At 43.5% G+C, this 72,089-nt stretch overlaps 1 protein-coding gene across 3 annotated transcripts; it reads left to right on the top strand.

Moving 5' to 3' along the window:
• The first annotated feature begins 22,871 nt into the window (after window positions 1-22,871).
• Window positions 22,872-69,100, top strand: ARSA (arylsulfatase A). Of its 3 annotated transcripts, none has more exons than XM_077472701.1 (9): window positions 22,872-22,984; window positions 23,416-23,685; window positions 26,891-27,131; window positions 33,372-33,590; window positions 35,994-36,163; window positions 40,343-40,467; window positions 49,155-49,282; window positions 65,488-65,590; window positions 68,409-69,100. In XM_077472701.1, the coding sequence occupies exons 2-9, from the start codon at window positions 23,462-23,464 to the stop codon at window positions 68,705-68,707; spliced, it is 1,509 nt and encodes a 502-aa protein (XP_077328827.1). In that variant the 5' UTR covers window positions 22,872-22,984; window positions 23,416-23,461; the 3' UTR covers window positions 68,708-69,100. The 3 variants fall into 3 exon arrangements, with proteins under 3 accessions (XP_077328827.1, XP_077328826.1, XP_077328828.1); XM_077472700.1 differs by having other exon boundaries at window positions 22,973-23,103; XM_077472702.1 differs by lacking the exon at window positions 22,872-22,984 and adding an exon at window positions 23,152-23,236.
• Window positions 69,101-72,089: the final 2,989 nt, after the last annotated feature.

Raw genomic sequence — 72,089 nt, 5'->3', positions numbered from 1 at the left:
AGGTGGACAAGAGGGACAGTGTCACTGATGCATGCACTATCACTGCTCACCATCCTTGTGGCCTCCTCAAATAGTGACAGACAGGACAGTGCATGCATCCCTGACCATGGCCTACTGGCGTGAGGGAAAAAAAACAAGCTCCCCTGACCCTGTCCTGATGCCGTAGTTGCACAGGTACTCATTGATGGCCATCTGCTGTGTGTGCAGCTGCTGCAGCATGGCCAACGTTGAGTTCCACCTGGTGGGCATGTAACAGATTAGGCGGTTCTTGGGCAGGTTAAATTCTTTTTGTAGGTCAGCCAGCCGAGCACTAGCATTATATGAAAGGCGGAAATGCACAGACTTTCCTAGCCTGCCTCAGGACATCCTGTAAGCCCTGGTACCTGCCCAAGAACCACTGCACCACCGAGTTAAGGACATGAGCCACACAGGGCACATGGGTCAGTTGTCCCTGTTGGAGGGCAGAGAGGTTGGTGCCATTGTCGCAAACCACCATTCCTGGCTTAAGCTGATGTTGCGTCAACCACCTCTCAGCCTGCCCCTGCAGAGCTGACAGAATATCTGCCCCAGTGGGGCTCATGTCCCCCAAGCATAGCGGCGGAAGCACGACATGGCATAATTTTGCTTGCGTACTTGCATAGCCCCTTGAATGCCTATGGAGCACCGCTGTTTCCGAGGACAAAGCACAGGAAGAGGGCATGGAGAAAGAAGAAGAGGAGGGGGTGGAGGAGAGAGGTGTGTCAGAATCACCAGTAGTAGCATTTTGAAGGCGTGGTGGCAGAACAACCTCCAACACTACGGCACCTTGTCCTGCATCCTTCCCAGCTGCCAGAAGAGTCACCCAATGCACCGCGAAAGATAGGTAACGTCCCTATCCATGCCTGCTGGACCATGAGTCATTGGTAATATGCACCTTACCGCTGACCGCCCTGTCCAGCGAGGCCAAGACATTGCCTTCCACATGGGGGTAGAGAGCTGGAATCACCTTCTGTGAGAAAAAGTGGCGTTTGGGAACCTGCCACCGAGGAACCGTACATTGCACAAACTCACGGGAGGGGGCAGAGTCTACCAACTGAAAAGGCAGAAGTTGAAGTCCTAGCAATTTAGCCACGCTAGCATTCAACCGCTGGGCATGTGGATGGCTGGGAGTGAACTTCTTTTGACGGTGCAGCAGCTGGGGCAGGGAAATTTGCCTGGTACAATAGGAGGTCGGTGTACCGAGCAGATTTCCCGCAAGTACTTGGCTGTGACACACCTAATTCTACACTTTTATTTGTCTCAGAGCAGGTTTTAGAGAGGACTGAATGTATAGTGGGGTTGGAGATCCCGGCTGATGAGGAGCAAGGAGAGGTCCACTTTGTTCTTTAGTGTGGGTCCTTTAGGTACGCTTGCCAACGAACTGCATGTCTGGTCAAGCATGTGGTGCCCAAGCAGCTGATGTTTTGGCCATGCAAGATACGCTTGATATATGTTGCAAATAGCAGCGGAGCAATCTGATGCACTAATCTCAAAAAAGGCCCACACCAAAGAACTTTTGGAATAACGCGCAGAGGCAGCGCCCTGCACATGCGGAGCTCTGTGGTGTGATGCAGTCGGTGTGCTGCCCTTAAGCTGGTCCCTGGAGGGCATCCTGCCTCGTTGGAGATGTGCCTCCTCCTCTTCTCTCCTATCAGGCACCCACGTGGAGTCAGTGACCTCATCATCCCCTCCCTCCTCATCACTGGAGCAAACCTGGTAGTATGCTGCAGCTGGGGGAACATGACTGCCAGATGTTGTCCTTCTTGGGCATCCCCTCTCTCTGGGCTCACGTTACTGCCTTCCTCTAGCTGAGTATCATCATCAGAGCCTTCAAAACGCTGGGCATCCTCATGAAGCATATACCCAGCACTGTGCTCAAACAGTTCAGGGGACTCCTCAGGACAACATGGTGGGGCTAGGGAAGGAGTGACTGATGCCATTGAGCCAAGGGAAGAGGCCTGCCTTGCCAGTACCCTGAGCCTGGAGAAGATAGGATACGGAGGAGGATGAGGATGGCTTGGCCATTCACTCTACCAAGTCTTCAGCATGTTACCACTCAACACGTCCAGCTGCCGAAAATAAGGACAAGCGTGTACCATGGCCACGTGCTGATGAGGATACACTGTGTCCACGACCAGCACTGTTGCCTCTAGACACAGAGCCTGCTTGCCCTCTTTTATTGACTCGTGACTGTCTGCCTCTCCTTGTTGGCCTTCCAGACATACGAATGGCCTGCAGGGAGATGTAGCTGCAAAAAGCTGGGACGTATATACTGATATACAGCAGCTAGCAGAATCGACTGCCTACCTGTAGTATTATGAGTATGAGAACACCAGCAATTGGGGTAGCTTTATGTGCACACTGTGCAGAGGACACAGTACACTGACTGTTATTACTGCAGCTGCCTGCCTGTGGTATAGGATCAGCAGAACACCAGCAATTGGGGTAGCTTTAGGTGCACACTGTGCAGATGGCACAATACACCGACTGCAATTGCTACAGCTGCTTACAGATAGGATCAGCAGAACACCAGCAATTGGGGTAGCTTTAGGTGCACACTGTGCAGATAACACAATACACCGACTGTAATTACTGCAGCTGCCTGCGGTATAGGATCAGCAGAACACCAGCAATTGGGGTAGATTTATGTGCATACTGTGCAGATGACACAATACACCGACTGTAATTACTGCAGCTGCCTGCGGTATAGGATCAGCAGAACACAAGCAATTGGGGTAGCTTTAGGTGCAGACTGTGCAGATGGCACAATACAATGACTGTAATGGCTACAGCTGCCTGTGGATAGGATCAGCAGAACACCAGCAATTGGGATAGCTTTAGGTGCACACTGTGCAAATGACACAATACAATGACTGCTATTACTGCAGCTGCCTGCGGTATAGGATTAGCAGAACAACCGCAATTGGGGTAGATTTATGTGCACACTGTGCAGATGGCACAATACACCGACTGTAATTACTGCAGCTGCCTGCGGTATAGGATCAGCAGAACACCAGCAATTGGGGTAGCTTTATGTGCACACTGTGCAGATGACACAATACACTGACTGTAATTACTGCAGCTGCCTGCTGTATAGGATCAGCAGAATACCAGAAGTTGGGGTAGCTTTAGGTGTACACTGTGCAGGTGGCACAATACACTGACTGTAACTGCTGCAGCTGCTTGCCTGTGGTATAGGAGCAGCAGAACACCAGCAATTGGGGTAGCTGTAGGTGTACACTGTGCAGATGGCACAATACACAGACTGTATTTGCAACAGCTTCAAATGAAATTAAATCACTCTGTCTCTCTCCGCCACCGCAACACACTACACAAGGCTACCGCGCGGCACTATATAGTGTGGGGTGTGTACTAAACCCCCTGAGCCATAATTGGCCAAAGCCACCCTGGCTTTGGCCAATTACAGCTTGCTAGACAGACGGCGATGTGATTGGCCAAGCATGCGGGTCATAGTGCATGCTTGGCCAATCATGAGCCGACAAAATGCACTGCGATGCCGCAGTGAATTATGGGCTGTGATGCACCACTCAAATTTTGCGCGAACGGCCCATAATGTTCGGAATTTGCTGAACGGATGAACAGACAATGTTCGAGTCGAACGTGGGTTCGACTCGAACACGAAGCTCATCCCTATTCATTACCATGATTACAACAATGTTTCCCTTTATCAGAGGGTGTGATGATTATCTGATCATTTTGCTTTAAAGAAGTCAAGGCTTTCCATTGTGAGGGAATAAGATTGGATTGTCTACTGAACCGTTTCCAGTTGGTAGTTTGAATTTATTTTGTTACCTGTTGGGTGAAAGCCCAAATATTGGGATTCCCATGAAGCAGGGGGAATGATCTTAATTTGAGTTTATAATAATATGGTGGCGGAAAGGAACTCTCAGACAGTGTATCTGGGTTCTGAGGGGGCTACCTTCTTCTTTAGAGGGCGGTCCGCTTTCGGACAAAAGTGATCTCTGCGTTGGATTCACCGCAAGATCACTTTTATCGGCGGTGGGAGGGCTTACTGGAGCCATCAGTAGCGGCAGAGGCAATCAAGTTCTTGTCCCTGTTAGGCAGGGAGTCAAGTGAGGGGAAGATGGCCCCCACCTGTCTCAATTTAATTGCAGGGTGGAAGCGACGTCAAAAAATCACTTCCGCCTATAGCTCTTAAAAGGACTTTTTTTTCAGATGACATAAAAAATGTTTTTATTGCATTTTAGTGTAAATATGAGATCTGAGGTCTTCTCATGCCTCCGCAAACTTGCGGTGCATGGGCTCCCGTATTCTTCAAAGCCTGCGTAAGGACCCGTGCATTAAGGCACAAGATGATTATTGGTTGACAACCAATGTGGTGCCCAAGCAGCTGATGTTTTGGCCATGCAAGATACGCTTGATATATGTTGCAAATAGCAGCGGAGCAATCTGATGCACTAATCTCAAAAAAGGCCCACACCAAAGAACTTTTGGAATAACGCGCAGAGGCAGCGCCCTGCACATGCGGAGCTCTGTGGTGTGATGCAGTCGTGTGCTGCCCTTAAGCTGGTCCCTGGAGGGCATCCTGCCTCGTTGGAGATGTGCCTCCTCCTCTTCTCTCCTATCAGGCACCCACGTGGAGTCAGTGACCTCATCATCCCCTCCCTCCTCATCACTGGAGCAAACCTGGTAGTATGCTGCAGCTGGGGGAACATGACTGCCAGATGTTGTCCTTCTTGGGCATCCCCTCTCTCTGGGCTCACGTTACTGCCTTCCTCTAGCTGAGTATCATCATCAGAGCCTTCAAAACACTGGGCATCCTCATGAAGCATATACCCAGCACTGTGCTCAAACAGTTCAGGGGACTCCTCAGGACAACATGGTGGGGCTAGGGAAGGAGTGACTGATGCCATTGAGCCAAGGGAAGAGGCCTGCCTTGCCAGTACCCTGAGCCTGGAGAAGATAGGATACGGAGGAGGATGAGGATGGCTTGGCCATTCACTCTACCAAGTCTTCAGCATGTTACCACTCAACACGTCCAGCTGCCGAAAATAAGGACAAGCGTGTACCATGGCCACGTGCTGATGAGGATACACTGTGTCCACGACCAGCACTGTTGCCTCTAGACACAGAGCCTGCTTGCCCTCTTTTATTGACTCGTGACTGTCTGCCTCTCCTTGTTGGCCTTCCAGACATACGAATGGCCTGCAGGGAGATGTAGCTGCAAAAAGCTGGGACATATATACTGATATACAGCAGCTAGCAGAATCGACTGCCTACCTGTAGTATTATGAGTATGAGAATACCAGCAATTGGGGTAGCTTTATGTGCACACTGTGCAGAGGACACAGTACACTGACTGTTATTACTGCAGCTGCCTGCCTGTGGTATAGGATCAGCAGAACACCAGCAATTGGGGTAGCTTTAGGTGCACACTGTGCAGATGGCACAATACACCGACTGCAATTGCTACAGCTGCCTACAGATAGGATCAGCAGAACACCAGCAATTGGGGTAGCTTTAGGTGCACACTGTGCAGATAACACAATACACCGACTGTAATTACTGCAGCTGCCTGCGGTATAGGATCAGCAGAACACCAGCAATTGGGGTAGATTTATGTGCATACTGTGCAGATGACACAATACACCGACTGTAATTACTGCAGCTGCCTGCAGTATAGGATCAGCAGAACACCAGCAATTGGGGTAGATTTATGTGCATACTGTGCAGATGACACAATACACCGACTGTAATTACTGCAGCTGCCTGCGGTATAGGATCAGCAGAACACAAGCAATTGGGGTAGCTTTAGGTGCAGACTGTGCAGATGGCACAATACAATGACTGTAATGGCTACAGCTGCCTGTGGATAGGATCAGCAGAACACCAGCAATTGGGATAGCTTTAGGTGCACACTGTGCAGATGACACAATACAATGACTGCTATTACTGCAGCTGCCTGCGGTATAGGATTAGCAGAACAACCGCAATTGGGGTAGATTTATGTGCACACTGTGCAGATGGCACAATACACCGACTGTAATTACTGCAGCTGCCTGCGGTATAGGATCAGCAGAACACCAGCAATTGGGGTAGCTTTATGTGCACACTGTGCAGATGACACAATACACTGACTGTAATTACTGCAGCTACCTGCGGTATAGGATCAGCAGAATACCAGAAATTGGGGTAGCTTTAGGTGTACACTGTGCAGGTGGCACAATACACTGACTGTAACTGCTGCAGCTGCTTGCCTGTGGTATAGGAGCAGCAGAACACCAGCAATTGGGGTAGCTGTAGGTGTACACTGTGCAGATGGCACAATACATAGACTGTATTTGCAACAGCTTCAAATGAAATTAAATCACTCTGTCTCTCTCCGCCACCGCAACACACTACACAAGGCTACCGCGCGGCACTATATAGTGTGGGGTGTGTACTAAACCCCCTGAGCCATAATTGGCCAAAGCCATCCTGGCTTTGGCCAATTACAGCTTGCTAGACAGACGGCGATGTGATTGGCCAAGCATGTGGGTCATAGTGCATGCTTGGCCAATCATGAGCCGACAAAATGCACTGCGATGCCGCAGTGAATTATGGGCTGTGATGAACCACTCAAATTTGGCGCGAACGGCCCATAATGTTCGGAATTTGCTGAACGGATGAACAGACAATGTTCGAGTCGAACGTGGGTTCGACTCGAACACGAAGCTCATCCCTATTCATTACCATGATTACAACAATGTTTCCCTTTATCAGAGGGTGTGATGATTATCTGATCATTTTGCTTTAAAGAAGTCAAGGCTTTCCATTGTGAGGGAATAAGATTGGATTGTCTACTGAACCGTTTCCAGTTGGTAGTTTGAATTAATTTTGTTACCTGTTGGGTGAAATCCCAAATATTGGGATTCCCATGAAGCAGGGGGAATGATCTTAATTTGAGTTTATAATAATATGGTGGCAGAAAGGAACTCTCAGACAGTGTATCTGGGTTCTGAGGGGGCTACCTTCTTCTTTAGAGGGCGGTCCGCTTTCGGACAAAAGTGATCTCTGCGTTGGATTCACCGCAAGATCACTTTTATCGGCGGTGGGAGGGCTTACCGGAGCCATCAGTAGCGGCAGAGGCAATCAAGTTCTTGTCCCTGTTAGGCAGGGAGACAAGTGAGGGGAAGATGGCCCCCACCTGTCTCAATTTAATTGCAGGGTGGAAGCGACGTCAAAAAATCACTTCCGCCTATAGCTCTTAAAAGGACTTTTTTTTCAAATGACATAAAAAAATTTTTTATTGCATTTTAGTGTAAATATGAGATCTGAGGTCTTCTCATGCCTCCGCAAACTTGCGGTGCATGGGCTCCCGTATTCTTCAAAGCCTGCGTAAGGACCCGTTCATTAAGGCACAGGATGATTATTGGTTGACAACCCTCCTTGACCACCATTATAAAGGGAACGTCTCAGAAATTTTTTCCCACAAATAGCGCTTTCTTTTGGTAGTATTTGTTCATCTCTGCGGTTTATAAAAATAAATAAACAAAAAAAGAGCAACAATTTTGAAATAAACAAAATATTTTGTATTTTTTGCTATAATAAATATCCCCAATTTTTTTTTTTTTAAAAAAGCTAATTTCTTCCTCAGTTTAGGACAATGTGTATTCTTCTACATATTATTGGTAATAAAAATCACAATTAGTGTATATCGATTGATTTGTGCCAAAGTTATAGCGTCTACAAAATAGGGCAAAGATTTATTGCATTTTTTTTTTTTTTTTTTTTACTAGTAATGGTAATGATCAGCTATTTTTATCAGACTACGACATTATGGCAGACAGATCGGACACTTTTGACACATTTTTGGGACCATTAACAATTATACAGCAATCAGTGCTATAAAAATGCACCAATTACTGTGTAAATGTCACTGGCAGGGAAGGGGTTAACACTAGGGGGTGATCAAGGGGTTAACTATGTTCCCTCATGTGTGTTCTAACTGTAGGGGGTTAAGACAGACTTGCTAGTAGGAACACACAATCTGTCTCTTCTCTCATCACAGAACAGGGATTTGTGTGTTTACACACACACATCCTTGTTCTGGCTCTGGAGCCCACGACCGCACATGGTTGGTGGTCCTTGGCGCCCAGGGCTGTTAGCGTCAAGATCCCATTGGCAGCGTCTGCATCATATGGTGGAAGATTATCTAGGGCAGTGATGGCAAACCTTGGCACTCCAGATATTTTGGAACTACATTTCCATGATGCCCAACTACACTGCAGAGTGCATGAGCATCATGGGAAATGTAGTTACCAAACATCTGGGGTGCCAAGGTTCGCCATCACAGGGGAAAAAACAGACATGGAGAGCTTTCCAGTAGACGATCCACTGTGTTTCTGGGTCATGAGAATAAACCACTGGCTAAAATTTGCCAAGTATGGAATTGGGCTGCTGGGCTGCCCTGCATCCAGCGTGCACTCCGAATGGACATTCAGTGCTGCTGGAAGTTTTGTGACAAATAAAACAGTGCTTCTGTCCAAAGATTCCATTGACTGGCTGACATTTGTCAAAATGAATCAGTCCTGCATTAGCAGCAGCTATCAAACCCCTGATGCCAATGTTGCTGACTAAATATTATTAGGATCTTGAATCTGACAAGACTGTCTAGGCTGCCTAGCATTTTGGGTGTTAATTTTAGCTTTAAGTAATTTTTGGTATAGTTTCAAGGGCAAAATGAACACCCAAGGTCCAAATTTCTCACACCTGTTTGAACAGGTGCATCAAATTTATATTTTTTATAGCAATGCAAAGTCCTGCTTTCATCAAGAGTATCTCTAGAAGGTTACGGGGTGAAGGCACCACCAACACCCAAAGACTGATCTTTACGCAACTGTGTGACAGGGGCATCAAATTAAACATTTTTAGAGCAAGGCCAATTTTTGCTTTTATCAAGAGTACCTCTAAAAGGTTACGTGTGAAAACACCACCAACACCCAAAGCTCAATTTTTCAGCACCTGTTACTTCTATCCAAAGTCTGCAAAAGAGACACCAGACTCTCTTCACATAAAGTTTGCTCACTGTGGTGCAAAACTTTGTTATTTCCATCAAAAGTCTGCCAGACACCAGAATTTATCCAAAAAATCTCTAATCTTGTTCCAAGTGCACTAAATTGTGGCCTCATCATACAGTCTGGCTCCCCAAGCCGCTGTTTGCTAAATAAACAAAGCTTGCAGAGAAAATGATTTTAGATGTCATTTATCTTTCTTTATAAATGTCAGTTTTGCTCCAGCAGGTTCTATACACGGTACAGATGTGTTACTTTACAGGCAAACTAAGGGGACCACCCCAGGCACTATATTTAAAGGAATTTTTCATTTTTATTGTATCACTTTAAAGTTTATTATCCACCTCAATACAGTGCACTTATACCCCCTTCCTGCCCAAACCAATTTTCAGCGCTCTTACAGTTTGAATGACACTTACTCAGTCATGCAACACTGTACCCATATGAAACTTCCATCCTTTTTTCCACACAAATAGAACTTTCTTTTGGTGGTATTTAATCACTAGTGGGTTTTTTTTTTGTACTATAAATATAAAAAGACTGTAAATTTTATGAAAAAAATGCTTTTTTCTTTGTTTCTGTCATAAAATTTTGGTAATTAGTAATTTTTCTTCATAAATTTTGGCCAAAATTTATACTGCTACATATCTTTGGTAAAAATAACTGTCACGTATCAGATAAGACCAGAACTGTGTGGACTGCAACAGAGGAAACTCAAACGTGTATAAATGAAATATGAAGATTTATTAAAGAGGAAGTAAACCCTTCCAAACAACTTGGACCTATAGGTAAGCCTAGATTAAGGCTTACCTGTAGGTCCAAGCAATATCTCCTAAACCTATATGGTTTAGGAGATATTTGCCCGAAAATGGGCACCGCTGTCTACGGCGCATGCGCCGCAGACAGCGGCGCGCATGCGCACTAAATGCGGCAAATCCAAGAATGGATTTGCCAAATTTGTCGACTCCCGTGCGCATGCGCGGGAGTGACGTCATCGCGGCTTCGCCGTATGACAGCGGCGGAGCTGCGAGGCGCGACTCCCGTGCGCATGCGCGGGAGTGACGTCATCGCGGTTGCGCCGCTGTGATTCGTCGGAGCTGCGAGACGCCACAAGCAACATGGATGCGGCGGACTACAGGGGACAGCGGCGACTTCGCTGGCTCCTGTGTCAGGTAAGTGACACATAATGAGCTACTATGCGATGCATAGTAGTCCATTATGCTTTACCTTTGCAGGGAAAAAAAGAGGAAGTAAACCCATCAGGGTTTACTTCCTCTTTAAGGGAAGTGAATAATATAAATACAACCACACAGTGCAATAAACCAACCAACAGACAGAGACCCCCAAATAACAACAGACAGATATGTACAAAATGGGAAATACCAGGATCATAAACAAAGCCAGGCCAGGGTCATGAACAGAGATAAACAAAAGGGCAGTTCCAGAGATCCAAGCCAGGCCAAGGTCATACATGGGGGATCAGCCGATGGGAGAATTAACACAAGACAGGGAGGGGATGGACGTATCAGACTGCAGTGCGGGGATGGCAGGAACAGGTGGGATAGGGTAGGGACCAGGACAGGGAAACAGAATCAGAAACACAGGTCACAAGTTCAGGGCACAGGAACATGTTCAGAAATCAGGATCAGATCAAACAGCAGCAGGTCAGGGCGCAAGGACAATACCAAGGCAAACATGTGAGTGTTTGCTGGGCATTTATATGCCTGTAATTGGTAACACCTGATTGCAAGAGGTGCTGACTGAACCAAACTGCCAGGACACATCCGCTTGTGGACCCCAGTACTGCAGCCCAAAGATGACATACTACTATCAACAGGGAAAAGCTCCCCTGGCAGACTGCCAGGAGACACCTGCTGGTAGACCACAGTACTGCACACCAAATATCAGGCAGTGACACCAGCGAATGGAACCTTCCCTGACAATAACCAAGATTAGTGTATATTATTTGGTCTTTGTGAAAGTTATAGAGTCTACAAACTATGGTGCCAATCACTGAAAATTGATCACATCTGATCAGACCTTCAGTGTATCAGATGTATCTAATTTCTTCAGACACTAACAAGTCAGGAAAGTAAAAAATACCCCCCAAATGACCCCTTTTTAGAAAGTAGACATTCCATTTTTATAAAATTGTCATATTATCAGGTTATTTCTCCCACACAGCATATGCATACAACAAATTACACCCCATAATACATTCTGCTACTCTTCCCGAGTATGGCAATACCACATATGTGAGACTTTTACACAGCCTGGTTACATACAAAGGCCCAACATTGAAGTGGCATTTTCAGGCGTTCTAGGAGCATAAATGACACATCTCATTTTTCAACCACCTATTACATTTTTGAAGGCCCTGGAGCACCAGGACAATTGAATTTCCCACAAAATTACCCCATTTTGGAAAGCAAATACCCCAACATATAATCTATGAGGAAGAATTCGTCTTTTAAAAGGTTCATTTTTTTCCAGAAGTTTTTGGAAAACGTGGAAAAAAATTAAAACACATTTTTTTTACACAAAGTTGCCAATTTATAATATATCTCCAACACTTAGCATGTATATAACAAAAATTACACCCCAAAACACATTCTGCTACTCTTCCCGAGTATGGCGTTACCACATGTGTGATACTTTTACACCAACATTGAAGTAGTACCTTCACGCGTTCTAGGAGCATAAATTACACATCTCATTTCTACCTATCACACTTTTGAAGGTCCTTGAGCACCAGGACAGCGGAATTACCCACAAAATGACCCAATTTTGTAAACACCCCGGCATATATTCTATGAGGCATGGGCTGTAGATAGGTAGATAGGTACTCGGGTACTCTGATGGGCTGGAGACAGGTACTCGGGTAACTTGATGAGCTGCAGACAGGTTCTCGGGTACTCTGATGGGCTAGTGACAGGTACTTGGTTACTCTGATGGGCTGGTGACAGCTACTCGGATACTCTGATGGGCTGGTGACAGGTACTTGGGTACACTGGTGGGCTGGTGACAGGTACTCGGGTACTCTGATGGCCTGGTGACAGGTACTCGGATACTCTGATGGCCTGGTGACAGGTACTTGGGTACTCTGATGGGCTACAGATAGGTACTCTGATGGGCTGGTGACTGGTATTTGGGTACTATGAAGGGCGGTCTCAGGTACTCTGTGCTCATATGGACTGTGAAAGGTACTCGGGTACTCTGATGGACTGTGACAGGTACTCGGGTACTCTGATGGACTGTGACAGGTACTCAGATGAACTGTGACAGGCACTCAGATAACCTGTGACAGGTACTCTGATGGGTGGTGACAGGTCCTCTTTATTGGGGGGGCAGTGTGATTGGTGTACACTGAAGGCGGTAACGAGATGTTACCACAATCTCCTCACACGCGATCGGTGTGTGAGGAGGAGAACCCGGTAACATCTCGTTACTGCGGTTTGTTTATATTCAGTGATCGGCTGTGAAAGGATCACAGGCGATCACGTGGTAAACAGCTGTTGGTCAATGGCTGTTTACCATCGTCGGTGACGAGCAGTGTTCCTGGGAACACGTCACCACCGACGTGCATGGGCAACATGCTCCCGATCGCGTGCAAGTGGGGCGTTACCACCTCTGATCAGCCTTGACTTCATCATGGCCGATCACATGGTAAACAGTCGGTGCCGAGCGGTGTCTCCGTGACACAAAGCCACTGAAGGGACAGGGATGCTCGCGCACGACCCCGCGCATTCCCTGCTTAAATGGGAGGCCGTCATATGACGCCCTCCCAGAACGAGAGCCGCGCCACCTGCCCTTCATATGACGGCGGGCGGCAATCGGTTAAGATCGCTGTTCCTTTAAAAATGACATGTCCACCAGGGCAGTACCCAGGCCTCCATACCCTTTTCATGGCCAATAACTTGCATATAATCTTCAAAATTAGGACTTTTGAGTTTTCAAATTTGGGTCCTTAAGACTTCAATGGGGTTTGCGGATTGGGTCCAAACTTTTGCGATGTTCGAGAAATCTGTCCTAAACCGAACCGGGGGGTGTTCTGCCCATCTTTAGTTATGTCCAAATTCTGATCTAAAATAAGAATAGGATGAAACCTTTGGCATTGTTAGGGATTGTCCACGTGTGTAGAGCCCTCGGAGGAGCAATCCACACTTGGGTCACTCCTCAGAGGGCATTTGACAACTCATTATGTCACCTGTTTACCACCTGATTTAACCCTGTAAATACCCTACTACGGTGACACAATCACATGTATTGCAAGTGGTTGCGGGTCAGTTGTCGCGCAGCCCCATGTGGCGGCATGACTGTCCTCAGGCAGATAGTTAGGGAGCAGTAAAATTGCATTCCAACCGTTTGGTTTTAATGCCCCCTGACTGCTTATGTGTAAAACCCCTTAATGAAACTGCTCTCAAAGCAAAACTAAACTGTATCTGAACAGCACAAGCCGAAAAATCTATGTTATTAGTTACATTATTTTTATTAGTTAAATTATTTTTTACAGTGGAACTGCAGTCAAACTCGCAAATTCCAACAAAATAGAGCATTATACAGATCAAACATTGTAAAGCTGAATTGGGAATTATTATCGTTTTAATGCTTACTGTTTGCATGTCAAACCATTGTTTTTCATACCCCATGCTCCTTGTGCAAGTAGCCATGTTTACTGTGGGCAATTGAAGCCCTGGCCACAGATTTCCTGCAATACTCTGTGTTGCTCCACTTCGCCAGCCCGTGAAATCTCATGCATGTGCAGTAAAAGGTCTCAGGTTGCACAAATGCGCAGTAAGCCGAGCGATTGCGATCCAATGTTTCTCCGCATAGATCCGGTGGATCTCTACAGTCTCCTACTATCTCTAGCTCCCCTCAAGCCCTGCAGCCCTCCTCTCCTCTCTCCTGTGACTTCCCTCACCCCTCCTCCACTGTCCCTGCCCCCCCATCCCTAGCAAACTCTCACGAGAGTCAGAGAAAAAAAAAAAAAGATGCCTTCTGGGATAGCTGAAATTTTTATCCCTGAAGACACCATGAGTGCTGTGCAGGATGTCACTCCCCTAAGCGAATTACAAGACCAGAAAGAGGAAGTAAGTGTAGCGCTGGCTCCTGATGAGCAGGAGTTATGTTTTTTTCCAAAGTTAATTTGCCTGAAACAACAGTTGTGTTTTTGGGGCTATTTCTCTAAATTTCTGGTTTCAGTACCAGTCCAGCTGGGTTGCACTGGGTTCTCCTTAACCGCAGGTGTCACTGTCACCACCGGCAAGGGTAGAAACACAGTCTAGCTGGGTGTATTGAATGCCATTGTTCTCTCAGAACCAGCCCAGTGGGAGTGTTCTCCTGCTGTGCATTCTGGGGGGGGGTGGTATTTACGGTATCGACACCACGTGGTTCGGGGTTCCGGAGATTATTTTCTGTCTGTTCGGTTCTGGTGGTCCTCCTGACCCAGCCCCTGTGGCCCTCCTGGCCTGGGGTGCAGAACCATGTATTCCGAGCTGACTGGCCCAGGGAAACGCAACTGCAGGGACAGGCCTGAATGGATTTTGGGGCCTATTGATCCAAAGGTGGTCTGATGCCATCTCATCTGAAGGGAGAGGCCCAGCAACTAGAGAACCCCAGGGGAGGACACTTCAGGAGAAGGCCGTGCACAAGGCTGGCTTCTCTGAAGGAGCCTGGTGGCTTAGTTGAAGGACACAACCTGGAGCAACACTCATATGGTATCGCCGGATCTGCTGAGAGAACCTGGTACCGTATGATAGCTCTTTAAATGTATCTACGTCCCTCAGTAACGCTCACGTGTACATCATAAGTCTGTGGCAGAGACTTTACTGAGAACCCTACCAGCTGCTAGGCCTAGTGAGAGGGGGTCTATCCGGGGGTTGTTAAATCCAGCTGTGAAACGGTTGCTATTCTCTTGATTTTCCTATAAGAGACTTCCATTTTTGCAATACAAGTACCTGAACTCACTCCTAACCCTTTACCCTTATTGAAAGACTCTGTTTCTGTTCTAAATAAATAACCCAAAAGAAGATTGGAAACCTGCATTACATCAGAGGGGGCGGGGTCACCCGTACGTCACTGGGGAAGCCTGGCTTTACCCTTGCGTCAGAGGGGGGCAGGGGGCCAGGTGACAGGTGGCCCCGCTCTCCTCAGCTAAGAAATGTCAGGCTGCCAGGATTCCCGCAGTGTCTCCAGTGGAGACAGGATGGATGCGCTGCGCTGGAGGGAGAGATCACCCATCGCTTCATCAGATCACCCATCGCTGGACCCCGGAGAGATGATCATCCATTGCTGGATAGCAAGAGTGGATTACCACCGCTGAAATCTTTTTTTTTTAAAAATGTATGTTTAATAAAGGACTTTTCCTAATGGTGTGTGTGTGTTTTTTTAACATTTTATTACACTTTCTTTGTGAAATGGTAGGGGTACTTTTGTACCCCCTTAACATTTCAAACAGGGGGGGCCTGGACCTGGGGATCCCTTGTTAAAGGGGGCTTCCAGATTCTGATAAGCCCCCCACCCGCAGACCCCCACAACCACCAGCCAGGGTTGTGGGGATGAGGCCCTTGTCCTCATAAACATGGGGACAAGGTGCTTTGGGGGAACCCCAAAGCATCCTCCCAATGTTGAGGGCATGTACCGGTTCAGGAGGGAGGCGCTCTCTCGTCCCCCCTGTTTTCCTGTGGCCTGCCAGGTAGCGTGCTCGGATAAAGGGTCTGGTATGGATTCTTGGGGGAAACTCCACGCCATTTTTTTTTTAATTTGACGTCCTGTTCCCCTTAAAATCCATACCCTGTTATGGATATTTGGGGGGAACCTCACATAATTTTTTTTTAAATTTAATATCCATACCAGACCTGAAGGGCCTGGTAAGTGAATTTGGGGGAACCCCACGCTTTTTTTTTTTTTTTTTTATCAATGACTTTCAATGACTGTTATCTGTATTACGGGGAGCCGACAATTCATTATAGCCACGATTGCTTTTAAATTACTTTTTTTCCTGCAGAAATTACACTTTGTGCAGGAACAGTTCTAAGCACGGGAAACATGCGCTTCTTAACAGGCATTCTATATACACCCCCCCCCCCCCCCCCGGTACGAAATTTAAAGGAATATTACACTTTTATTGTTTCACTTTAAACATTATTAAAATCACTGCTCCCGAAAAAACTGCATTGATATGTATGAATCTGGGGCAGGACCCAGGTCCCCAAACACTTTTTAGGACAATAACTTGCATATTAGCCTTTAAAATTAGCACTTTTAGGGTTCTAAAGTTCACACGAAGTTTAGGTCTGTTTGCAGGTTCTGGTGCGAACCGAACCGGGGGGGGGGGGGGGGGTGTTTGGCTTATCCTTAGTGGTGGACAGTGTGGTGGTGTTGCCACAACATTGGAAGGCCTCACAGGCCTCACGGGCCCTGCTGTGAAATATTAGATCAAGAATTGTAACTACCGTATATACTCGAGTATAAGCCGAGATTTTCAGCCCCTTTTTTTAGGCTGAAAGTGCCCCCCTCGGCTTATACTCGAGTCACCGCTGTCTGCCTACCCGATCAGCGTGTCGTGCAGACAGACGGCGGCCATTCCACTATTCAAAAGCCGCGCCTCCCTGTCTGTGATAGGCGGAACACTCAATTTCCCAGCAGTCAGTGGTCCGCCTATCACGGACATCCGCTCATCCTCATACTACGGACGAGGATGAGAGGATGTCCGTGATAGGCGGAACACTGACTGCTGGGAAATTGAGTGTTCCGCCTATCACAGACAGAGGCGTGGCTTTTGAACAGTGGAATGGCCGCCGTCTGTCACAGACGAGGAGAAGAGGTGCGGGGATCCTGGCATGGCCGCCGTATGTTTTTACATGCAGATCGCTGCAGAAGGACACAGGCTGCAGAAGGACAAAGAGGCACAGGACACAGGTAGGCTGGACACAGGGATGGACACAGGGATGGACACAGTGATGGACACAGTGATGGACACAGGGATGGACACAGGGATGGACAGACATGTCTCACCCTCGGCTTATACACGAGTCAATAAGTTTTCCCATTTTTTTGTGGTAAATTAGGGGCCTCGGCTTATATTCGGATCGACCTATACTCGAGAATATGATAAGGTAATGCCGCTGTTAAACAGGGGCTGAAAAATTAGGCCTAAGGCACTGGTGCTGGTACCACAACACTGCAACCCCTCACAGATACTCTAGTTGGAGTGCAGGAATGAGCCCTGCTGCAAAGTATTGCATCAAAAATTGTAATTACATGCCCCTGTTAAACAGGGGGCCGAAAAAATTGGCCTTAGCCACTGGTGGGGTGCCCAGAACCAAAAATGTTCTTACAAGCTATCAGCATGAACATTGAGGAGGAAGAGGATAGTCACTCAGCATCAGCATAGGCAGTCTTCAAGGGATCTCACATTTAAAAAAAAAAATATTTGGTTACATCAGCATCAGGTGCTTGGTAGCTGGTGATCCAAGAGTGATTCATTTTTATGAAGGTCAGCCAATCGACCTATTCAGTGGACAGGCGCACCCTGTGATAGGTTACAAAGCCTCCAGCAGCACTGAATGTGCGCTCTGAAAGAACGCTGGATGCAGGACTGGCCAGTAGCTCAATTGCATACTGTGCAAGCTCTGGCCAGTGATCCATCCTCAAGACCCAGTAACCCAGAGTATTTTCGTGGGAAAGGTTTCCAAGTCTGATCTTGCCCCTAGGTTTTCCTGCACCATGTTAATCAAACACTGGTGATGGTTTCTGGAATCGATCATACCTTGGGCTGCGGACTAAAAAAATTGTCTGAACGCATCGGTCAGATGACCACCTTCTCTACCACTCCTTCTGTGACTGACCGAAGCCTCAGCAACACGTTGTCCAGGAGGACCAGGAAATTGTAACCTCCCAGGCTCTGGAAACGCATTTCACAAACCTTTCTGCAAGTCTTCCCAAAGATGTTTCATCCTCTGCTCCCTCTGCGATGGCAAGATAAGGTCTGCAACCTTACCCTTGTAATGTGGATCAAGGAGGGTTGCCAGGCAGTAATGATCCCTCTCCTTGATACCACGAATACGAGGATCCTTTCGCAGGCTTTGCAGGATCAGTGAGGCCATGCAGCATAGGTTTGCTGAGGCATTTGGTCTGGAGTCCTCTGGGTCACTAAGGATGACATGATCCACAGCCACCTCCTCCCAGCCAAGTACAAGTCCATGGGTTTCATCGGACTGTAAATGATTCCTTGAAGACTGCTGCTGATGCTGAGTGCTAGGCTCCAGCTCCATGCTGACACAATCCTCTTGCTCCTCCTTTTCCTCTTCCTGTGTGATCGGCGGGCACGCAGGAACACTGTCTGAATAAAGGGGGCCTTGAGAGGTAAGGAAGTCCTCCTCTTCCTGCTTCTGTTCTGCCTCAAGTGCCCTGTCCATTATTCCACAAAGTGTGTGCTCCAACACGTGGACAAGAGGGACAGTGTCACTGATGCATGCACTGTCGCTGCTCACCATCCTCGTGACCTCCTCAAATGGTGACAGGACACTGCATGCATCCCTGATCATGGCCCACTGACATGGAGGAAAAAAACCAAGCTCCCCTGACCCTGTCCTGATGCCGTAGTCGCACAGGTACTCATTGATGGCCCTCTGCTGCATATGCAGCCGCTGTAGCATGACCAACATTGAGTTCCACCAGGTGGGCATGTCACAGATTAGGCGGTTCCTGGGCAGGTTAAACTCCTTTTGGAGATCAGCCAGCTGAGCACTGGCATTATATGACCGGCGGAAATGCACACAGACTTTCCTGGCCTGCCTCAGGACATCCTGTAAGCCCGGGTACCTTCCCAAGAAGGTGTGCACCACCAAGTTAAGGATGTGAGCCAAACAGGGCACATGGGTCAGTTTTCGCCGTCAGAGGGTGGAGAGGAGGTTGGTGCCAAGGTTGAGATTTACTTTGAAATGCTGCCCCAGGCGTTTCGAACGGACAGAAGCAAAGTAGGTTTTGTGATATCTTTGCTTTCTGAGAGAGCCTTGGCCTGGGCAAACCCTCTATGGGAGACGCAAAAACCTGTTGTCTTGAGTTACCCTGACTTTGTGGCCTCTTTTAAAAGGGTATTTGACATTCCCGCATGCTCCACTTCTGCTGCCAAGTGCCTCATGTCCATCAAACAGAGTACGAGAACTGTTGCCGACTACGCCATTGAATTCCGTACTTTGGCAGCAAAGGTTGCTTGGAACAATGAGGCCCTCGTGGCTGCTTTTTCTCATGGTCTCTCGAATTCCATCAAGGCTGAGATAGCAGCCCGAGATATACCCACTGAGCTGGAGAGCTTGATCTCGTTTGCCATCCTCATTGACTCCAGACTCAGAGAAAGATCTTCTTTGAAAGAGCGCTTGCGAAAGCCTCCTGTACGTTTGCCTCCAAGCTTTGCAGTCCCACCCGCGCCTCCCTCAACTCCCATGCCTCCTGGTACCGAGTCGGTCAGTTAAGATAAACCCATGCACTTGGGCTTCACGTGTCACTCTGCAGATGAGAGAACCATTAGGAGGAGGGAGAGATTGTGCCTTTATTGTGGCCAGGCAGGTCACTTTTTGAAGTCTTGTCCTACCCGTCCAGGGAACGCCCGATCCTTGAGGCCCTGTCATGGACAGACCTTAGGTGGAGTTGTTTCATCCCCAGTTATCCAGAAGGATAAGCCCTTGGTTTCGGTCACCCTTTCTTGGGCTGAGTTGTCCATCGAGATACAGGCTCTAATCGACTCTGGGACTGCAGGCCTGTTCATTTATGCTGCCTTTGTATCTCAGCACTTGATTCTGCTGCAGCTGCGTGACACTCCACTTGCTGTTAAGGGCTCTTGATGGGAGACCTCTACAGCCTGCCCATGTGACTCATGAGACGGTTCCGTTGTCCATGGCAGTAGGGGTTCTTCACCATAAGATAATCCAATTCCAAGTAATTTCCTCACCTAGGTTTCTGCTGCTTATTGGTTATCCTTGGTTACAGAGGCACAACCCCTCTTTTGATTGGCTCCATGCTGAGGTTCTCTCCTGGTCACCACAATGCAGTGAGACATGCTTCCTGAAGTTATCCAAGGTCCTGTGCACCTCTTCACTCTCTTCCCTGCCGGAGGAGTACCACGATTTTAGCGATGTCTTTGACAAAGGTCAAGCCGGTAGTTTGCCTCCGCACTGGTCTTATAATTGGTCTTATGAATTGACCTTCAACCTGGTGCCATACCCCCTCGTGGCTGGGTTTACCTTTTGTTGGTCTTGGAGGATAAGGCCATGTAGGAGTATGTTGCTGACGCACATTCTCCAGGTTTCATCCGCAAATCCTTGTCTCCTGCTGGTGCTGGTTTCTTCTTTGTGAAGAAGAAGAGCGGAGAACTGAGACCTTGTATTGATTATAGGGGTCTCAATTGTGTCACGATTAAGAATGCCTACCCAATTTCGTTGATTACAGAATTATTTGACCGCCTCAAGTGAGCAACGGTTTTCACAAAGCTTGATTTGAGAGGGGCATACAATCTTGTGCGGATTAAGGAGGGTGGCGAGTGGAAAACTGCGTTTAATAGCAGAACAGGCCATAATGAGTACCTGGTAATGCCTTTTGGCCTTTGTAATGCCCCCGGCAGTTTTACAGGAATTTATTAACAATGTCCTCCGAGATTTGTTGCAGTTATGTGTGGTGGTTTATCTTGATGATATCCTCATATTTTCCAAGTCCCTGGAGAGCCACCACACAGATGTCTGTTGTGTGCTTCATAAACTGAGAGAGAACAATCTCTATTGTAAACTGGAGAATTGCGAGTTCTATTGTGAATAGGTTACATTCCTGGGCTATGTCATTTCCACTGCTGGTTTTTCGATGGACCCAGAGAAGCTTTCGGCAGTCCTACAGTGGCCTCCACCCGTGGGTTTACGTCCTCTGCAGCGTTTCCTGGGCTTTGCCAACTACTATCGGAAGTTTATTTGCAACTTCTCTTCTCTGGTCAAGCCCCTGACTGATATGACCAGAAAGGACGGTAACCCACAGAGTTGGTCTCCGGAGTCCATTAAGGCCTTTGAGACTCTCAAGGCTGCCTTTGTTTATGCTCCTGTGTTGGCACATCCTAACCCTACGTTGCCTTTTATCCTAGAAGTGGATGCTTCTGAGACTGGAGTTGGCGCCCTTCTGTCTCAACGCCCTATCTCTGAGAGCACTATGTATCCGTGTGGCTACTTTTCCAAGAAATTGTCCCCTGTTGAGTGCAATTATGAGATTGGTGACAGAGAGCTGTTGGCGATCATTTTAGCCCTGAAAGAATGGAGACATCTCCTTGTAGGTACCACTGTGCCTGTTCTCATTCTTACTGACCATAAGAATCTCACATTCTTGTCTGAGGCTAAGCGCCTCTCTCACAGAAGGGTGCGATGGGCTCTTTTCTTGTCGAGTTTTAATTACATTGTCTCATTCTTACCTGGTACTAAGAATGTAAAGGCTGATGCCTTGTCACGACAATTTTCCTCCACTTCCAAGCCGGAGTCGATTCCGGTTCCTGTGATTCCTCATGATCGTATCTTGGCTACAATTCGCACCAGTCTCCTTTGGGTGACAAAATTCTTGCTACTCAGGTCCATGCTCCTCCTGATAAACCTTGTGACTGCTACTTTGTCCCAGAGAGTCTTCGTACTGCTGTGCTCCAGACTTACCAATCCCCCAAGGCAGCTGGCCATCCTGGGAAGAATCAACTCATTTGGGCCATTTCCCAACATATTCTGGTGGCATGGTCTATGTGCTGATCTAGCCACCTTCGTAGCTGCTTGTTCTGTGTGTGCTCACAAAAAAAATAAAAAATAAACAAAGAAAAAAATATTTTTTTACAAAATTTCTGGTCTATTTTCATTTATGAGGCAAAAAATAAAAAATCCAGCGGTGATTAAATACCTCCAAAAGAAGCCTCTATTTGTGTGAAAAAAGGACACAAATTTCATATGCTCCAGTGTTACATGACTGAGTAATTGTCATTCAAAATGTGAGAGCACCAAAAGCTAAAAATTGGCCTGGTAAGAGTTTTTTTTTTTTTTTAATAGTCAGCAGCTACAAACACTGTAGCTGTTGACTTTTAATAAGCACACTTACCTGTCCAGGGTGCCCGCGATGTCGGCCGCCGAAGGCCGATCCATCCATCAGATCGGGTCCCAGCGCCGCCCTTCGAACTAAGGTAAACAGGTAGTGGAGCCTTGCGGCTTTACTGCCCGTTTCCTACTGCTCATGCATGAGTCACACGGCGATTTGTGAATGGCCGGCTGTGTTCCCAGAACACAGTGTGCCTCATTCCCCAGAAGACAATGCAAGGAGGAGAAGAATGAAGATCATCGCGGAGTAGGAAGTGGGAAATTAGGATGATCTGCCTAGCAACAGCCATTTCTGGTAAGTAAAAAAATGCTTTTTCCCGATTTTTAGGAGTATTTTTATGTCATTTTTTTTTTAAGGTGGACCTCTGCTTTAAGTAACCTCTTGATTTTCCAAAGAAGACTAGCACGCAAAAAAAAAAAAAAAAAAAAAAAAAAATGATCCTTCATCCGATAATCTCATTGTGTGTACCAGGCATTACTCTCTCCAAAATGGGAACAAAAGTTTTGCCTTTAGTTCTACTTTATTTATCAGATTTTTTTTCCATTACTTGTACTTTATTCACTGTATACCATATAGGAGATCTGTTATTTACACTGGAGACGGGTCTGGTGAAGTCAGAGATCAGTGTGAGTCCCTGTTATTATTCATGAGAAAGATATGTGTTAGCAAGCATGTGCGCTCAGCAGAGTGACAGCAGAGTGACAGAACAGAGCTCCGCCCTCCTATCATCTACACCACGCCTATGTGTGACAGTCCGCTCTAACGCCACTCCTTCCCTCGTTACGTGACCCGAGCCATCTGTACGCCTGCTGCAGCTGAACAGAGAGGTGCGGGGATTTAAATGTGATTGGTGTGTGTATGTAGAGGGAACGGGACGGGTCCTATAGAATATCATCTCACCATCCATGCATTGATCTCATACTGCCATCTCTCTGCAGTACTTATTGTGAGCACCATGTATTTCCTCTATAGCTGCACTTCTATATAACTGTACTGAGTGCCACATCCCAGCACTCCCTCTTCTCTCCGGTCACTGACCTCTGATCAGTCCCTGCACTCTGCATTATATGTCTATGAGGGTGATCTGTATTATATGTCTATGAGGGTTATTTGTGTTATATGTCTATGAGAGTGATCTGTATTATATGTCTATGAGAGTGATCTGTGTTATATGTCTATGAGGGTGATTTGTGTTATATGTCTATGAGGGTGATCTGTATTATATGTCTATGAGGGTGATAATTGTGTTATTGTACAGGCATGGTGAAAGGAGAAGAGTCCCCAGCATCATAAGAGATCTCATCATGTCCCCCTGGATCTTTTTCCTGGCTGGCTTCCTGCTCTGCTCTGCTGATCCCTCCTCAGGTCCTCCCAACATCATCCTGATATTTGCTGATGACATGGGATATGGAGATCTGGGTGTCTATGGGCATCCCACCTCCCACACCCCTAACCTGGACTCAATGGCCGCTAGAGGACTGCGCTTTACAAACTTCTACACCACCGGAGCCGTGTGCTCACCTTCCAGGTAATAATTAGATGGGGTAACTATTGGCTTTCTTTGGATGTTGGTTGCTCACTGACTCTTTGGGGGTTATTTGCTAAAGTCAAATCCAGTTTACACTGAAAGTGCAGTTGGAAGTACAGTCACTCTCAATCTAAAGGGTAGATCTGAAATTAGGGGAAGCTCTGCTGATTTTATCATCCAATCATGTGCAAGCTAAAATGCTGTTTTTTATTTTCCTTGCATGTCCCCCTCGGATCTACAGCAACTTTACTTCCAAGTGCACGTGCAGTGCAAAGTGGATTTTCCTCTAGTAAATAACCCCCATACGTATGTTTAAAAAGTATTGCTCTTTTAAGATAAAACAGAACCGAAAATATCAGAACAGAACAGAAAGTATCATCTTGTAGTAAGTAATTTGTATACAATTTTATTATTGATAAGAAAAGCAGTAAAATAAATCCCCCTACCAGCAACCAACCCCCCCCCCCCCCGAAAAGATCCCCAAAGGCAACACTAGACCCAACAACAACAGAACACCCAGCAACAATAGACCCTCTGCAACAACACCCCCCCCCCCCCCCAGCAACAACAGATCCACCCCAAACAATAGACCTCCACCAGCAACAATAAATCTCCCAGTAGCCAGTAAAAATATACCTCTCCCTCAACAGTAGATCCCAACCAGCAACAATAGAACCCTCCAGTGGCAGCTGGAGCTCCTATTTTCTAGTGGCGGTAAACAAGCCATCTGAATATCACACCCCCTCGTTGCCCCATCCGTCTATCAAACCCCCCACCCCCACAGTCGGTCAGTCAAAATTCTCTCCCCTGTCTATCAAAAAAACCCGCACTTACCCCACCTGTGTCTGCTCCTCGGCAGCTTCCCCCAGGACCCGCTTCCTGATTAGCCGGGAGGCAAATCGGGAAGACTGTCACACAACTGGGTGGGATCAGGGTGCAGTGCTCTTCGCCCCAAGTCTACCCTTTTTTTAAGCCAATTAGAGCCTCAGGCTCTAATCATGTGCTTCAAAAAAAATGTAAATCCATGCGTCTGGCACCCTGCATGTATATTAGGCGCCAGGTGCAGAAATTAGGGGGGCGGTGCCCCTGCGCCCCTAATGGAGTGGCTGCCGTTGGAACCCTCCCTCAAATTCCCCCCACCAGCAACAATAGATTCTCCAACAACCAGCATCAATGGACCCTCCAGCCCACCCCAGCACCCCTGGCCATTACATACATTTAGTGCTGGAGGTGCATTCCCCTATATTCATGCTGGAAGAAAAGATTTTACATATATATATATATATATATATATATATATATATATATATATATATATATATATAATTCTTATACTAACTAGGGCTAACAGACTTTCTGTCTGAAAATCTTCAAAACAGTCTCTGATCTGGGTCTGATGATATTTACCAGATTCATCCTCTAATGGTATATACAGTATATCTCCTCTAATAGTATGTACAGTATATCTTTTCTGTCTGTTATTCTCGGTGGATTCGAGATTTTGCTCCCTAACCATATAGTTGGTTATTTATATTTACCACTGCATAGAGACATTTAAGAATAAATTGTCTTTTTTTTTAAAACTCCACATATTAACTAAATTTATACATCACACTTTTTTTAATGTTATTAGAGCCAGTTTAGACCGGAGCCAATTAACCTACCAGCATGTCTTAATAATGAGTTCCCACTTTCCTCTGACCTCTGACAGGTTAGCCCCAGGTTGTACCTAGTAGACGTAGTAGTCATAAACAGTCAGGAATCTAGTATTTTTAGAAGAACGCTAGTAATGGAAGCCAATACACTTCTCTTGTAACCTTTAAGTGGATGGGAACAAAAAAAAACAGTCTCCATGGAGGATTCGTTTTTTGTATACCCTGTTTCCCCGAAAAGACCTAGCGTGATTGTTGGTGATGGCTGCAATATAAGCCCTACCCCAAAAAAAAAGCCCTACCATTTTCCCCGAAAATAAGCCCTACCCTGAAAATAAGACTTACAAGGACTTTAACTAGGGCTTATTTGGAGGGTAGGGCTCAGGTAAGTATTAGGGGGCTGGGAGGGACACGGGGGGGGGGGCTTTTTATCTTAAACTAAAAAACATTCTGCCTTTACAACTCCTTTAACCTTTTTCTACCTTCATTTAACAATGGGAAAGAATAGGAATAGCATTTATAGGGCTATAATGTAACAAATCATTTATGTATATTATGTTTTCAGGTCCGCTTAGAAAAGGAAATGTTTTAGTATGAGTTCTCAGTTTGCTTGCTACTTTTCGATTTGGTTCATAATGGTTTTAATGGTCATCTTAAAGTATAACTAAAGGCAAAACCTCTTTTTTTTTAGTTTTGGATAGAGTGGAGATGGATTAAAACGCCTGCCAGTTTTTTATGCTGTCTCTGCCACTGTTAAAGGAGAAGTATGTGTTTGGGTTCATTCCCCCCATTATACTTACCTAGGTGGAAGCAGCACCGTCCCCCTGGTGCCTCTGCACTGAGAACAGAGCCATCGAACTTCGCCGATAGCTCGGTTCTCTCAGCTCCCCGAGCAGAGTGCTGCTGACTGTCAATCAGCAGCTCTCCTTCTCTGCTCCTCCACGCTCACCGGAGCGCTGAACTGTGAAGGGGCGGGGAGCGGCCATCTCAGCGGCTCGCTGAGAGGCTAAGACACCTATCAGTCCAGGCACCTGGCGGATCCAGACTTCCAGAGTGGGGATGATGTGGTGCAAGGACTGATCTGTGTGATGTCAGCAGAGAGCGGACTTCAGACCGCTCTCTGCTGAAAATGGAGTGCAAAACGAATTGCACTCCTGTGACCCATAGGAGAAGCCCAGCCAAACAAGCTCAGGCTGGACTTCTCCTTTAAGGAGATGCACCCTCTTTTTGTATTGTTTACCATTATCACTGAAAGTTAAAGAAAACCCTGAATGTTGGGTTGTCCCCAGAAAGGTAATAGAGGGGAAATCTTCCAATGAGGACTCTAGTTCTGGTGACCTGGGGGTCCCCAAGGAAATCCCTTAATTTTCAGGGATTTCCTCTCACTTCCTGTTTGGCTATGGGATAGGAAGTGAAGAGAAATCACTGCAATGGTACACAGATGGCAAATGGAAATCTGGCAAGGGTTATAAACCTCTCTTACTTTATCCAAAATGAAAAAAATGTTTTACCTATAGTTCTACTTTAATGTCTTTCTTTTCTCTATCCTCTAGAGCCAGCCTCCTGACAGGTCGTTTCCAAACTCGTTCTGGAGTGTACCCTGGTGTATTCTACCCCAGCTCAGTTGGAGGTTTGCCTCTCAGTGAGGTCACCATTGCTGAAGTATTACAGTCCCGTGGTTATGTCACAGCCATGGCAGGTAAATGGCACTTGGGCCTTGGGCTGAATGGGACTTTCCTGCCAACTCGACAAGGGTTTCAGCACTTCTTGGGAGTTCCCTATTCCCACGATCAGGTATAAAGCTTCTGCAAAGGTGACGTGACTATTATTTGTAACCCTCCTAGTCAGCAAAGTGTATCCACACAACGAGGGGGATGTAGTAAAGACTTTATTAGGATTACAGTATATGTGTTTGTTAATTACTGACAGCTTACACCAGGGATGTCCCACCTGCGGCCCATGACAGCTATGAATGCGGCCCAATTCTATCATACACTTATTTAAAAATATAGACCCTTTTTGGTATTTGTTTTGCAAAAACGCGTTTACACTTAAAGTGATATTAATGTCTTGTTTTTTTTTTCATCTGTAAAAATAACAAATATGTTTACTTCCTCTGTGCAGTGGTTTTGCACAGAGCAGCCCAGATCCTCCTCTTCTCGGGTACCTTGCTGGCTCTCCTGGCTCCTCCCTCCTGCCAAATGTCCCCACAGCAAGCAGCTTGCTATGGAGGCACCCAAGCAGAGTTGCTGCTCTGTGAGTCCATTCAGACACGGAGCTGCAGTTCCACCCTGCCCCCTCTTACTCTTCATTGACTCACTGACTTTGACAGCAGCGGGAGTCAATGGCACCCGCTGTGTTTCTCAGCCAATCAGGAGTGAGACTGTTAGTCCATGTTAGTGTCCCATAGACTTTAACGGTGTTCTGGGGCTTTCGAATTCACCATGAACACCGCATAATGTTCGCTGTTCAGCAAGCACCCAACATCGGGTTCATCCCTATTTTCAAGGATGAAGCACACAAAGGGCAAAATTAGAAGCAAAATATCTGAGAATTCACTGAGAATTTCTACTACAGTACCTGCCACCAATATTGTGTTTCCAGCACGATGGGATCGGGCTGGAAATCACCGCTGTGAGGTTGTGCTTCTCGTGCTCACCACCCCCCATAAGATGCAGCGTATCCATAGGAATGTATTGGGGGAGCGACATAGCTCGGCGCTGGCTCCCGTGAAGGAGGCTCGCGGGTGTTAATCTCGCTGCTAACAGCGCCGAGATTGACACAGAATCGGCGGCACCCACTGTACTTCCATCGAACCAGATATTGATGTTTTCGTGTTTTTGTTTATCAAAAACAGATAATCGTACTAGTTTTATGTTGCCCTCTTCTACTTTTATATTCAAACATATTACAAAAAAAAATTGTTCTATTACATAAATAAGTACTTGATCTATATCCATGATTGTTAACTTGTAATATGCCTGACTTTTTCTGCTCATCAGCTATCCTTATTGTTAGTGTATTTTATGTGTGGCCCAAGACAACTCTTCTTCTTCCAATGTGGCCCAGGAAGGTCAAAAGTTTAGACACCCCTGCCTTACACATTCATTAGCAGTGGGCTTTGCTATTACATAGCAAGACTAGAGAGGGAAAACTGTGCTGTAGTAATAGTGCGTTAAACGGTTTTAACATTTTAATTTGATGCTGAATATGACTGTGAGTGTTCTTGGATCTATACAGAGCTAAAATGGATTGGGAGTGGGACAAGGAATGAGTTTGGGCACGGGTCAAACCCAGAAGGAATCTCAGTGCTAGGCCAATCGGCTACTGCTGAGTTATTCCCCACACCGTGCTGCATGTTAAAAAAGAGGCTGAGATGTTCATGACATCATTGACCTAACATGGCCATGTACATTCCCTTTCCTTTGCGTATGTGCAATTGCAGGTCTGGGGATGCCTTGGCCACAGCTAATTGGGCCAGCACATGGGTTCAGACTCATTCCTGGTTTGGATGCTCAAAACTGATATTTTGGTTTTTCCTAGATGGCAGCCACTTGATTTTTGTCTAAAGAGTCATGAATCAGATACCTTTTATTTTATTTTATTTTATTTTTATGCTGTTTAAAAAAAAAAAAAAATGGGTCACTTTTATTCCTATTACAATGAATTTAAACATCCCTTGCAATAGAAAAAAGCATGACGGGTCCTCTTAACCACCTCTATACAGTGCACTTACACCCCCTTCCTGACCAGACCAATTTTCAGCTTTCAGCGCTGATTGTTGAATCAGCGCTGAAATTATTGAATGACAATTACTCAGTCATGCAACACTGTACATATATGAAACTTGCGTCCTTTTTCCCACACATATAGAGCTTTCTTTTAGTGGTATTTAATCACTAGTGGGTTTTTTATTTTTTGTGCTATAAATAAAATAAAACGTAAATTTTGTGAAAAAAATGCCTTTTTCTTTGTTTCTGTCATAAATTTTTGCTAATTAGTCATTTTTCTTCATACATTTTGGCCAACATTTATACTGCTACCTATCTTTGGTAAAAATAACCCACGTTAGTGTATATTATTTGGTCTTTGTGAAAGTTATAGAGTCTACAAACTATGGTGCCAATCGCTGAAAATTGATCACATCTGATCAGGCCTTCAGTACATCAGGTGAGTCTCATTTCTTGAGACACTAACAAGTCAGGAAAGTACAAATACCCCCCAAATGACCCCTTTTTACAAAGTAGACATTCCAAGGTATTAAGTAAGTAGCATGGTGAGTTTTTTTAAAGAGGGATTCCACCTACAAAAAAATTATTAAAAGCCAACAGCTATAAATACTACAGCTGCTGACTTTTAATAAATGGACACTCACCTGTCCCGGGGTCCAGCGATGCCGGCAGCCGAGGCCAATCAATCGCTCGGCTCTCGGGTACTGACGCCACCATTCTAGGTGAGGGAATCAGGAAGTGAAGCGAATCGGCTTCACTTCCCGGTTCCCTACTGCGCATGCGCGAGTCGCAATAGGAATTGTCCGCGGCAGGCAGGACAGGAAGAGGCATAGACTCCCACGGGAGTCTATGCCCGGAAGTGTGTGTAAATACCTGTCTTTGACAGGTATCTCCACCCCCCTCCCCCCTGAAAGGTGCCAATTGTGACACCGGAGGGGGGGAGGGTTCCGATCAGCGGAAGTTCCACTTTAGGGTGGAACCCCGCTTTAAGTTGTCATTTTTTCCCATAATTCTTTGCAAAATGAAATTTTTTTTTATTTATTTTTTTTTTTTACAAAATTGTCATATTATCAGGTTATTTCTCACACACAGCATATGCATACAACAAATTACACCCCAAAATACATTCTGCTAAGTTTTTGGAATATGTGGAAAAAAATTAAAAAGCATTTTTTTTACACAAAATCGTCAATTTATAAGATATTTCTAACACATAGCATGTATATAGCAAAAATGACACCCCAAAACACATTCTGCTACTCTTCCCGAGTATGGTGATACCACATGTGTAGGACTTTTACACAGCCTGGCCACATAGAGAGGCCGAACATTGAAGTAGTACGTTCAGGCGTTCTAGGAGCATAAATGACACATCTCATTTCATTCCTACCTATCACACTTTTGAAGATCCTGGACCACCAGGACAGTGAAATTACCCACAAAATGACCCCATTTTGGAAAGCAAACACCCCAACGTATATTCTATGAGACATGGGCTGCAAATAGGTACTCGGGTACTCTGATGGGCTGGAGATAGGTACTCTGGTACTCTGATGGCCTGGTGACAGGTACTTGGGTACTCTGATGGCCTGATGACAGGTACTCGGGTACTCTGATGGCCTGATGACAGGTACTCGGGTACTCTGATGGCCTGGTGACAGGTACTCGGGTACTCTGATTGCCTGGTGACAGGTACTCGGGTACTCTGATGGCCTGGTGACAGGTAATCTGATGGTTTGGTGACTGGTATTTGGGTACTCTGAAGGGCGGTGACAGGTACTCATATGGACTGTGACAGGTACTCGGGTACTAAGATGAACTGTGACAGGTACTCAGATGAACTGTGACAGGTACTCAGGTACTCAGATGAACTGTGACAGGTACTCGGGTACTCAGATGGACTGGGACAGGTACTCGGGTACTCTGATGGACTGGGACAGGTACTCGGGTGCTCAGATGGGCTGTGACAGGTACTCGGGTACTCAGATGGGCTGTGACAGGTACTCGGGTACTCGGATGAACCTTGACAGGTACTCGGATACTTTGATGGGCTGTGACAGGTACTCGGGTACTCTGGACCGTGACAGATACTCGGGTACCATGATGGACTGTGACAGGTACTCGGGTACCCTCATGGACCGTGACAGGTACTCGGGTACCATGATGGACCGTGACAGGTACTCGGGTACCCTGATGGACTGTGACAGGTACTCGGGTACTCTGATGGTCCGTGACAGGTACTGGAGTATTCTGATGGACCGTGACAGGTACTCGGGTACTCTGATGGACCGTGACAGGTACTCGGATACTCTGATGGGCCGTGACAGGTACTCGGGTACTCTGATGGGCTAGGACAGGAACTCGGGTACTCTGATGGGCTGTGACAGGTACTCGGGTACTCTGATGGGCTGTGACAGGTACTCGGGTACTCTGATGGGCTGTAACAGGTACTCGGGTACTCTGATGGGCTGTGACAGGTACTCAAGTACTCTGATAGACTGTGACAGGTACTCTGATGGACTGTGATTGACAGGTACTATGAGGGGTGGTGACAGGTCCTCTTTATTGGGGGGGGGGGGCAATCAGTGTGCTTGATGTGTACTGTAGGCGGTAACGAGATGTTACCGCAATCTCCTCCTCACACACGATCGGTGTGTGAGGACGAGAACCCGGTGACATCTCGTTACCGCGGTTTGTTTACATTTTAGTGATCAGCTGTGAAAGGATCACAGCCGATCACGTGGGTAAACAGCCGGCCAATGGCTGTTTACCAGCGTCGGTGACGAGCAGTGTTCCCGGGGAACACGCTGCCACCGACGTGCATGCGCAGCGCGCTCACGCACATACGCCGTGCACAGTTGGGATGTGACCATCTGTGATCGGCCGTGACTTCATCACGGCCGATCACGTGGTAAACAGCCATAACCAATGGCTGTTCACCCCCTTTGGTGGCGAGCGGTGTCTCCGTGACACGCCGCCACCGAAGAAACAGGGATGTGCGCGCACAATCGCACGCATTCCCTGTTTAAACAGGAGGCCGTCATATGACGGCCTCCCGCCACAATAAGTGCGCCACCTGGCCGTCATTTGACGGCCGGCGGTCAGCAACTAGTTAAATATGAGATCTTGGGTCAAAAAGTCCTCAGATCTCATATTTGGACTTAAATGCAAAAAAAAAAATGTTGTCATTTGAAAAAATTACAACAGAAAAATGGCCCTTTAAGACATGTGGACGGAAGTGACGTTTTGGCGTCGCTTTCGCCCTGCTATGGTATGGAGATGGGAGGGGGCCATCTTAGCCTCACTCATCTCCACGCCCAGCTACGGACAGGTCCCGATTGCCTCCGCTGCTGCCGATGGCTCGCGTAAGCCGCCGATAGTGGTGATCTCGCAGCGAATCTGCCGCAGAGACCACCATTATCATAAACAGAACTTCTGGCTCCAAAGATGGATAACTCGGTTGTGGCAGCAGCTACTGCCATTACCGAGACATCCATCTTGAAAGTACCGGCGTATATGTACATGAGCCGGTCGGCAAGTGGTTAAGGGTAACTGCACTGTTGTGGGGAAAAAAAATAGCATATAAAGAAAAAATAATATAGCGTATACAATTGCGCCACAAGTCATAGAATAAATGAATGTTATTAAAAATTACCTTTCCTTTTCAATCTGTAATGTTCTGAAAATTCCATATGGCTATCTGGAGGTGTTCTGTACACAGAATGTGTTCTGACCACCCCCCAGAAACATAATTTCCTGCTTGTGTGATTGGCTCACCAATTTTCCCAGAAGTCTGCCTAAGATACAAGTCAAATTTCAGGCATCCCCTGCAATAAAAATGGTGAGAGTATCTCATTTTTTGGTGAAATACTTCCAGTATTAATTCACGTCTAAAGGGATGCAGGCCCAGCAGCTTTCTGCATTAGAGCTTTGCAGGTGCACAGCTGATTGATAATTATGAAACCGCTCCCATTAGATACACTTTCCCACATTGATACTGACAAACACACAGGGATTTCTTCAGAATAACAAAAAGTAGGAATATGCAACAAAGTTTGTTAAAATCCCTGCACTGTACATGGATCATCCAGAGGGGAATGTTTTTTTTTACTCAACAAAAGTGAAGTTAGGCTTCAACTTTGGGGGAGCCATAGTTTTTAGTTAGTTCTTCCTGGTGTTTATGGAGGCCTAAGAAACCATGACTTGGGCCCCATATTACTTAGAGATAAAATAAAAATATATTAGTAATATACTGCAGTTTGCTATCTGTCCTATAATTTATTTATGTTTTTCTTACATGCAGGGCCCCTGTCAGAATCTAATATGCTTCCCTCCAGACACGCGGTGTTACGGGGCATGTGATTTGGGTGAAGCTCTTCTTCCGGTGTTCATTGATGAGAATATCTTGCAGCAACCCGTAGACTTTACTGAACTCATTCCTCTGTATGAGCAGTTCAGCAAATCATTTATTCAGAAAGCAACTGAACAGAATAAACCATTCTTCTTGTACTATGCGGCACATGTGAGTCACCACTTTACTTCTTCTTAAAGTACCATAAGCAACAAGCAATGCATTCAGTGTTGTTCTCACACTGGGGAGAGTTCTGAAATAAAACAAGGTCAAAAAGCAATGTGCTTTCCTGGTACACAAAAAAAAGGGATCCAGAAAGATGGATATACACATTTTGCCTTAGGAATAGAAGGATAATTTTATATGTTGTCTCTCACTATCCTTAAGCCGGCCATAGATGATACGATTTTCTTACCTATAACCACAGGATGCAGAAGAGAAAATTATTAAATTCTCCCATCAACAGTCAGTGTGGGGGGAGAACACAGTGAACAGTGATTAATGCTAGCGGACAATATTTGCATCCTAAAAATCTGACATGCTGGTTGTACCCAAGTTGATTACTGGATTGTCTTGGGAACATTCAACCTGCCCATAAATGGCTAAAATCTTGTCCTGCTCTTGTTGAACCTGCTGCGATTTGAACGATCTATGGTTGGCTTTAGAGAACTTGTCACCAACTTAAAAAGTTGCAGGTAAAAGAACAAAAAAATTTAATATTTTAAATGTTTATTTGTAGTGTTTTTCCTTTCCATCAATTATTTTTTTCTTCACTTGCAATTAGCCTTTGAACATTTTATAGACTATTTGATTAGCCCAGGAGAGTCCGTTCCCTAGCACAGCCCATCCTTCCTTGCACATCACAGCTCTCTCCTTTGCTGGAAGTGTATAATTACTGTCAGTGCCGGCCTAGCTACATTGCCATTTTTTTCCATTCCCTACACAACCTTTTATGTTGCCGCAATGGGATGAGTAAAAATAAATATTACTTGATTGACAGCTCTGGGACTGCTGACATCACCTCCAAGATGGCAGTCTCAGGGCTTTTTGATGTCTACACAAAAGATCTATTTTCCGGTAAATAGCATGCAAAAAAAAAAACTGTTAAATACACATACAGCTTTATGGAAATCATGGAAATCAATGTTCTGACCACAGAATTTCTTTAAATGATGACTAATTATGTTTTTGAATCTTTGAAGGAATTGACTTCTCTAGTAGGAATATTGCTGATGCCATTGATGCAGTCCATGGGGTTTTCATCCTGCTCCTGGCACCACTGACTTTGAGCATGTAGCCAGTTAATAACTTAACTTAATATGCCACAAAGTGTCACCCCTCCAACACCAGCAGGGTGATATCAGTAGGAGAAGTTTCTATGTAGAAATTGTTCTTTGTATCTTGGTTTATAAGGATTGTGACATCATTAGCACCCAATTTAGCACAAAGAGGTTTCCAGAAATGAAGTATATGGAAATGAATGTGTCTGGTTAGTAATAAAAACAGAGAAGATCTTTCGCAAGGGAGTAGAGGTAGAACTGGCAACAGATTTAGAAATACATCTGAGGATCGAGCTGTCACTTTTGTGACCACCTTTTTTTCCAAAGAATATCATCAAGTTCTAGCAATTCTAAAGAAGAATTTACAGGCATACCCCACTTTTAAGTACACAATGGGGTTTATTTACTAAAGCTGGAAAATGCAAAATCAGACTCATTTCTGCACAGAAACCAATGAGTTTCCAGATTTTATTACAAAAGCTTAATTGAACAAGCTGGGGTTAGAAGCTCATTGGTTTCTGTGCAGAAGGGAGCCTGATTTTGCATTTTCCAGCTTTAGTAAATAAACCCCATTGTGTACTTAAAAGTGGGGTATGCCTGTACTTGCCTTGAACTCTGATAAGGATTTTTTTGCAAAAACGTTGTCGATTTTTTTGGCCACCGTGCACCCACTTTGGGTTCCTTCCTCTTTCCAAGCTTTTTTACATTTGCAGAAAAGGCACCACCAATGAGGCTGTTGTATACGGGATGTTACCCATGTGGACCAAATTCTTTGTAGGAACTGTCATTTGAATCTACGTACAAAATTGTTTAGCTGTCAGGTCATTGGTGAACAGTTCAGGTTAAAACAATAATATAAACTGATACAAGTTATGATGCGTGTTTAATTATCTGCACTTTATGCAGTTTGCAGTATGTAGAATATGCCACCATTATTGAGAACTAGGATTGGTGAACACTACTATGACTCTAGTAATCTTAATGTGAAATGTATTTCTAATGCATCGAGGCATTCCTTCCCAATACTGCTTTGCATATGTGGGTGGAGCAGTTTGGGAGTTAGCAAGGGAGGGGCGCGACCTACCTGTCGCCTGTCCACTCTAATGGCAAAGTGAGTATGTACACAATGTAATACAGCATGTATTAATAGTTTGATTTTGGTTTATTGACAGATATCAATGTACTCTGAAAACAACTAGGATAAAATGAGAACAATGGGACTATAAAATTCTCCATAATATCCCATATAGTCAGCCTAGGCACTGGAAATTTGATCTTTGATCTTTTTCCACAGCACACTCATTATCCGCAGTTTGCAAGCGCTCGATATACAGGGCAATCTATAAGAGGAAAATATGGTGACGCATTACTGGAATTTGATGGAACAGTAGGAGATCTTCTAAAGACTGTGTGGGATTTGGGAATTCAAAACAACACACTTTTCATCTTTACCTCTGACAATGGGTGAGTCACACATGTGGGTAGGTAAGAGGACTATTCTTGTTTACAAATGTGATGCGCTGTGTCTTTTTATTCCTATGGCCACTAGAAACACCTGAATCTGGTATTTTGACATGGTGGGATCATTTGATTTGATGAACAATATACCAATGTCTCTGAGTAATGTTTTAAGCACAAAAAAAATAAAAAATCAGGGCATTAACGGTACCACCAAACAAAAAAAAATATATAAAATATCAAATTTTATTTGTACAAGTGTTAAAATGCATATGTTTACAATTAAAAATGCATATAGTAACCTATTAAAGATACCACTGTCATCTCCTACAATTGTTACATTTTATTCCTCCCATCATCCATAATAGAAGTAGCGTGATCGGTCACTTGCCATTTCTTTAATGCTTTTCAAGGGTCATAGGCCCTCTTCATCAGGAACACCAGCAATAACAATGAATCTCCTAAATAAATAAAATAAGGCAGCCCTCGCGCTACTACCTAAAGGTGAAGACTACAAATATGGTAAATAGTGATACATATAAAAAAGATATTAAATAAAACCAATAAATAAAAATATATGTGCAAATTGCAAACAAAGTGCTAATACATGCAGCTGGATCTTTCAGTATTCACATAATACTGAAAATGAAATATAATATAATCAATAATGATCCTGCGCAAGTGGAATGTGTAACAGTGAATAATAAACATTATAAAGTGCAACGTGCTTGATGCAAAAAATATTTATAAATAATTATATTAGAAAGGCACGCATCATAAATAAGTCCAAAAGAATAAATGGTGACTGATAACAAATATTAAATATATAAAGTGCTAAGTGCTAGTGCAATCAAATAGCAATAATATTTGGAAAGTAGGCACCATAAAAAAAAATAAGTCTCTCAATAATGTTCAACAGCACCAGAAGAGTTCAAATAAATTCTTATCCAGGAAACAGCAGGTGAAATATGATGCAAAAAGATATGGGCTCTCAGAACTCTCACCTCCACTCCTTGATATAATAGCACATCAAGTACAATGAATAACCTCCATTCTCTCCTTTACCACCAGGGGGTCTTCAGTTGTTAATAACATGGAAATTATGGACATCCACACTGGGCCACCAGGGGGCCATTCATCCCTGTATCATCCCTGTATGAATAGGTTATTTAGTAAAAGCAACAAGGCATTACAGCCTACAATCTCCATATCATGGATCCAAGAAGGTTGGAATCAGATCGCCAAAAAATCTGATTAAGGAGCCAATCCTACATAGTGTACTTTAGACATTCTGTGAAATATGGAGGTTAAGATGCAAAAAGACCTCCATAAATAATCTTTTGGAAGCAGGGTAGTTAGGTAGCCCTAACGTTTTAAGCGTAATAGCAGTGCTCTTGTGGTTTACGAAACATCACACTCAGTGATTGTGAGCTACAAATGTCTGTGGACCTGATTTACTAACACACAAATTAAAGCACGGCACAGTGGTGTAGTGGTTAGCACTCCTGCCTAGCAGTAAGAAGGGTCACTGGTTTGAATCCCAACCACGACACTACCTGCCTGGAGTTTGCATGTTCTCCCTGTGCCTGCGTGGGTTTCCTCCGGGTACTCCGGTTTCCTCCCACAATCCAAAGACATGCAGGTAGGTTAATTAGCTTCTGTCCAAAATTGGCCCTAGTATATGAATGGGGACCTTGGATTGTGGGCTCCTTGAGGGTAGGGACTGATGCGAGTGTGCAATGTACAGGGATATGGACAATTGTAGACACTCATTCAGGTTGAACTGGATGGACTGGTGTCTTTATTCAACCTTACAAACTGTGAAAGCGGAGTAATGCCGAAAAAAAAAATGAAGTCAACAGCTACAAAAAGTGTAGCTGCTGACTTTTAATAATCAGACACTCTCACCTGTCCCAAGGTCCAGCGATGCGGGCGCACAGGGCCGCTGATAGGGCAGTACAGCCAGCCCTCCTGTAGGGGGCCCGAGCTCCGTCACTTTAGAAGAGGGGCCCGGGAACCTGCAAGGCAGGAGAGCTAGCTGTACTGCCTTCTGACCCCTGTGGATCACCTTGCAGCACTGCCAGCTTTCTCCCTCCAGCAGCTCTGCAGGGGATCAGTGCTACATACTGGAAAAACGTCCCAATTTGAAGCAGATCGAGACAGCTGCAGAGTCTCTGTCTTTCTCGGGTCCTGAAACTCCCTCAACAGTCGGCAGTGTTATGTCTGGTCAGCGTGATAAATGAGCAGGAAATTTGCTCCACCTCCTCACTGAGTCCTGACCTCTGATCCATCTGCCTCCAGATCGTGCTCTCTCTCACTGTGCTGTGTTCATGGTGAACTCCAGTGTTTGGGTGGAGCAGTGCTTCTGCTGAAAGGGGTGAGTGGGGGGGTTGCTGCTGGAGTGAAGGGACAGTAATTTCATTTTGGAGAAAAGTAAATATGGAGCCAGCCTAGAAGTGCAGATAGCTGCCACTGCAGTGCTGAGCTAGGAACCAGTGGACACATCTCTCTCTCCAGCTGACAGACATCTCTGCCCAGACATTTCTATATACCACCCCTAAGGCCCCCTTTATACTTCACGTAGAGGGAACACACATTCCTGCGCGTGTTTATTTTTTTGCTTGTTTTTCACATATAGGGGAGCCCATTCATTTGAATGGGCTGCCATATGTGTAACAAACACATCATAGAGGTTCTAGAACCTAAGCATGCAGATTTGCCACATGACACAACACAGGTGTGCTAATTGCATTTGGGGTGCCATCAACAATGAATGGCACCACAAGCGCTATTAGCATTTGCAGTGCATTTGCAAAATGCACAGAAAAATGCCTGCTACCTTTGCACTTTGTCCCACATTCAGGAAACATCAAATGTTAATATGACCTAATGCTTAGGATACACTGCTAGTTTTTTTCATTCAACCCTGCAGGCTGAATGAAAAAACCTGACACCTCAGGTTGGAGCCACTGTACTACCAATCCGATATTACTACAGCAATCTCCCCTGCTGTTCTATTGTGTTCTGACAAGGGGATGACCCCCACCCCACCAGAACACTCTGCTCAGTGCTCTCAGCCATTGGCTAAGAGCACTGATTGGGTTGACAGATCTTTTTTGGTCCCCTTCAACATAAGCCAGCTGTCATATAGTCAGACAGGGCTGTATACATGCCATTGCTGCAGCATTTTTAGAGCAGATTGCAGAGTTTGACAGGCAGAACCTCCTGTCTCATCGAGTTTAATGGGGCTGCTCTGCACCTTGAAGCCAAATAATTGTTTTAAAGTTGCAATGTGGTCGCACAATGTAAAATTGCCATTCAGCAATTTAAAAAAGTAAAAAAAACAAAAAAAAAAACAGGTGCCATGAGGTGGCAGTAGCATGGCTCTAATTTCTGCCATGGCTGCAAAGCATACCATTGCGACCATGTAATTTTAGCAACTTGATATTTCTGGGGTGGGGGCCCTGTCAGGTAAGTTGTATGGGGCCCTGTGACTTCTAACAGTGGCCCTGTGGGCGCACAAAGCCCTGCTCCACTCCACGGCGCCGGCATTCTTACTGTGCTTGCCCAGCTTCACATCCTGGCATGCGCAAGCTGCGCTGCGTGCTGTGAATGGCCGGGCAATCATCTGGGACCTGTGACACATCCCAGAAGATTGCAGGGAGGAAGGGAGCTAGCTGGATGCCTTTTATAAAGAGGGTATCCAATTCCCCCCCAAAAAGGCAATGCCAAATGTGGCATGTCAGGGGGTCACCTTCTTTTAAAGCGGAAGTTCTATTTTTGGGTGGAACTCCGCTTTAACTTCTGTTTACTAACATTTAGTCCTACATTGAATTTTAATAACAATAGTTATTTCTCCAGAATTTGATTGGATACTTGAAGAAAATGCTGTCTTAAGCACTTTATCGCGCTTTCACTTTGCACAAATCAAACCCTGTATGCATGAGGGAAGGATGATCTGTGTTGTCCATAGCACACAGTTAAGTTTGAAAAACAGAATCAAATGGACTCTACTGGGCAGGCCAATTTGTCCCTCGTCATATTGTTGCTTGTGGTCCAAGGATGTGTATGACTGTGTTGGGTATTTATAATGGATGCGGAGAGTATGACTGTTAAGCTCAGTTATTTAAGTTACTGTATATCTACATACAAGTCCGTATTGATTAACCTTTGTTTCTTCTCAAGGCCTGAAACAATGCGCAAGGAGAGGGGTGGTACCTCTGGACTCTTGAAATGTGGCAAAAGTACAACCTACGAGGGAGGCCTAAGAGAACCTGCAATAATGTACTGGGAGGGAAAAATAAAACCAGGTAACAAAATGAGCGATAATCCCAAGAGTTTGATGATCGTTCTAGCATCAAGATAAGGTTGAGGGCCACTTTTTGTGCGAGTGGAGATTAATCTGTAAACAGTGCTCTTAACACCACCTTGATTTACTATACATTTCATTTTACAATGTTCTCCTCCAGGGGATAAAGTACATGTTGTACTTTGTCTCACTTTTTATTATTTGCTGTGGATGGCTAGCTATGTGGTCGAGCAGGGTGCTCTCCCTTCCCCACAGGCATCTGACAGTGCAACTAACACAGAGATGGCTCCAAGCACTCTCTTGAGACCAGCACTAGCAAAAGGAATGCAGAGAGATGAAAAGCTAAGAATCTCCTCCAGCATTCCTCTTGCTGTGGCTCATCCTGGGGAAACTGTTAAAAGCTGGAGATATATGTTGGCTATCAATGCAGCCGTCTTCTTACTAGCTATTTTGTCAGATAGCCATGGTGAAGAGAGGGCCTACTGTCCAACCAAATGGCTAGTCATCCACAACACATAGGAAGATAGGACAAAGTACTACATTTACTTTTGTCCCCTCCCCCGCAGGGACTGAACATTGAAATAAAAAAAGGAATGAGAGCTCTTCTTTGTTTAGTGGCAACACCTTTTAGCCCTTGTACACACGGTCGGACATTCCGATGGACAATGTCCGATAGGACCGCGTTGTCGGATAATCCGACAGTGTGTGGGCTCCATCGGACTGTTTCTTTCGGAGTATCCGACGGACCAAGTTTTCCAGCTGGGCTATAAAATTTTCCGACAACATGATCCGATCGGACTTTGTCCGATCATGTGTAGAGAATTCCGATCGGACAAAGTGCCACGCATGCTCAGATCAAATTCCTAGATCAAAGCTATTGGCTACTAGCCTGAACGTAGTCCCAACATAACGAAATAACGTCATCACGTTAAGTACGATCGGATTTTCTGACAACTTTGTCCGACTGTGTGTATGCAACAGTTTCGGACAAAATCCGTCTGACAAAATCCGACGGATTGGTTGTCGGAATGTCCGACCGTGTGTGCAAGGGCTAACAAATGTGATCGTAATTTAGCCAGTAAACATAATTTTCACAAGCTTTGTTTATTTGTTATATTCTACTTGTAGGGTAATTTTGATGTATTTTCTTCCAGATGATATACATGTATACACTTGTTAAAGTGTTCAAAGAGAAGTTTGGAATTTAAAAAAAAAACATTCATTTATACTCTCCTAGGTTGATGCAGCATCGATCCAATTCTGAAACTGCGCAATCAAAGACCGCTGGTTGCCTAGTTCTGGGTCTTCAGTAAGCACCAGTGTGCTCAGCTGTGGAGGGGTGGGAGCAGCTGGTCCAGACTCTCAGCTAGCCAGTCCAGCCATCCTACCTCGGGATCTCTCCAGAGTCTGTACCAGCTGACAGTAGACTTTAGCCCGCTGTCGACTGAAGGAGTGCAGAACTAAGTACAGTCCTGTGATCTCTAGGAAAGGTAGGACCAGAGGAGCTTTGACTCTACTCCTCTTTCAGTTATAACAGGTGAGGAAAGCAGTCCAGTAGATTAATTGTGGGTGTGTATACTGCACCTGTAGTAAATGTATTGCTGCAAGCATACTTCATACTTTTACAGGAAGCACAACTAATACCTTTATAGTTAGTACAGAAATAAGGGAACTAGACAGATAAAGGTACAGTCATGGCCAAAAGTTTTGAGAATGACACAAATATCAGTTTTCAAAAAGTCTGCCGCTTACATAGTCAAGTTGAAAAAGTCCATCTATTTCAACCAAAAAAAAAATAATAATAATAATAATAATACAATCCCATATACACAAACCTATAGCTACAGTTGATTCAGAGGAAGGCAAAAAACCGAGCAAAGCATGAGTCAATTTACTACTGCAGGGGAAAAATTCCTTCACCTATAAATGTTAGTACCCAGTTTTATTCTGTACATTTAGGAAATAATCCAGGCCTTTTTTAAAGCAATCTACTGAGCTTGCCAGAACCACCTCTGGAGGTATTCCACTTTTTCACAGCTCTTACTGTAAAGAAAGCTTTCCAAATTTGGAGATTTCCTCTAGATGTAAAGCGTGCCCCCTTGTCCTCTGTGATGAGCTTAAAGTGAATAACTCAAAACCAAGTTCACTAAATGGACCACTTATGTGGCGATCCTGCAGCTAAATCAACTGCAGGAGATGTTCCTGGCGCTTGCTGGACTTTCTTGGGTGCCCTGAAGCCTTCTTCACAAATGCAGTGGAAATGTTTTTTAAGGGATGAAGTTCATTTTCATGGCAGAGAGGGACTTTGCAATTAGTTGCAGTTCACCTGATCACTCTTCATAACATTTTGGAGTATTTGCAAGTTGCCATCATATGAACTGAAGCAACAGACTTTGTGAAAATGAATATTTGTGTCATTCACAAAACTTTTGGCCACAGCTGCATACTAGTCAGAGTTGGTAAAATGAACGTATCACTTACATGTACGGAACATAGCTTAGTATATTGTATTACCAAAAATTTGCTTAGGTGTAATTGACAAATATAATGTTAAACTGTGATGCCTAAATGTCTGCAACAAAATAGCGTTGCCAGCGTTTAGAAGCTGGAAGTCAGCCTCCTGTAGTTAGTAAAATGTATTTCACACTTTTGCAGACAAATTTCCAAAAGTCTCACTATCTCTTTTGTAATGTGCGCTCACTAAAACAACAAAAAATAAATAAAAAATTCATATCTTTTAGGATGTTTAGAAAAGGTGTCCTGGCTGATGGCAAACTTGTATGAATAAGTTCAGTGTGAGTCTATCCAAATAGAAATCCTTAAGACTGGGTTCACATATATACGAATTGGATGCGTTTTTACCAGCATCCAATTTGCATAACATGTGAATTGGACCGGCTCCCAATGGAGGGGGTTCGCACATCTGCAGGGCGGCCGCTGTGCAGTTTTAAAAAGGGTCCTGTGCGTTTTTGGGTGTGGTTCAGGTGCAAATTCAGGCAAAATCTCGCACATGATTAGCAGCTGAACTGGTGAACAGAAACACAACGGACTCTGAACCGCGAACCGTAGCCAGACATGTGTGAACCCAGCCTAAAAACAAAATGAGCTCCCTGTCATAAACCAACAATGAGAGAAGTGAAGCTTCTAAATATTGAACCCTTTGTTAGGCCAGACTTTGTTAAAATCTAGTTTAACCACTTGAAAACTGGGCACTTAAACCCCTTCCTAACCAGACCAATTTTCAGCTTTCAGTGCGCTCACACTTTGAATGACTATTACTCAGTCATGCAACACTGTACCCTTATGAAATGTTTGTCCTTTTTTCCACACAAATAGAGCTTTCTTTTGGTGCTATTTAACCACTTTCAGACCGGACCAATTTGCTGGTCAAAGACCAGACCACTTTTTGCGATTCGGCACTGCGTCGCTTTAACTGACAATTGCGCGGTCGTGCGACGTGGCTCCCAAACAAAATTAACGTCCTTTTTTTCCCACAAATAGAGCTTTCTTTTGGTGGTATTTGATCACCCCTGCGGTTTTTATTTTTTGCGCTATAAACAAAAATAGAGCGATAATTTTGAAAAAAACGCATTATTTTTTACTTTTTGTAATAATAAATATCCCCCAAAAATATATAAAAAAACATTTTTTTCCCTCAGTTTAGGCCGATACGTATTCTTCTACATATTTTTGGTAAAAAAATCGCAATAAGCGATTATTGATTGGTTTGCGCAAAAGTTATAGCGTTTACAAAATAGGGATAGTTTTATAGCATTTTTATTAATAATTTTTTATTATTTTTTTTTTTACTAGTAATGGCGACAATCTGCGATTTTTATTGTGACTGCGACATTGTGGGGGACCCATCGGACATTTTTGACACATTTTTGGGACCATTGTCATTTATACAGTAATCACTGCTATATAAATGCAGTGATTCCTGTGTAAATGACACTGGCAGTGAAAGGGTTAACCAGTGGGTGGCAGTGTAGGGGTTAAGTGTTCCTAGGGGTGTGTTACTAACTGTGGGGGGGTTGGGCTTTCATTTAGTGTACACTGATCTCTGCTCCAATCACATGGAGCAGAGATCAGCGTCACTAGTTGCTAGGCAGAATGGAAAAATGTTGTTTATACAGCATTTCCTCCATTCGGCCGCTCCGTGAGACGATCGCGGGGATGCCCGCGGCGATCGAGTCCGCGGGTCCCGCGACCGGACTCACGGGGGTCCCGACCAGCGCGGGAGCGTGCCGCCGGCGGCGCGCTCCCGATGGCACGGCGGCAACGAATATTGGACGTACATGTACGCCAATATGCCTGCCCGTGCCATTCTGTCGACGTACATCGTCGTGCGCTGGTCGGGAAGTGGTTAATCAACGCTGGGTTCATGAGAGCAAGATTCTGGGAGGACGTCCAATGGTGCCCTCCCAGAAAAACACGAATGCGCTGTAGCCGTCTTTCGGCTATGACCCAGCCGGCAAGTGGTTAAACCTTCAGTCCATTTTTTCAACTTTACATCTATTAAATCCTCTGCCCTTGTTTTAACTTTAGATGGTAAAACATTTTTTTTTTCTACCAGTAAATACCTTATACAGCCCACTACCTGTTTCTTGTCTAGTAAAATGCCTAGGAGTATGACATCATGCCCAGCTCTCTCACTCTCGTGAGAGTTTGCCAGGAAGGGAAGGGGGGTGAGTCATAAGAGGGCCAATGAGAGCTGCAGAGCTGGAAGTGTGCCTGGATCCAGGAAGTGAACAGGAAGCAGCTTCTGCTGCCCTGCAGATAAAATGGATGCAGCCAGACTCAGTGGAGGGGGATTTCTGCAGCATATTTGGCAAGTAAAGAATCATAGCATATATAAAATAATATGCAAAGTGGTTGGAGAGAAGCTTCAGAATGGCAAAGATTGTTTTTATTACAAATTGTGAGCAGACTGCAGTTCCTCTTTAAAACTGATCATGAGATCTGCCAGTACTGTACCAACAAGGTTAATTAGGACAAACATAGCTCCTCATGAATTAAGAGATTCAAATAGCATTTATCCCGAAACATCTAAAAAGGGAATCCCCCCCCCCCCCCCCCTTTTTTTATTTTATTTTTTTAAGTTTTTCTATGTGAATTAGGAACGTGTAACAAAATAAAATAGATGTTCTCCCAGTTTGACTGCAGAAGTGAAAATACACTTTCTAATGTGAATGGCTAATCACACAGTGTGTGTGTGTGTGTGTGTGTGTGTGTGTGTGTGTGTGTGTGTGTGTGTGTGTGTGTGTGTGTGTGTATACACAACAAAGTTGGGTACATCTTGCCTATAAAAATATCTGTTGCAAACACATAAAGCATTATAAGATGGGTAATGCAGTTTGAAGCCAGTTTCAATGTAAAAAAAAGAGATTTGTTTACTGATGAAGAGATGTCTGTACTTGGCACAGGCCCCCAGGGAGTATAGCATGGAAGGTATCTCTAAATGAATTAAAGAATGCTTGTGATAAAACTAAGATCTATCTAGGCATCCATCCAGAACTTGCTATTTTGGTGTGAGGGGCACCCTGGTAAGCTTGTTAAGTGATGTTTGGCACTGCAGTTATGTTTCGAAAACCTGCAGATTTAATAGCTCCATACTGATCGCTTCTCAGCTTATCCCTGTCTGTACCAAAAGGGCATTGCGTTCAGTCTCATTTATCGATTGTCTTTTTGTCTGTACACTTCTGCAAGTAGGGCTTTCCTACCACTTGTTTTTATCTTGTTACTTTGTTCCTCTGTGTATTTTTTTTCTCTGTATTATAAAGTTCTGGATAAAATGTTGGCTTTATGGATAAAATGATTAACCTTGGCACAGACAGACATGTGTCACACGTAGGTAACCATCACGTGAAATCACAGGAAATGGCCTCATACAGAAGAGTTACAAGCTACGAAAAAAGTTTCCTCTAATGGGACTTTTTAGGGCAAAGGCTCCTCAAAAAACTGTTTTGAAAATTAGTACATTTTATTAGAAAAGTTAAAAAGCAGGTAGGAAAGACATAGTGATAAAACCACAATTGATGCAGTTACAAACATGGGTGCACAAAGCATGACATACAGTAAACCACTTGCTCTGTCCAGTAATGTATGCGACAGAGGCTATCCAACGCGTTTCAAGTTACAGCATTGATCCTCTTCATTGGGGTAAGTGGTTATGAAAAAGTGTTGTGTCTATAATCGACAAGAACAAATAATATAAGAATTTATCCTACATTAAATATACTTTTGAAAAATATATTCAAACAGTATAAGTATACACTCACCATAAGGTTTGTGTAGACTATAATGGGTATTGCATCATAATAAAAACCAGGGAATAGTTGCTGCCATAAGACATTCAGAGAAGTCCAAAGGCTGGAGACATGTGGATCCAACCAAGACCACCCACAGAGGAAACTCAGCTTCAGCCCCAAAGGGGGAAAGCACCCTGATCTGCCACATTCCTCCATCCTTTGGACTTCTCTGAATGGCTTATGGCAGCAACTATTTCCTGGTTTTTATTATGATGCAATACCCATGATATTCTACACAAACCTTATGGTGAGTGTATACTTATACTCTTTGAATAGCTTTTTCAAATGTATATTTAATGTAGTATACATTCTTATAATATTTGTTCTTGTCGATTACAGGCATGCCCCACTTTTAAGTACACAATGGGGTTTATTTACTAAAGCTGGAAAGTGCAAAATCAGGCTCCCTTCTGCATAGAAACCAATGAGCTTCCAGATTTTATTACAAAAGCTTAATTGAACAAGCTGGGGTTAGAAGCTCATTGGTTTCTATGCAGAAGTGAGCCTGATTTTGCACTTTTCAGCTTTAGTAAATAAACCCCATTGTGTACTTAAAAGTGGGGTATGCCTGTATAGACACGCTTTTTTCATAAACACTTACCCCTGATGAAGAGGATCAATGCTGTAACTTGAAACGCGTTGGATACCCTCTGTCGCATACATTACTGAACAGAACAAGTGGTTTACTGTATGTCATGCTTTGTGCACCCATGTTTGTAACTGTATCAATTGTGATATTATTACGTCTTTCCTACTTGCTTTTTAACTTTTCTAATAAAATGTACTAATTTTATAAACTGTTTTTTGAGGAGCCTTTCCCCTAAAAAGTCCTATTAAAGGAAACTTCTTTCGTAGCTTGTCTGACATAGGGATATGGGCACTGTCTCCTACCCTATAAACAATTAGCATATCTTTTTGAATTCTCATGCAGAAATTTTACTTTTGATCTTTTAACAAAAACAACAAAGAAAAATCCAAGCTCATTTACAAGCCAACCTGCAAAAGAACCGAATTGTCCTAACCATTCACTTTGAAATCAGGGGTTTAATTTGCACACATTTTCAAATATATGTGTAAGCTGTAGTCCCACCTCACAGCACCCTAGTGTACTGCAGTCCTAACTCTATACATTTTGAGTCTCCAAAATTGGAGCCCATATATAATAATGGCTAGATTGAGGGCAGGTGTGCCTGGGGGAGCCCAACCCTCCTGAAAGGCACAGGGATGCATCAGACACCCAGCAATTGCACAATGGCAGAAAAGGTATCCAGTGTGCCCCCACACCAATTAACCAAAAGTACAAACAAATGGCAGCTACTCCAGCCTGTAACTGACCTTTGCAGCAAGGACTAAGAACTCTCAAAATTTATATTTAGGACTACAGTACCATAGGGTGCCGTGAAATGGCCCTACCCCTTATGCATATATTTGCAAATGTGTGCAAATTAAACCCCTCATTTTAATGTGAACTGTTATGCCCTGTGCACACGGTCGAAAATTCAGATGGAAAAGGTCCGATCGGATTATGTTGTCGGAAAATCTGATCCCGTGTGGGCTCTATCAGACTTTTTCTGATCGTTTGTAGAGAATTCCAACGAACAAAGTTTCACGCATGCTCAGATTAAATTATGAGACCAAAGCTATTGACTACTAGCCTCTACTTAGTCCCGTCGTACGTAAAAAACGCCACCTCATGCTGAACGATCGGATTTTCTGCCAACTTTGTTGGACCGTGTGTATGCAACACAAGTTTCGGGCAAAATCTTTCAGAAAAAATCAGACGGATTTTGTGGTTCGGAATGTCCGACCGTGTGTACAGGGCATTAGACAGGACAATTCGTTTTTTTTGCAGGCTGGATGGTAAGTGAGCTTGGAATTTTTCTTTGTAGTTTTTGTTTATCTTTTAACCCCTGCTGTCCTGGGAAGATGTAAATAGTTTTAGGTGGACTAGTTTACCAATAACTAAAATGTGAAGCAGAGACATACTGGTATTGATCTGTAGTCAGTAATTGCTCATTATAAACAAAAGGTGTATTTTACAAACGTTTGAATAAAAATTTGCACAGCTGAAGTGCATGTACATTCCTTCTGTGCAAATGGGGTAAAAAAAATATGTTTTTCTAGATCTAGTGACCAAATGCAACATTTGACCAGCATAGGAAACAGCCTAATGGCATTCATGTTTTGCCCTATTTGTACATGCACTTTCACTTGGGTGAATTGCTACTTTTTTATTTTTATTTTTTTTTTTAATCTAATACCCACCTGACTGTTCTGGTACATCACTAGTTTGCGATCATGTGAAATGGCCCTTCCTAAAAAATTATAAGCATTGAATGCATTGTGTAATTCCTTGCTTCCCTGGTGACCATTGCAGGAGTTACCTCTGAGCTGGCCAGCACACTGGACATTTTGCCTACGGTAGCAACCTTGGCAGGAGCCAGCCTTCCCGATGTCACATTGGATGGATATGATCTGAGTAAACTGCTTTTAAAAAATGAGAAGGTAAGTAATTCTAAATACATGCAAATATACTATAGAGTTTTATTTCAGTTTATGTGCACCAACATATTATAATTTGCCAATCTTCTCCAGTATACAGTACACCTACGATATGAGATCCCTGGTAGCTTTGTTTGAATTAAGCTCTGTTCACCACAGGTTTAACACTATAATAAAGGTCCCAGTTAGATGTGTTATTATGATGCATGAATACTCAACGTGCTACCAGCAGTGTATCTTGTATCCAAAACCATTGCTAAATGAACACAATTTTGTATCTTGTATTATTTGTTTCCCTGGCAAGTTTTAATATTGCCATCTGTTGTAAGTCAGTATTAGTATTAGTTTAGGTGCCCACAAATGTTGAAATTTGCTGCTTTTGGATTGAGCTGTGCAACAATCTTGAGCAGGTGCAAACATGATACCATGTGTGATTGTAATTCTATGTGTTGAAGTTGTACGATCTGATTGCAGTGCTGCAAATACACAAGTTTATACCATACTTGCATCTGCCAATAAAATGAATCCTAAATCTTTACAAAAAGCCCTATATACCATTCATAAATGGTACCATCATGTGCATATAGATAAAACAATTATGAATGACACAAAGTCCCACTTCAATCTGAGCCCTTTTGTGCTCCACAGTTGCTTCAATACCATAAATGTGACTCCCCCTGTGAATCCACCACCAGTCACACTAAACGCTCACCTTATTGTTTGACCTAGAAATACAGTAGGTCAAAATTCACCTTTCCCTTTAAGGGGCAGATGGATACTAGGTGGTTGTCTACACTCTTTTGCTGGAATCGTACACTGCCACTATTTCTCCACACTCTTCTCAACTTGTATACAACCAGGGTGCCCATACATGGATCGAAATTTGACTGGTCCGTGCTAAACTGGACAAATTTCGATCCATGTATGGCCAGCTTTAGTTAAAGAAAATTCTCTTTCCTGAGTAGCTTTGAAGTTCCCTTTTATGAACCAAAAAATTCAAGTCCTTCATAGTGTGGTCTGGTTGTGAGAAATTATGTCTCACAGGTGTTCAGAAATCATCTTCCTTATGTCTCTTAAAGAGGAAGTAAACCCTGATGGGTTTTACTTCATCCTTTTTTTCTCCTGCAAAGTAAAAGCATAATGGGCCAGTATGCATTGCATATTAGCCAATTATTTGGCAGTTACCTGCAAACGAAACCTACATTGTCCTCGCTGGTGGCCGCATCCATCTTCACCTCTCTTCCTTCCGGGGCCTAGTACTCTGGCTTTGTGACTGGACGGAGTCACGTGACGTCACATGCGCGCAGGAGCCGTCAGTCACGGCACTTTCTAGTGAAGAAACAGCATGGAGGGCCGATGGCGTTGGCGCAAGTGTATATGGTAAATCTCCTAAACCGTGCAGGTTTAGGAGATATTTACATCACCTACAGGTGACCTTTTTACAGGTTTACCTGTAGGTACAAGTGATGTAACAGGGTTTACAACCACTTTAATGTGTGTGTATGTGTGTGTAAATTCATTATTTTTAAAAAAATTTCTGTCCTGTTTCACCATCCTAAGATCCTTTTGTTGCCTTTTTTTTCCGTATTGGTACACAAGATTACTGTGCAGCTGTATGATCTTTTAATATAAATAATAAGGTCCCTTTTGTGTGTGTGTGACACTTTTTGATGGACTGATTGCGCTGCACAGTTTGCAGCATGTTTTGTTGTAGATCTTGGATCCTTTTATTTGTAACTTTATAATCGTAATAAAGCTAAATGCAGCTTTGGATCTCTGCTCAGGCTACCCTGGTCCTATTCGGTGGGTTCCACTAAAGGGTGCAGGCTGGAAGCAAGTCCATCCTAATTTAGAGAACAGTGTAGAAGCATAGAAACCATTTTGGTAACTGCACATCATGCCAATTCATGTACCAACAAATAGTGTCAGCCTCAGCTTGCTCTACCTAGGCCATGCCACCAACACTTTTCTCCCTGTCCCTGGAGCTTAATCGGAATGAAGTTTCCTGCTGATTGATTGGATGATTGCCTGAAAGCTAGCATTGGAGGTTGTTGATATTTCTTTCAGTGTTTCATCCTCTGTTATGATGGGTTGCAAATCTTTGATTGTCTGTTTTTTCCCTTCTAGTGCTGGTTTATCATAGTTGCCAATATTGTCCAAACATTTATAGGGACACTTTTTTTGTCTGTTTTTTTTTATTATAATTAGTGGGGCATTCCTTTGTAGGCGTGACATGGCGGGGAAAGAAAAATGTGCCACGTGGAAATGTGGGCATGGTTTAAACTAAATATTGGGTGTAGCTTAAGGGGGAGTGGTTCGAGTCTGAGATGAACGGGAGATGGAAGGAGAAAGTGAAAGAGAGAAAGAAATAGGGTGAGAGAAGGAAAGAAAGAGGGATCGAGGGACAGCAGGCCCAGATCCTACACCACAATAGAAATATGTGTATTCCAGAAAGTTTAACCATCAGCAGATAAAGATACTCCAAACACCTGAAGTTAGTGCTTCAATCATCATGGCACCATGGTTGTTATGGTGACAGGATGATTGAAGCACATTATTTCTATTACATTGTAATATAAAATGAAATAGTTCAACTCGCCATAATGCAGAATCAGTGGAAGCCCTGAGCGTGTCACTTGCCATATCGCCTGCCACCAGATTCCATCAGGCACCCCCAGCAGAGGTCCCTCCTTACATCAGGCACCCCCAGCAGAGGTCCCTCCTTACATCAGGCCTCCCCAGCAGAGGTCCCTCCTTACATCAGGCACTCCCAGAAGAGGTCCCTCCTTAGATCAGGGGCCCTCAGCAGAGGACCCTCCTGCATGATTTGATATCCATTGCCATTACAGAAGACCAGCTCTTGTATAAGCTGAGCACGACTCGCCGAGGGGAAGAAACAAGAGGTGGAGCTGTGGTGGCCGGTGCCAAAAAAAAGTCCCGATACCCTGGTCAAAAGCAAAAACTCAGCATTTTGATTGGGATCAAGATCAGGATGAGGGTCCAATTTTTGGGATTGTCCTGGGAAAATTGTGACTGTTGGCAAGTATGGTTTATATGTGATTGACATGTGTGCTTAAATAGTCAATTTTTTGTTTGATTGATGAGCGAAACTAAAAATTGACTTTTCAAGCACACGTCAATTTCCTAGACACCACAGTATACATCGGGGATGACAAGCCACACACCTCAATACACAGGAAACCTATTGATAGATGAAACCATCTCCACAGTTCCAGCTTTAAGAATCAAGCGCACTAATACAAGTACAATCACCAAACATGAGAGAAACCTTTACAAAGGCAGGCATCCTGTTGGAATCCTCTGTCCTGCTGACATTGCTGATACAATTTAGTGTACATACCACCGTGTTAATAAATAAATACTTATCTCCCTGTTGGACTTCTGTCCTGTAATTAAGTGATTAAAACTACCTACTGTTTCTTCTACCTTTGCTTGTACAGCAGAGAGGTTTTTTTAAAGGATGAGATTATGTCTAGAGGCACAGCTTGCTTCTTCTTACAAATTGGCATTTGTTTTTGTACCTGTGTCTAGATACGGGTTTAGATCCAAAACGGTTACCTTAAGTGCCATTTTATTATAGGTACTGTATAGCCTAGTGGGAACAGGTGGGCTGACATCTTATTTGTCTTGGATACGCCAACAGTGTTACCTTCTTTCTATAGTTTCTGACTCTATACCTGTCCAACTTGGAGTTTTGGAATGTTTCTGAACACCTTTACATGTCCAGCACCTATCTACTTCTCCATAACCTAAAAAACAAACAAACAGGGAAAATCGCTTCTTCTAATGGTGTGACAGTACGGATCCTGTCCTGGGGATTGTTGCCTAGGATTCTTAAATAGGCAGGTTGACATGCTCCAGGGGGATTATTTAATTTGGGGGAAACTGTTTTATCAGTTTCCTCTATGATTGCTAAAATCCAGTTGGGGACTTGGAGCTTGGAGATTTCATAGCGATTTGGGTGGGATGGAATCTCCAATCCTGGGACTGGGTTTTGGGAACAGCCAGGAGTCTGGCTTGTGAATTGTGCAGGTGGGTCCTGGGCTTATAGCAGAGCCAGGACCAGGGTTCTGGGCTCCACCCTCCCGAAGAGTCCAGGTGTGCAAGGGAGAAGTGTGCCCTTTGGCACAGGACAGTCTGACAGAGCAGACGGAGGCCCCAAGCCGGTGGGCTGTAGTAGCCAGGAAGCTGTAAGAGAGAGTGTCACCAGAGGTACAGAGTGGATACCAATCTGGGACACAGTTACAGGGTCAAGAGGACCATGGTCAATGCCTGAACAGCAGCGCTGACCAGAGAGTCAAGTGGCTCGGTATTTTCCATTTGTTATTTCATTATTGCTTTCAAGTTGAAACCCCTGCATGGGAATCCTGGATGGACAGTTTTTTTTTCTTTTACTTCAATAAACATCGGCCAAAAAAGCCCTCAAACTGCATGTCTGACATAAACTCAGCTCACTGGTAAGTGTTACACTGAAGCTAAATAACCCCCAATATCACAATTGGTGGAGAATGTGGGCATAACTGAAGATCCTTGCGTATACCAGTGAGATATTGCCCGAAACTGCCTGTGCTTTGCAGTGTGTGCAGCAGGTGGTGTACCTGGAAGGGAGAGGCCCCTTAAAGAGACAGTGCTCCTGTTGTTGCAGTGAAGTAACTGCAAGTATGGAGAGTCCACCAGTGTCTGAATCTGCAGTGTATTGGTGCAAGCGACACCTAGCAGCACTGAACCAAGCTAAATAGGAAAGCAGGCCAACCCTTAGTGTACGGAGAGACTGTCTGGATGTTCATACCTGGGAGAGGGGTGTTGCCCCTGGCAACACTTGTGCAAGTAGGCCAGAACACTGTTTGTGGTGCAGCGAGTGGGGGCATGCTATCTCCAAGTGCCCTTTGTCACAGCTTCCAGTACAAAGTGACATGGCCAGACAAAGGTCTGCAACAGTGTTTGGGAAGTCTGATTTGAGTGCCAGGAGTGAGTGACAGGCTGATGGGGGTTGGAGAGGTATGTGGTTGCCCGTAGCAATGGTGGTGATGTCAAGTCTGCAGACCACGTGAGAAAAGTATTGCCTGCAGAGAGTCGTGGCAAGTTGAAAGCCACAATGCATCAAGTTTGGGAGAATCAGCAAAGTTCTGCTGGGAGAGTGCGGTCTCCCGTGGCGATTAGAGTGAAAGTTGTGCCTAAAAGGAGAAGCTGCAGTGTAGATTTTGCTAAGCGTCCCCACAAAGAGGCCCGTGCATTCCGACCAGCTGGGAATTGCCAGGAGAGAAGCACTCCGGGAAAAAGTCATCCAGTACCATGCCTGGAATGTGGCCAGCTGGGGCATGGCATGTTTTCTAGGTTCTCGAATTCAGCTGGAGATAATATTGCTGAGCAAAAGTCTTTATATGCGGGCTCAGACTCTCGTGCAAATATGTTTGCAGTCACCCCTGGCAACATGAAGGAGTTTCCTGTTGTGTTGGCAGGGGGTGCTAAACATTTGGAGATAAAATAAAAGTGCAGCAGAGGACTGGTTTGTGAGACAATGTACTCATATGAAGTTCGTGACCCCCTACTACTGCGGTGGGTAAGACTGTCTTTAATGAACTGATGGCTGGATCCACTGAGTTTGTTGAAAAGGACTGATTATGAGACTGTCCAGGACGATGTGAGATAGTGGGGCCACTGAATGTGCTTTTGAGAGTGACTTTACCCTGTACAGTGGGGGCGGGGGGGGGCAGGGGTCCAAGCTGCACCTGTGTTGATGACTAAATGTGATGTATATAATGTCTGTCAGTCCCAAGCTGGCAGTGGGCTAGGACAGCCTGCAAAAACTAAGAATGCTGTTAATGTTGATGCTTATGGAGAATGTACTGCTGTTAGGAAAACCCCAGGTTCTTGCAGAGCAAAAGTTGTAATCAAAAATGGGCCGTTGCCTATAGCAACTGGTGGTAAGGCAGAACAGTTGTCCCTAGCAATCACCAGGGAACTTCATGTATTGGAGCCAGAGGTTGCCCTGAACAACTGCGATGTCACTCTGGTGGGGCAGAGTGGAACTGCACCTTATAATGGTAATGTCTTAGTGCAAGCTGCTAATACTAAAATGTGCAGGTAAATAGTGGGTTAATACAATCTGTGGATAATGCAAGGGTGTGTGGGGTTTATGAAGCGCCACCCGAGCAAGGTAGTGGATGTGGTGTATTGCAACCTGTTGTGTTAGAACATGTTTAGTACCAGTGAATGCAGCGCACATATAACTGATCGGGATAAAAATCAAATCTCCCTGATAGATCAGGCTTTTATGCACAAGAACAAGATGGACATGGTTTTTGCTGTGCAGAGCAGCCTGTAGCTGAAGGCTTGCTGGATGATGCAGTGGTTAACCCTCAAAAGAAAGATGGACCAGCTATGGGCGAACACACAGCAGAGACTTTGTCTGGGACCCACGCAAGTGATGTTGATGTGGAGTGTCAAAGTGACATTGCCACAGGTAATGATCCTTGGTAAAATCAGTTTCCCCTGTGGTTGGTAAAATCCAGTTGGGGACCTGGAGCCTGGAGATTTCATAGCGATCTGGGTGGGATGGAATCTACAGTCCTGGGACCGGGTTTTGGGAACAGCCAGGAGTCTGGCTTGTAGAACCAGGATCAGGGTTCTGGGTTCCACCCTTCCAAGGAGTGCAGTTGTGCAAGAGAGACGTGTGCCTGTTGGCACAGGACAGTCTGAGAGAGCAGATGGAGGCCCCAAGCTGGTGGGCTGTAGCAGCCAGGAAGCTGTAAGAGATTTTCACCAGAATTACAGAGTGGGTTAGCTCTGTATGTATATTCTGCTCATTGGCTATGACTAAGCACCATGTTCGGTGTGAAACATGTCAGCGGCTGTGCAGTTAGTCTATTTACCAGCCTAGATGCTATGATTTTAATTACATTTTTGAAATAAAATTGAATAATTCGGAGTGCGGCTATCCAGCTACATCTTTTCTACTTCAGTTCCTGTTGCAAACTGAGCCGGCACCCTGTGGGATTGTGGAGACAGCTGTTTTGGGAGAAGTCATTACCTTAGAGCGGTAATTCTTTGTAATTACAGAGTGGGTACCAAACAGGGACACAGTTACAGGGTCAAGAGGACTAAGGTCAACGCCTGAACAGCAGTGCTGACCAGAGAGCCAGGTGGCTCTGTATTTTCCATTCATAATTTCATTATTGCTTTGACGTTGAAACCCCTGTGTGGGAATCCTGGATGGACATTTTTTTTTCTTTTACTTCAATAAACATGGGCCAAAAAAGCCCTTAAACTGCATGTCTGACTCACTGGTAAGCTCTACACTGAAGCTAAATAACCCCCAATTTCACAATGGTCACAGCAGATACTGTGAATGAAAGAGGGGTGTCTTCAATGCTTTGGATGCTTGAGGTGGTATGTCTAGATCTTTGACACTGAAGGCAAAAAAACGAACCCAGCAGACTTTTAAGGTACCCATTCGGTCAAATGTAAAAACAATATATTTTATTGATATTCACATGCTTAAAAATGCACAAATAAAATAAAACATGTTTACATGTAGTGTCAGATAACTAAGCCTCATCCAGAGGGTATGTCGCACTCCCAGTATATAGAATAATATCTTGGTATAAATTAATATAATAATCATAAACAAAAAGTGTAGGACCAAACAGGATGTGGCACCCGTTTATTATTGGCGCCGTGTTTATCCCATGATTTTGATGTCTAGATCTTTGGTGATGTGTAGAATAAATATGAGTGAGAGAGAGAGGGGATATTTCTCTCTGTTGTGTCCCCTTTCCATGTGCACTCTCTCCTGTAGTCAGCCATGGCTAGGAGCCTATTCACACCATATGAATTAGAATGCCTGAGCATATTCCCAGCATATACAAAGCCCGCAAATCAATGACTTTTGATGTGTGTAGTTCACACCAACATGTTGTGTTGATGTGTGCAAAATAACTTAGAGCGGGTTGCATTTTTGCCCTGTCCAAACAGTATCAATGCATGTCAGCGCAAGGCACATCAGCTTATCTAGATATAAAACAGCAGCATTTATACTCTTATGGTGACCTGTAGTCCACCTACTCTTTCCTGAAGAGAGCGAAGGAAAACGTGTCAAATCTGAAAAATTTCCAGAACAGGATGGGTGGACATAGATTTCTTTTATCACCATGGTGCAAGACAAATCTGAGGTCTACGGCCAAGCTCATAGGCTGTATAAAAGTAACAAAAGACACAGATCTTATTGCCTCCTGAATATACCCAGATCTGGCAGCAGATTGTCTCCAGAATATACCCAGATTGAGAACAAATGTCAAAAAAACATTATTTCTATATTGGGATATGTGTATCCGCTGTTTTGTTTTGAATGGGGGATATTGGAATCCAGCAAGAAGTCTGTGAAACCAGGACACAGCATTAAAGAACATTGAAATATTTGTGTAGTATCTTACTATATTGACTACATATAGCAGCAGCACCCCAATATTATTAATTTCAGTTTGTATTAATAAAATATACTGTATATTAAAAACTGCACTATTTTGTTCTTTTAAAAGTCAATCACTACCATATCCATTAATGTGGCCAGGAAAGGGAGAGCAGCAAGCATGTCCAGTTGATTATTCTAAATTTGGATTGGTTAAAATGGGGGGGGGGAGCACTGATGCGTCTGTAAAACCCCACATCTATTTAGTTGAAGTGGTAATCTGCATCCACAACTGCCAGCAGAACCAAATAAAAATAATTCTTACTTGTCAAAAAACAAAATACTTCTTGTAGTTGAAGCATTTGTTTCCACTACACGTTGGCATTTACTATGCTGACTTTCCACATGTCACAGGAAAACATCTATGCCAAAATAAATCTGCAGTTTCTTTCTATCTTCCCTGTTTAGGAGTTAGTATCACCAATTTCTGCAAGCTTTGCCAGGTTTGGCTTGCATGTTGATTGTACAATGCAATAGATGGTTTATTTAAACAAGTGGAACTCCAAATGCATGGATGCATAGGAATGCTGCTGCCAGACTCCTCTACCTTATCCTCTACCTTACCAACTGCTCAGTGTCTGCCACTCCTTTCTGCCAATCCCTCCACTGGCTTCCATTTGTCCAGCAAATTAAAGCGGAGGTCCACCCTAAAGTGGACCTTCCGCTCATCGGAACCCTCCCCCCCTCCGGTGCCACAATCGGCACCTTTCAGGGGGGAGGGGGGTGCAGTTACCTGGATAATCCAGGTAACTGCACCCACTTCCGGGATAGCTCTCTGCGGAAAGGGGCGTAACTTACGTCCCTTTCCGCAAGTGCCCGCCCCTTCCCGCAAGTGCCCCGCTGCCTGCTGGGAAACACACAGATCCCAGAGGCAGCGGGGAGCGTCCTTATTGCGCAGCGCGATTATGCTGCCTAACACCTGAACTTGTACTTCTGCCATCAGCTCATCCCTCACAATTATTAACTTTTTTTGTATCACTTGCCCACACAAGATTGTAAGCTCTTATAAGTAGGGCCCTCTTACTACTCACTACTGTATTGCCTGCCTTTTATATTGTAAAGCACTGTGCAAACTTTTGGGGTTATATAAATCCTTTAGACAAAGGTTGGCTATAGAGATTTCTAGGTATAGTAATTTTTGTTGTCGTTCCATGGGTGTACACCATTTCAAAGTGTGACATGTTGGGTATCTATTTTCTAGCAAAAAGCTGATTTTTACATGTATGTGAGAAATTACAGAATTTGCCTGAGTGGTTAAAAATACTTTGGTCACAAAAGGGTCAACATGACTGAAATGTATCATTGCTAATACTTTTTACCCACTAAAAAACATGCAAGCAAACAAACTCACTAAATATTGCATTACCTTTCAAATGACATTTGGGAGTAGTCAAAAAAAAACTTCTCTGGATGAGAATGAACGTCATTGTACAAGGTCCAAAATGGTACCTTACTTTCTCTTTCTTTCATCAAGGATGCACCCAGAAACAACACCTTTGCTGAATTCATAGTTTTAAAATTGCAATGGCGAGTACTAAAACAATAATCCATGTGAGAGTAGACATTGTAACCAAACAAAGAAGATTCTCCACAGGGATTACACATAGGTGGCAATGAGAAGTCTGTAAAAGAAGGAAGTGACCTCACAGGAAATGTGACCTCAATGGCTAACTCTAGCTTCAGCAACCTGTTACACCTATATTTAGGATGCAACATACTGAGAAGACCAGATGTGATTTGAAAATTGCACTGAGAGAATGACCCTGTATGGAAACATTTCTGCAGTCAGCTGTTAATAACAGCGATCTTGATGATTATTAATATTTTTTTTTGTTTTCTTTAGTCTATAGTAGACAGACACTTGTAGGGATCTGCTGCCCACTATAATTGGCTACTAATGCCACTTTGCTATGTATTCGCACTTCCTGTCTCTGGTGGGATGGCTTAAAAAACCCAAAGGGTAGAAGTGTAGAGAAAGAGATGAGCTGACACCACATGTCCACATAAAGGAGCATTACTGCACTACTGTATTTTATCCAGCCGGAAGCAGAGATTCTTGGATAATCATTCCAGTGTTTTGGCTGTTTACCTGTAGCTGCCCATAACTTGTTTTGAATTCTAATGTCAGACAAGTCCCTGTCCTATTGTTATCTCACATGCACAGTGCAAGTTGGCTAGGTCTTTGCTACTGTGTGTAGTGGTCACTAGTAGTTCCAGTATGTTATAGTTCATATGCAGCTCTGTTATTTTAAGTAACCCTTTCCCTTCTGATCTGGGATTCTATAACTAGTTTTAGCTTAGGACTCGATAACCAGTGTAGTATAGAGCCAGGTTAGGCATCCAGTGGCCATGTCTAGTAGTTAGAGGTCCAGTTGCATGTCAGATTATAAACTACTAGGGAGGGACTAAAGCACAGAGTAGATAAGCTGACTCCGAGTTCCAGTGCCACACCCTAGCTTCTGCGTGGAAGGAGCTGTGTTCCAGGCTGGTTGGACAACAGTAGGAGAATCTCCTCATCACTGTTGATCTGATCTTCAGGTCTCTGACACAACAGATGCCACATCATCCTCAAAAGCCCCTGCAACTGGAGCAGCACCTTTGCTGCAACCTGTGAAGCTCTGGTGAACTCCATACCCAAGAGAGTTAAGGCAATGCTGGAAAATAATGGTGGCCACACAAAATATTGAAACTTTGCTCCCAATTTGGACATTTTCACTTAGGGGTGTACTCACTTATGTTGCCAGCTGTTTAGACATTAATGGCAGTGTCTGTACTATTATTAATCTTTGCTTATCTTTGTATTTCCATACTGGTTTGCACGTACAGTATATACTTGTGGTTAATGTTAAATGCTGGTTGCAGTAGTAGCTCCTTTTTTGTTTCGGATCACTCTTTTTGAAACCCCTCCATTTTTCATAGCACCCCCCCCCCCCATAAAAAACACATACATAAACACATTATAATGTCCATGGCCTACCTGTAGAATCTTTAATTTTTCTGGATAACTGTCTTGGTCTTACTAGTAAAGCAGCACAGAAACAGAGTTTAGACATGCCTAAACTTAATCTTGGCATGCCTAAACTCTACTTTACTCTGTAAGGTTTCAAAACCTTTCCTGAACGAATTAACTCGACAGATAAAGTAACTGACGTTTAAAAATGTCCTATTTGCTGCATTTAAATACCGCGTTTGTGTGGTGTGTTTTTTTAAATTGTCAAAAGTGAAAAATGCCTGGAATCTAAACAAGGCTAAACACAAGTTACCGCGTTTACACACATTTACAAGTTTCTGCAGGCATTTGGCATTTTAAATGCCTCTGAACATCAGTTCTGAATGCATTTTTTTGCTTTCCAAAAAAATGCTTCTAAACTCGATTGGCTATAAATGACCCTGTGTACATGTACTGATAAGATAACATAGAGGAGAGTTCAGGGGGAGCTGAAAAAACACCCAGCTGCTCCTAAACGTCTGTTTACCAGCAGCAGCGTACATGAAGCCTTATGTGTTGCACAGGCATATTTCCATCCAACATAGTGAGACCATCATGAATTCGGATAAGTGATCACAAATATTATTTGTATCAATAGCCACTGCTATGTTCTTTAAAGGTATCTTATAACATTATCATTTTATATCATTTCTGTGCAAATTGTTAATTTGGTGAATATCCGTATTGGTTTATATCAGTGATGGCGAACCTTGGCACCCCAGATGTTTTGGAACTACATTTCCCATGATGCTCAACCACACTGAAGAGTGCATCAGCATCATGGGAAATGTCGTTTGAAAACATCTGGGGTGCCAAGGTTCGCCATCACTGGTTTATATAGAAGACATGAACATTTCTGGGTGACTTCAAACTTGTAAACACTAGTGTGCTTTTGTGTATGATGCCTAGATTCTTACATAGTCAACTACAAACCAAGAATCTGAATTACTACTAATGTCCACATTATGGCTTTGCATAACAGAAGCAATTCAAATGTAATACTAATTATTCTCCTATTAGACTTTTCAAAAAATTAAGTAATGGTTGTAACTTGGGAATTGCAGTTTACTACAATATCTGTTCAAATGTCAGTTTATGCAAAGAAAGCAGAGTCCGAAACAATATTATATAATATATCACAATATTATAATTCATACTGGGTAAATAATAGCAGATAGATAATAGTAATATATTGTACGACTGATTCATATGAAAACTTTACTGGTCATGATGGAATACATCTTTGGGAAGGCCAGGTATGCACAGTCCTGGATAGTTGTGGCATTAGATTGGGACAGGTAGACAATATGCCATAAAATAATTACATTTGGTGTCTAACTTGTTTTTTTATTTAGTTATATGGAGATATATTATTTCCTGGCTTCCTACTATTGTTGGCTTATTTATTTGGATTCTCTTATTAATTTAACAGTAGGCTCCAAGTCCCTTTACAGTGCTTTGAAAAATTATTCATACCCCTTGAATTTTCCACATTTTGTCATGTTACAACCAAAAGCGTAAATATATTTTATTGGGATTTTATGTAATGGATCAACACAAAGTGGCACATAATTGTGAAGTGGAAGAAAAATTATAAATGGTTTTCAACATTTTTACAAATAAATATGTGAAAAGTGTGGCATGCATTTGTATTCAATACTTTGTAGAACCACCTTTCACTGCAAGTCTTTTTGGGTATGTCTCTACCAGCTTTGCACATCTAGAGTGACATTTTTGCCCATTCTTCTTTGCAAAATAGCTCAAACTCTGTCAGATTGGATGGAGAGCAACTGAACAGCAATTTTCAAGTCTTGCCACAGATTCTCGATTGAATTTAGGTCTGGACTTTGACTTTGCCATTCTAAAACATGAATATGCTTTGATCTAAATCATTACATTGTAACCCTGGCTGTATGTTTAGGGTGGTTGTCCTGCTGGAAGGTGAACCTCCGCCCCAGTCTTAAGTATTTTACTGAATCTAACAGGTTTTCTTCTAAGAATGCCCCCCCCCCCCCCTTTTTTTTTTCTTCCTTAAACCGCCATAATGGGTCTTTTCTTCTTCCTCCTTTCTTCTTTCTTCCTTCTCCCCCCCCCCCCCCCCCATTTTTCCCAATAACATTTTTATTGACATTGTTTCATTTTATAAAAAGAAATGATAAAATACAGGCACTATACATGTAGTGAACAAATTACAACCATAGCACAACAAAAACATGCTGGCTGGCATTGACCATATAAAAGCAAAAAGCCTAAACAGTAAAAAATGCTTCAACAAAGACCATTAATACAGGAAACAAGCCACATATGGACTACTTGTAATGCCCAATAGGTTAAACGTTGAAATAGCAAAGAAAAGCTCACTGCTATGACTTCAGCATAACTTTAAAGAGGAAGTAAACCCTGATGGGTTTACTTCCTCTTTTTTTCCCTGCAAAGGTAAAGCATAATGGACTACTATGCATCGCATAGTAGCTCATTATGTGTCACTTACCTGACACAGGAGCCAGCGAAGTCGCCGCTGATCCCTGTAGTCCGCCGCGTCCATCTTGCTGGTGGCGTCTCGCAGCTCCGACCAATGACAGCGGCGAAGCCGCGATGACGTCACTCCCGCGCATGCGCACGGGAGTCGCGCCTCGCAGCTCCGCCGCTGTCATACGGCGAGGCCGCGATGACGTCACTCCCGCGCATGCGCACGGGAGTCGACAAATTTGGCAAATCCATTCTTGGACTTGCCGCATTTACTGCGCATGCGCGCCGCTGTCTACGGCGCATGCGCCGTAGACAGCGGTGCCCATTTTCGGGCAAATATCTCCTAAACCATATAGGTTTAGGAGATATTACTTGGACCTACAGGTAAGCCTTAATCTAGGCTTACCTGTAGGTCAAAGTTGTTTGGAAGGGTTTACTTCCATTTTAAGTGGATGTAAACCCTCACATATACCCAGTGAAGTGAACAGCCTCAGATGATACACAGGGATGAAACAAATCTCCCTACATATATTCTTTAGAAAGTGCACATCGTGTTAGGAGATTTTCTCTTTCTGTTCAGCACTACATTGAAGCCTGGGCATACAACGAAGACAGTTGATTGGAGAAAAGGTGCGCACACACCCCCTCTCCTCATAAATAGACTTTCAGAACTGGTCATTGAATGGTTCAGCACTCTGCTAATCTATTTATAGCATCCTCCCCAAAACAAAACTCAGGCTGCTTTTAGCTTATGTGACGGAGAACTTGTCAGAAGGTATCAGGCTGATAACAGAAGAACGGAGCAGGAGACAGCTACGGGACATAGTGCTTTGAAGAGAGATAAGAAAACACTGCAGATATGTGCCCAACTCAAATTTAATGAATCGGGTTTACATCCACTTTAACCACTAGAGATCTGCGCTATAGCCGAATGACAGCTACAGCGCAGGCCTGAATTGCTGGGGAAAAAAAAGCTGATCACTGGCGGCAGTGAGAGGGACATCAGTCCCGATCACTACAATGTGCCACCAGCTCCTCAGTGCCCACCTGTGCCCCCTACAAGTGCCATTTTGCAGTAGGCAAACAGTGCCGCCTACCAGTGCCCACGAGTACCACCTGTCAGTGCCCACAGCGCCACCTATCAGTGCCCACAATCAGTGCCTGAACAGTGCTGCACATCAGTGCCACCTATCAGTGCCCATCAGTGTCACCTACCAGTGTCCATCAGTGCCACCTATCAATGCCCATCAGTGCCATCTATCAGTGGTACCTATCAGTGTCCATCCATGCCATCCATCAGTGCCCGTCAGTGCAGCCTATCAGTGCCCACCAGTGCCGCCTCATCAGCGCATATCAATGAAGCAGAAAAATGACCTGTTTTGCAAAATTTTATAACAAACTATTAAACATGTTTTTTTCCAAAATGTTCAATTTTTTTTGTTTAGCAAAATATAAAAACCCCAGCTGTGATTAAATACCACCAAAAGAAAGCTCTATTTGTGGGGAAAAAATTATAAAAATTTCATTTGAGTACAGTGTTGTATGATTTAATCATTTAAAGTGCATCAGCGCTGAAAGCTGAAAATTGGTCTGGGCAGGAGGGGGGTTTAAGTGTCCAGTAAGCAAGTGGTTAAGCATGTTAGTGCAGAGTATCACAAAATGACTTAGAAAAGCTTAAAGAAAAGATCAGGGGAAAAGAGGATTACCATGACATCCCATTTCCTCAATTAGGATCCATCAACCCGTGGGGGGAGTGAAGACTATAGGGGGCCATCAAGGTGGGTCTTCCTTAAGATGCCACAATTCCCAGATGTAATTTATGGGCCTCTAACTTATCCTGTATTCTAGCTGTCAATTTCTCCATTGATTCTAAATACTTGATTCTAGCATATAAGGCAGCTGAAGAGGGGAAGTGGCTTTTTTCCAACTAAATGCTATAAGGCAGTGGGCAACAACTTTTTGTAGGGTTTAGCAAGTTTCAGGGGAGACAAGCCCAATAAAAAAAAAATGGGGGTAAGTGGGATGTGCACCTCAGAAAGGTAGGCTAGCAGGTTCTGTACTGAGTTCCAAAAAGAGGTGATTGCCAGACAGCTCCAGTAGATGTGAAAGAAAGTATAATGGGACTTTTTAATATGATCCTTTCTAGTTTTCCTTTACATATTGCTAGATTGCCACGATTAGGATTTGAAGTCATGTGATACAGTATTAAGTGAACATGAATTCTGCCAACATGTTTTTTCCTTGTATCTTTTTCCTTTTTAGAGTCCAAGGAACAATTTTTATTACTACCCACCTAGTATTGATCCAAAGCAAGGCATTTATGCTCTAAGAATGGGGAACTACAAGGCCCACTTCTATACTCAGGGTGAGTAAAGGCTTCTTTATTTTGATTCCATGACTACATTGTTGGACAGCGTTGGTAGGTATTGAGGCTGCCTGCTAGCTGGTCACATTTTTAATTGCAAGTGAATAGAATATTGCACATGCAGACAGTCACTCAGACATGTCTGGCAGCTTTCCATGACCATCAGCTTCCAATCAAAATATTGGTTCACTACTATATCCTTTTTTTTTTTCTTTTGCATTTTGTCAGCATTTTTACACTTTTGGACCACTTTATCAATTGTTTTAATGAAATGTCAGTGATTACCTAGTTTAAGTGTCTCTGAAAAAAAGTTTTTTATACTAACCAAGACTAACCAAGGAATCAAAAATCCTTTCAGTCATCAAATTCTATGCTCTTCCTATACCCTCAGCTTAGATATGCAGTCACCAGGCAATTTGGGCCCAAATTCCCAGTGCTTGTAGATCATTTTTTGACTGCCACTTTGGTTAGAACTTCTCCCAACAGCCTTCCAGGATCCCATAACACAACCCCAGGCTTATAATGGAAATATTTTGTGGGAGGCTGATTCAGGTTCTATCGATGATGAAACCTGGGCCTAACCAGCCACTGTTTAGTCTCTCTAAAACTTTCTGATAAGCTCACACATCTGTTTGAAGCTAATTTTGTTAGCAAGATATAAACTTTTATAACCCATTATGCCCTAAGTGTCAAGGGGCCCCTGGCTCATTTTTCATAGAATACAGGCTTACTGGAAGGAAATAACCTTTTTGCATGATGTCATGATTCCTGGGTATGGTTGTACCCTCGGCTATACTTGCTGGGTCCTACACCTAAGCCTTTGGAATTAAACCTTTTATCTGTGCACTTTTTTGTATGTAGTATTGTTTACTGCCAAGAAGCTGATAGCCAAGTTGGGGTACCTACATTGCAGCAATGGAAAGCAGAGATTATTAAAAGGTTCCCAAATAAAAAATCTGATCTATAACCATAGAGCTTACCCAAAAACATTTCAGAAAAATTAGGGTATGTGGCAGGCAGAATCTTCTACCTGCTGTGCATTAGATATCATCTCTACTTGATTTTGAGCAGTGAGTCTTCTGTGTTTAGGTCCAATGTACTTAGGCTGCAGTGCCATATACCAATGCGTGATCTGTTATAGCTAAGGGTACTACTAATTTCCAAATATCCCTTTATTTCAAATTGTACATAACCCTTTCAGTTGGGGTTTTAATAATTTCTCAAGCTTTGCTATATTTGTTGTGAACAGATTTTGATCAGATCTCTCATTTAATTTGTGATTTGATAAGTTACCAATTGTCTGTGTAATAAATTCCTTATGTGTATGCGATATTGCAGAGATATTGAGGTTGATTTTACTAAAGGCAACTTGATGGTTCATAAGCAAGAGAAGTTGGACTTTTCATGGGCTTAGTGAATTAGGTGAATCTCTGTTGACTTCCATCATCCAATCTCGTTCTAGCAAAAAAAAATTTTTTTCCCCCTAGCGCATTATTGAGGATTCTTTACCAAGTGAAACTGCACCCAATTTACTAAGCTCTGGGGAAAATTTCAATGCAAAATGCAACTTCTCTTACAATGTGAACCGCCTATTTGCCTTGCATAAATTATTTGTTTTATTTATTCCTTAGACTGACGTGTACATGTCATGTCTTTGTCACAATTGATTTTAGTTTATGCTCATTTTCATACTAATAAAAACTATTTAGGATTAAATAAAAATAAAAAATCCACTTAAAGGGGGCATTTTGTGAGCCAGAACAATGGATGAATAAGTTCCGTGATATTGAGTAGGACAGTGTTAAGTGTTAAGGTGGAACAGCAGAGTAATGTTTTTGTTTCACAAAAAGTTTGATTAGGCTTTACAAGAGCATGTAAATGGAGGATAAAGCAACTGTAACCGAGTGCACAACAAAAGTACAGGTAAAACAGACTATATGAAAGAGATCCCAAGGTCAGCATGTTAAATTAGCAAAGGTAATTACACAATGCCACAAAACAATAGTATTGCGAAGTGTGACAAGAATGTCTAGCGTAGTACACCAACATGGATTGCTCTTCACTGTGAGTAGTAAACACTCCTAGGTGTAAAAGTGGAAAAAGGAGAAGAAGAGAGAGTCTGATGGTGCTCGCTGGAGTGCCAGGATGGGTGAGAATGTGTAAAAAGAGAAGAAAAAAGTGAGGAGAGCAAGGAAGAGGAAGGATGGTAAAGGGAACTTGCCTGATAGTGAAGAGAGGGGGTAGGCAGTTTATAAAGAAGACACAAGTAATACAAATGTAAAAGTAATACAAAGGTAAAAGGGGTAAAACTGTAATCAATCATAGGTCTGTATCTCAGGTAAATGGTCAACTGTCTGTGTAAAAAGAGGTAGCTTTAAAACCAGGCATTTTGGCAAATAATTGCACCCTCTTCCCCTTTTATAGAAAAATACACAAAGCAAACCCAAAGCAAAATAAGCACACACGCTCATCTCCATACCATGTTTTTTAAAGTAATTTCTCAAAAAAATAAGCCATGGAGACACGGAGGAATGGGTGAGCATGTTTTGAATGTTAAAAGAATTAAATATTACTTTTTAGTTTGTGGAGCTCAGTTTAGTACATGCCAAATGGGCAAAATGTTGACCTTGGCTTAAGCAGTACAAAATGCAGTGGTCTTAAAAGAATGAACAACATAATTGGCATTTAAAATATTTACAAAAAAATCTTGTGCTTGTAATCAAATTAGATACCACATTTTCTAATGTTTGTGTGAATTCTACATATTATTATAATCACTTAAAGTATTTTTTATTTTTATTTTATTGTGTTCCAAAAGGAGCATTTCACAGTGAGACAACTGCAGATCCAGACTGCCACGTAACAGCACGGTTGACTGCACATGACCCACCTCTCCTGTTTGATCTTGATATGGATCCTGCAGAGAACTACAACTTGTTAAAGCCGTTCATCCCCAAAGACCTGGAACCTATCTTGATGAAAATCCTGAATGAGCGTGATCGATTCAATACGAGTATGAATTATGCACCGAGTGAGACCAACAAAGGCATGGATCCTTCACTAAGACCATGTTGTAACCCAGAATGCACTCCTAAGCCAAGCTGCTGCCATTGTTAACTTCAAGATGGTGTGAATGAAGATGCAATGCCTTTTGAAAATAGCCTGTCAAATCAGAACTGCACTAAACATCCTCACTTTTCTTTCAGCATAAAATCCCTGCCTCTTGTGTTGTCTTACTTTTGCCTAACATCTATATGCTTAGGAAAATCTCATCAAAAATAGCACTTTTTTTTTTTTGGTGTGGATTACTTTCCAGTTTCCTATTTCCCATCCTATCCTCCTGGACCTACAAACTCCAGCTGGCTCATTGTCTTCAGCCAAAAATCTAAAGCAAATCACTAAAATTCAGGGATTGTTAAAGGTAATAATCAGAACAATTTTTTTTAGAGGATTCTGAATGTATAAATATGTGTTTGTCAAAATTCCTTGAATTAAAATTCTGTAAGCAAATATGTAGAAGTATGTGTGTCAGTTTTTAAATGTGTTGGTACTTTAAGATTGCAAAGCTTATTCAGTTAATCAGATGGTAAGATGGAGTAAATTGGATGTAATTTGTTACTGCTTTTAGCAATGACTTTTTTGTGTTACCATATTCTACATGCTGTTTGAAATCCATCAGAGTTTTGTGAAGGATGACTTTGTCCAAAAGCTTGTCTTTATGGAAAATGGCAGTGTCTTGAATGATCTTCAACGAGGCCAGACCAACAAATTACCAAGGTTATATTCAAGCAACAGTCCCAGCAAGCTATAGTATTTTACTAATTATGATATCATATTCAGCTGAACTTTGTTTTAAATATCTTTTTTTTATTAATTTTCAATTTTTAACAAAATATACAAAAAATACATTTATTACTTTACACATTTCGTAGGATTGAATAATTAACTACATTATCATAAGAGCAAAAAGATTGGTTATTTATAAACGGTACATCTCTATTTTACTATCGGGTATCGGTCTTATTCAAAGATATTATGTAATCATTGCAGAGGTACGAAACTCTTCCCATACTTGCATTATTATTTTTCTAATTTGTGTATTTAACTTCTCGGCCATGATCCTTTCTTCTATGGATTGCAATTCGTTCATCTCACATACCCACTCTATTATTGTGGGACCTTTCGCCAATTTCAAACTATTATTGTCCATGATGCTGTTAACATATGGCGTAAGATATCTCCCTTGATGAATTTATTTGACCCTGGAATAATTGATAGTACCGAAGTATGAATACTTAATTGTATGTTTGATTGTGTTATCTTCTGATAAATACAAAATATCTCTGACTAGAAGTCTATCACCATTGGACAATAATACCAAATATTGGCCATTGTACCTCTATCCTTAAAACATCTCCAACATGTCTCCAGATTGTCCCTATTTATATTATGCAGATCCACTGGGCACCGATACCACCTTAGCATCATTTTGAAGATTCTTTCTTGATGTTTAGCAGTAAGTTTATGTATCAAGATAAATGCCTTTTCTCATTCTGATAATGAAATCGACCTCCCTATCTCCAATTCCCATTTTTTCATATATATTAAATAATCAAGAGGACTAGTAGGGAGCAAAAGCTTATATACAGTTGATAAACTATGTATTGTTTTCTGTTCTTGTATAAACAATTGCACAAAATTAGTCAAAGGTCTATCTTAAAGCTGACCTTTAAGCAGATATATAAGATGCATATTTAAAAGAAGTATAGCCATACTTCTCTTCTGGGTTGTGAGAGTGCACTTATTTTTGCTGTCCTTTAGCTTAAAGTCAGTTTGTAGTGGAATAAAGCCTGCTGTCAGCTGACGTCACAGAATCGCTCCAGGCTCTGGAAGGATCCCAACTATATTGTCAGGATCCACTCAGCTGCCTGATTGACAGCTGGCTCTGGCTTCTGGCACATGGCTGAGAGCTGAAGCCAGCTGTGCCTGCCCCCTATCCAGCCTGGTGTGCCAGTGACCATATCCAGGGGCATAGCAGAGGGCGATGACTGTCACAAGACCGAGAGCTGAGCAATCAGCGGTCATGTGATCACTCAGTTATTGGTCTTGGAGCTGATATGAGATGGTTGCAGCATCACGGAGACGAATATGTATGTTTTTTTTCCAATGTCCCTACAATACACTATGGATTTATGAAAACATTGGTAAATGTATTTTTTTTAATGTCACTAGTGCCTGAATTTGACTAGATATCAGCTTCTTGCAATATCCTGTACAGCAGCACTCAAATGTAAAGTATACCTAAAGGCAAAACTTTTTCTTTTAGTTTTGGACAGAGTGGTGAGGGATTAAAACACCTGTTTTTATTGCTACCTATACCCCTGTATTGGAAATTCATCCTCTCTATTCCTTCTGTTTACCATTATCATCAAAAAAGTACCAAATGTATGGGTTGTCTCCCGAATAAGAATAGAGGGCAGACACTGGGTAGCTGCTTGCATCTTAAAAGACACCTGCATCCCACACAGGGGGAAGTTGTCATTTAGTGTCCATTGTAATACTGAGACTAAATTACTGACTTTTGGCTGCAGTAGCACCCGGAGGTGCAAACAGGCCGAATCTGGCCATTTCATTTGCTGCTGTGAACTGTGAGCAGGGAAAGTTTGCTGCAAATCCTAAATTACAGTGAACTCGAACCTCCTCCCTACTGTCAGGGAGCATAATGATAGGTGTAGTGAGCAGAGGGATAGCCTCATCAGTCTGCTGCTGCTCCTCCTTTACAGTACAATTAGCAGGCAGGGAATGGAGTGAAGATACCACTTTATTTATTCTTCAGTCTAAGCCCTTGTACACACGGTCGGACATTCCGACAACAAAATCCGTCGGATAAATTCAGACGGATTTAGTCCGGAAGTGGTGTTGCATACACACGGTTGGACTAAATTGTGGGGATTTCCAGTTGCCAAGAACGTGGTGACATAAGGCGCATACGACAGGACTAGAAAAGGGAAGTTCAGGACCACGTTCGGCACCCTTTGGGCTCCTTCTGCTGATTTCGTGTTTATCACGTGTTAGTAGAAGTTTGGTGAAAGACGATTCGCACTTTTCAGATTTGTGCTTCAGATCGTTACTGCTCTTCAGTATGTGCTTGTCGGTGCATATCTGCTTATCAGTGCGTGTAGTCAGTTAGCATTTGTTGGTCATTGTGGACTATATCTTGGTATAGTACGCTTTGATTTTCATTGCTTATTGCCTGCTACCAGTTTCTGGTTTTCAGTTCGTTCTTTCAGGCCTTGCTGTTTATCGGTGCCTTCTGTTGTCCGTTCTGACCAGCCGACCATTTTGAAACTATGTTTCGTGTACGTACTCGTCATAGAGTTCGTGCTGTGCAGGGGCTTGGTGTTGGGCTTTTAGCTTTGACACAAGCCCGGTCCATGTATCGCTGTGTCGCTGTATTCAGCCTTAAATGTGCTGGCCAGTTTTGCTGCCATCTAACGAC

Source organism: Lithobates pipiens, unplaced genomic scaffold (assembly GCF_037356315.1).
Source record: "Lithobates pipiens isolate NorthernLeopardFrog02 unplaced genomic scaffold, aLitPip1_a1.2 Scaffold_8, whole genome shotgun sequence".
NCBI lineage: Eukaryota > Metazoa > Chordata > Amphibia > Anura > Ranidae > Lithobates > Lithobates pipiens.
The sequence above is the reverse complement of the archived record's forward strand: the minus strand, read 5'-3'. Positions and strand labels throughout refer to the sequence as shown.

Coding starts and splice junctions, on each gene's coding strand:
- ARSA (XM_077472701.1), top strand. CDS start 23,462: ATGTCCCCCTGGATCTTTTTCCTGGCTGGCTTCCTGCTCTGCTCTGCT. Junction 27,132..33,371: donor TTCCCTATTCCCACGATCAG/GTATAAAGCTTC, acceptor TCTTACATGCAG/GGCCCCTGTCAGAATCTAAT. Junction 36,164..40,342: donor ATCTTTACCTCTGACAATGG/GTGAGTCACACA, acceptor TTTCTTCTCAAG/GCCTGAAACAATGCGCAAGG.